Raw genomic sequence first — 72089 nt, 5'->3', positions numbered from 1 at the left:
TTTAAATGCATATCTGCTGTATTTTGCAGAAGAGTATTAGAAAGCACCTAAACAAGATACTCAAAGTGGTTTTGTAATGTATTCCTAGAGCATTCAGTCTCTCTGGATGTGCTGATAATCTTTTCAAAGGTAAGATGCTTTTGTGTACTCAGATCTTTTTTAGAAGAGCAGATTTTGAAAGAGGTGGGCTATGAATAACTATATGAGCCTGTACCATTGTGTGCAAAATGACAGGCCAATCAGTGAAATAAAAAAGGAAGGTGCTAATTTACAGTGCACATGGGCTAAATCAGCAATTCCAATTATTTTTAAACATGTTTTGTATCAGAAGCCATCTGTAGGCATTTAATCAAAAAGGAAGGTGCCTCTTGGCCCTGCTCTGCAAATGCCATGGAAGAGAACAATTGGGAAAGTAGCTGATTCTCTGCTTCTTCAGGGCTGCTTTTTTTTGCAGGGACCTACCTAAAGCAGAATCAGTATCTGTATGATGGCTGTGAAAACACCCCTTCGGCCATCTATTTGGGTTGATTACACATCTTAAATCAATATTTTTTTTTAGAAAAAGTACAAGAACATAACCTCAATGCTGCAGGACAAACCATTTTTGCTAATTACAAGTTCCTGTTATTACATTCCCATGCATAATGGTCTGTCTGTAATCCCAAATGACCTCAGTTCTGTGATTATTGCATCTGCACACTTAGCTGCAAAAACCCAACATTAAAAAGCCAAGGTCATATTATTTTGGTTCAAAAATAAGAAAACATGCAAATCAGTATTTCAGTGACAGCAGTGACAGACCTTTTAGGTTTAATCCTATTCCTGCTGTATCCAGAAACCTGCTGTTAACTTCAACAGGAGTTGGCATGAGTGCTTAGCCCTGAATAAATATGAAAGGTAGTTGTCAGTGATTTTCAGCATGAAAATGATTTTGAAGACATTGTAAACAGAAGTGACAGGTGGCAAATACCCAGTCAGAAAACTCTGCAACTGAACTCTGCTAATGAAACACTTTTCTTTCTACAGACCTAATTTTCAGACACTTCTCTAAGATCTGTGGAGTCCATGCAAACTTTTAGTACATTTTATTTATAATGCTTTTAGTACTTTTATTTATAAAACTTGCTGTATAATTTAAAGCTGGGAACACAAAGGGAATATTTAACTATATGTACTGTCTTTAGACACTACAATCAATGCTTTATATTGCTCTACCATGCTCCAGTGTATTTGGGAAGATAATATTTATGCGAGCCTGTATGTCTGTTGCATAAACTGTTAATCAACTTCAGCAAGAATACGTGCAGGTACAAATCTCAGCAAGATCAGTGTCTCTCAAGAAGTAGAGGAAATTTTTTATCATCTCTGAAGAATGCTTCACAGTTAATCCAGACCATGGTACTCAAATGAGAAGTTATTTCATGCTTTAGAAATTTGCAGTTGTTAAACAGTTTGTTGTTTTATTTATTAAAAAAGAAATACAGCAATGCTGGCTAAGTCATGAATGCTAGCTAAAGATTTCGCTAATGGTGTGGGATAAAACGTTACTAGATTTCACTTTTAGCACAAAATAATTACTATTATTTTTTAGTTCATTTGCTCCTTAAAAGCATTTTTGATCTGTGAAATAAATAAAAATCAGATTTTGCAGACATTTAAAGTTAAAGGTCAAGTTAAATAGTAAAGTGCTATGCATTGCTAAAAGTGAGAGATTGAGCTGTAAGTAGGTATTTGGAAGGAATCAGGAAGCACAACAATTAACAATGACTTCATGTTCTAGACCATTAGTGCTTCTCCTTTTGTGGATTCTAATTAAATTCCATTGGCTGTGGGCAACACTTTGATCTTTCCATTTAAATCCTGCAGACTGTCATGACCACTGCATGTCCTCAGGATGAGTTTTAATTCTTGAAAATAGGACACAAATTTATTTTTCATTTTTCTCTTACAAGTTTTATGGTAGTATTGTACTTCCAGGGACTGCAAATGTAGACTATGCTATATTTAAAAATATATTTCTTTAAAGTATCATAATAATTTCCAGATGCTCTGGATTGCTTTCCCTCACTGCAGCAGCTCCTCTCCTTGAAATGCTTCTTCATTGGGGCACCCAGATCACTTGAGGTCTCGTCAGTTATGTCAGTTCAGTATCGGGATTTCTCAAAAAAGCAAAACCAAAATGCAAGCCCAAACCCTGCATAATCATGCATCATCACAGTTACATACAGCAGGTCTCTAGTTTTTGTTGAGGTATCTTTATCTCTGCCTCAGTGGAAGTGGCCGTGGGCAGTGCAGCTCCAGCGCTCCTGCAGTGCAAGGGGGCTGTGGCTCTCGGGGTATCTCTGTCGGGGGTTGCTCAGCTGGGGCTCCAGCCCTGCTGTGGGCCAGGGGATGTGGATGTGCTGCAGTCCAGGGCTCCTTCTCATCCTGAGCAGAGGATCAGGTGCTGTGAGCCTGCCTGCTGGGCTCGCTGGGGACTGTTTTCACAGAGGTTTTGACTCACAGGAAAATAATATTTTTCCCACGCTGCCTTCTCAGCATGCCTCCCTGTTATTTGGTCCTAGCATAGGAAAATATTTACCCTATGAAAGTACTTAATGTGATACTTAAAATGGCAAATATGTATTTCATCAGCAGCATTTGGGAATCGGTCCTTCCTTTAGCTATATGCCAAAACATGGGTGTAGTAATTAAGGTGCCCCCTCTGCTTTTAATTGAAACCAGAGATGTGGCTGCAATATAACTTTCACATCTGGAGTCTAGGCTTCTCCCAGGGGTATATTTGGATCCAGGGACTTGCTTCAGACCATTACAGGGAAATGAGTCAGTCACAAAACCAGTATAAGAAATTCAGTGATACTTTAAAATTAGGGTTTTGCCCTGTATTCAAGAACATTAGTTTCAATATTAAGATATAGTGTTTGGTGTTATTACACAAATGCTAATATTTTTAAGCAGCAGAAATGTCTGTCTCATGATCTTAAAATAAGGCGTATTAGTAATTTTGAAGTTGACATGTATTCTGTGAAACTTATTTTCAAGATAGAAAAGTAGATAATTTGTTTTTTTCTCAGAAAACAAAAGTAATTATTTTCTTAATCTCCTGGCTTGGTAGCTGTCTAATGTTGCAAATCGCAGTCTATTCAACTTGGAACACAGAGGAAACACTTGATTGTGTTTCTCTGCCTCTTAAAACAATTTATACAAAAAAAAAAGGTAGAAAGGTGAGGAAATTCCACATTATGTGGGGAGAAAGATTTCTTGTAAGCAAGGTCTAGATTTTTAACTTCTCCTAAGCAGTCATATAGTCATATGGAACAGTCAGTGGGATGAGTTACAACACTGAAATTGGATTTACTAAAATGTTTGGACTGTTAAAAAAATGATTGATTGGTGTGATTTGTATTATTTTTAATAGCTGCTTTACTATCTTTTACTTTGTTTGGTAATCACTGTAATTTCATTAATTCAGTAAGTTCTGTAGTGTGCCGTGGTATTTCCTTATTATCAAAGGTATGCTGTGACTTAGAGAAAAATTTTGTCTCTATTTGTATTAGAAATAGCCCTAAACAGAGGGTGAGAACACTGGAACTGGGCTTGCACAGCACACAATGGCAATTTTAGTGCTTTGACGAAAAAATTGTAAAAGACTTAAAGGACTCTGAGGTAAAGATGGATTGGAACAAGGATTGACTTGAAAGAAAGGAGGGTGGAAATTTTGGCTGAACAAGCAGGAAGGTTAATGCCTGGCAAGGCATATTCATTTTGGGAACTGGAGTGGACTTTGAGATTGCTGATTCTAGTAATTTCTTGGGCACCGGTAAATTATTGTGGAGTCCACTGTTCCATATCATGTCTGATCCTGATCTGTAGAGAGGATAACAACATTTTAATCAGTTATTGCCTTTGCTCAGGTAGCAGAAATGTGTGCTGTGAAAAAGTCTAGAATGTTTCAGGAAAGAAAAATACTACTTTATAAATGAAGTAAAGCCCGTGTCTACACAAGGTGGTAATGATGTAGGATTGAATGGTCACATGTATTAAGGGGTTTCTAGACCTTAACTCCTTGGCTTTGTGCTATGCAAACAAATTAATGCTTTGAAGGTGTATGTACCCAGGAAATGTTTAAACTAACAGTGAAGCAAACAATGAAAGGTTAAATTATTTGTACAGGATTTAATAAGACTAATAAATACTTGCTTTGACTTATTAAAATATGAGCTTATATATTGATGTGGACTTAAGGTATTTTCTTCTTAGTATTTTAGAAACAACTTCAAGATCCTTGGAAATGGACCAATCACCAGGGCTTTGATTTTGTTGCTACCCACAGCACTTGAAGTAGAAAAAATAATATGCAGATATTGTACTTAATATTACTAAGAAAAATTATAATATTTAGTTATTTTAGCTGTGTTTGTCAGCTGATAGACAGAGCAGCTGAAACAAAAATGAGCTGCTACTCATGATAGGGAGGGTGCTGGATCTTTACCTGTCTCACTAGAAGTTGGTTGCATCTTGCCTGTGCATAAAAAGAACAGTTCCTGCCTTGCTCTCTTCAGAGGCACTGATAGGCAAGGGGCAAAAGGCAATGATTTCTGAACCCCACAGAGATTAGAGCTGAGTGGGAATAGCAAACGCCTTTCTTACATAAAGGCAGAAGTTAACAGCTGCTTCTGTGGGGCAAAGGCTTCCACACCTCTCCTGCAAGTGCTGCAATCACTCTCGTACTAAAGAAAGCTAGATTCAGTCGGTGATGTTTTTTGACTCTGGCAAAACAGACTATTTTTTTTTAATTATTGCTCAAAATGCAGCAGTTCACCTAACAAAGTGATATGTATGGTTTAAAATTAAAAAATGACATAACACCATACCATATTCTGTCTTACTCAGAGTAAAGGACTCTGCTTGTCATAAGATAAAAGTATTTAATGTTAGTTTTAATTTTTGTGCCATGTCCATAAATTACGATTATAAACTACCTTTAGCTACTGCTGGCAAGTGGTATTGCTTAATTTTTATAAATGGCCGTGTTAATATTAGGGATTTTACTGTATGATTGATTCATTGATCTGTATTGCATGACAATGTCAATAAATGTTGTAATAAAGGAAATATTCAGTAGCAGATAGTAAAAATAAACATAGAGGAATGTGTTTTTGACTTTGAGACATGTATAGATGTAAACTTAGAAATATTTGTACAGAGCATTTTGAGCACTGTTAAGTTATTCTGCAGCCATGACTATACTATGTAAAGTCATCTTCATTTTTCTGAGTGGCGCAGTGCCATGTTGTACTCAGTCAGACACTAAATAAATTGGTTCCTTGTAGTTTGATCTCACAGCAGATTATTTAATTTTAATTTTCAATTTGTTTCCCAAGGTAACTACAACATCAATTAATATGGCAGAGATGGAGAATTCACATTAGACACTGCTACTCCTCTGGGATGAGCTCTCTCAAACCATGTTTGGAGAGGAATCAAAAACAGAAACTATTTTCATGTTTCTTTTGGGTTTTTTTGTTATGGTCAGAAAATGTCTAAAGACGTGGTGAACAGTCGGAGGGCTGGTGTTCCTCATTCCTGAAACACATCTGCAGGTGTTTGATTTAAACTGTGATGTGTGGTATCATGTTTCTCATACCTTTTTAAGGTCCATCATACTGCTGAAATTCCTTCTGTAATCTCTACACTGGGAATTCATTATCTTTCTCCTGTCAGACCTTTAACATCACTGTCTAATTACTATATGAGTGAGACAGATTTTCCTGTAATACAATAGACTTTTTTTCTGAGCATTACTTAAATTAAGTGCAAGATGCACTTAGGGTACCAGATGCAAACCTGATGTTTTAATTAAAGAAGACATAGAGGGTTTTTTCAGTATTCGAATCCTCTAAAGTGTCATGGACTTAGGTTTTCCTCTTTGTTTATGTAAAGATGTGATTTAGGGGGTTTTGTCGTTGCAGAGGTCAGGAAGAGTTTTGAACTGACCACTGCTTGAAAATTGTTATACCTGTTAAATTGATAATGGTTTTGAGCTGCGATCTCTGTTATCAAAGAGCCATACAATTTGTTTCTGGGAAAACAAGAACTTCAGGATCCTTAGAAAATGGTTCTTCAGAAAACTCTCTCTTTGTCTTCATTATTTGGACTTTAAAGATCTGGTATTGGTTTTGTACAACAGTATTATTGCTAGAAACATCATGGATATCCACATTCTTCCAAATCAATTATGGTATGTTCATAATAGCAACTGGCAAGAGCCCAAAGTAGTGTTCAGATCAAGGGCAAAGATTCCAGTCCCCACCAGGGCAGGATGAGGCTGAATGTAGGTGTCCTGCAGCACACAGGGTGGTATCACAAAAAGAAGCTGCAGACACAGTAGCTTCATGTCTAGCAGCTTTGTCAACTCAGGGATCTTCACATTAGTGCCCATTTTGCCCCTGACAATGTCTTGTCCCATGACCATCTTCTGGGACCTCTTCTTCCCACTTGGCAGCTTCTGGAGACTTTTCAGTTGTAAAACAATGGCATCACTTCCTTTTCTGAACTGATTCTACCTGCCTGGATATTTTTCCTATCACAATAAATGTAATTTAGTGAAAATACAATATGCTTGCATGGAAGTGAACCCCAAATTCTTCCAGATTATTGTTTTCTAAAAACAGAGAAATAACTTAATCAGCAGGAAAAAAACATCCAAAGAAACTGAAAACTCATTGAAAACTCATTGGTAATTGATGAAGGTCATTCACTTTCTTTGTTCTTATGTTAGTGCAAATGCAGTACATATTTGTTGCTGTCTGATTTAGCCATTAATTCACTCTTACATTCTTCACTGAGGATCTTTTTTTTAAGTCTGTTTAAGTAGCAGCATATGCATTTGCAGTATTGCATTCCCTGGGAGATGTTTAAAATGGTTAATTCTACATTCTTTTACAAAAATATATTTCAGGGTCTTTTTTCCCTTTCAAACTGCTGATATACTTGACTTAAGAAATTTGAGTAGTTATTTTATAGATTCAAAATTTATCTTGAAATTTAAGGCCTGAATCCAGCAAAGCATCTGAGTATGAATGTAAGATCCATCAGAGCCATAATTTTTTTTAGGTTTGACAATTGTGCAAGTATATATGTGTGTTTAACTTCAGTACACACATCAGTCCAACTACATAAAATATGGTTCTTTTCTGCTTTTCTTTCTTAGTGTAATAATATTGGGTATGTAATGGCTTCTGAATAAAAATATCCATCTATGTATCTATAACGATGCTTACAGTATAAAGTATTATGTATATTTATGTATTTGGAGTATGGCTCTTGCTTTAAATTTTTCACTGCCTTATTTGCTACCCAGAGTTATTCAGCAATAAAAAAATGAAGTATTGCTGATGTCCATGCAGCAGAAACAAATGAGTTTCTGTGTAAAAACTGAAATCAGAAATATAAAATGTTATGTAAACATTCTTCAGCCTCTTGTTCTTAGCATTGTGTTTATTGATTCTTAAAATAAGACGTTAATTTTGATAGATGTCCCCTAGACCCTGGCCAGACACCATCAGTATTACAGCATACTTTAAAGGGGCTTTTCTGCCAAATATTTTTCTCAGCAGCAGGTCCAATCAAAGTCCCTCCTGCCTATTTCTCCTTTTATCCATGCCATTTGTGCTGTGTCTGCAGCATTCCTCTGCTTTGCCATTCATTCCAGCTGTTTCAAAAGCAGCAGCTGATAACCTGTATCAGGGAATTAGTTATTTTTAACCCTGATACAGTTGCCGTGTGACCCCAAATGCCCTTAGGGTGTCTCAGGAGCAGAAGCAAATGATGTCGTGCACAGGCTTATTAAAGCTGTAGTGCCTTTGAGAGAAGTAGTTGTTGTATCTCCAGAGAGAAAAATGTAATACTTAGCTGCTTCCAGAGTTGCCAAAAGCTCTCGAGGATTATTTTTAAAGAGTATTATATGAGGATGAGAGGATCTGATTCAATGAGATACAGTCAATAGAAAATTAAAGAAAGAGCCTTTTTCAGACTGTCTAACTGAAAGAAATCATCTTCACTAAACCATGTCCCTAAGTGCCACATCTACACATCTTTTAAATACCTCCAAGGGTGATGATTCTACTGCTTCCCTGCACAGCCTGTTCCAATTTTTGTGCACCCTTTCTTTGAAGAAATGTTTCTTAATATCTAGTCTAAACCTCCCTTGTTAAAACTGGAGGCTGGTTCTTCTTTGACATTTCTTACCAGACTGATCCTCAACTTGCTACAGCCTCCTTTTAGAAGCAGTAAGGTCTTGGCTGAGCCTCCTTTTCTTCAGGATAAACATATCCAGCTTTCCCAGCTGCTCCTCATAAAACCTGTACCCCAGATCCATTGCCCTTCTCTGGACATGCTTCAGCACTTCAGTGTCCTTGTAGTGAGGGGCCCAGAACTGCATGCAGGATTCAAGGTGTGATCTCACCAATGCTGAGTACAGGGGGATGCTCACTGCCCTGGTCCTGCTGGCCACACTATTGCTGATCCAGGCCAGGATGCCACTGGCTTTCTTAGCCACCTGGGCACAGCTGGCTCAGCTGCTGTTGACCAGCACACCCAGCACCTGGTCCTTTTCTGCCAGGCAGTTTTCCAATCACTCTCCCTCAGCCTGTAGCACTGCATGGAGCTGTTGTGACCCAAGGGCAAGAACAATCACTTTGTTTGTGGAACCTTTTATGATTGGCCTCAGTGCATAGAACCATCCTGTCCAGATCCCTCTGCAGCAAATCAGCATTCCCACCCATCTTTGTGCTGCCTGCAGACTGACTGAGTGTTCGCTCAATCCCCTTGTCCAGGTCATTGATAAAGATATTAACCAGGTCTGGCCCCAATACTGAGCTGTGGGGAGCCCCACTAGTGACTGGCTGCCAACTGGATGTAACTCCATTCACAATACTCTCTGGCCTTGGTCATCCAGCAAGTTCTTTGCTTGGCAAAGGATATTCTTGTGAAAGCCATGAGCTGCCAGTTTCTCCAGAATGTTGTGGGAAATGGTGTCAAAGGTTTAATTGAGTCTGGGTAGATTTTATCTTTTTCCTTCATTCACTAAGCAGGTCACCTTGTCATAGACGGAGACCAGACTCAGGCAGACCCTGCCTTTCCTAAGCCCATGCTGGCTCTGCCTGATCCCCTGGTTTTTCTGCATGTGTTGTGTAATGGCACTCAAGATGATCTGCTCCATGACCTTCCCTGGCTGACTGAGCCTGAGTGAAGTCAGGCTGTAAGGTGATAACCTCCCTCTGACTTCTTGGGGATGGACATTATCTTAACAGACCCCCTGTCAGCTGGAACCTGCCCAACTAGCCAAGACTGCTGGTAAATGATGGAAGATGATTTGGTGAGCTCTTCTGCCAGTTACCTTTAGACACTTGGGTGAATCCCATCTGGCCCCATGGACTTGTGTATCTTAAATTGTGTAGCTGGTCACTGACCATTTTCTCCTGGTTTGTAGGAGCATCATTCTGCTCTCTGTCTCTGTCTTCCAGCACAGGGTCTTGGTGTCCTGAGAGCAACTGTTCTCACTATTAAAGACTGAGGCAAAGAAGGCACTGAGTACCTCAGCCTTTTCCTTGTCCTTTGCCACTATGTTTCCTGCTGCATGCAGTAAAGGATGGAAATTCTCCTTGGCCCTCCTTTTGTTGCTGATATATTTGTAAAAACATTTTTGTGTTTTACAGCAGTAGTCAAATTAAGTTCTAGCTGGGATTTGGCCCTGTAACAAATGGAACCATTATTAAAATTAAAAGTTTAATGTGTTGTTTGGAAAATACCACCTTCAAAAGCATAAAAATCCCTTAGTGTTTCCAAGCAACTGCAGTTGTGTGGTCAAATTCCCAAGATGTGAGTTGTCACCAGTCAGTTGTTTTTACAAGAGACTCTAACCTTTGGTCTTGGATGGTTTACTGTTTAAGTACACACACTAACTTAAGTCATATATTTCTCTGTTACATAAAGGATATCTTGGACACCAAGTAAATTTAGATTTAAGTATTTGTAACTAATCTGTTTCTTTGTGCCATATGAGATAGTTTTAACAGTTACTTATCTTAGAATCAAAAAGGTTTCCTTAGAATCAAAAATATTTCCTCATTGGAATTCCACTCTTTCAGAAACCTTAACCATCAATGTGACCAAATATGTGTCGGGTAAGACAAGTCCTCTGCCTTGATCACTTGAGTCCCAGATCGTACAAAACTTAACCATGCACTCCGCTTAAGTTATCCAAAGCACTGAAGTCAGTAGATATTACATGCTTAAAATGGGACAAAAGTAAGTGCTTTCCTGATATTACATGCTTAAAATGGGACAAAAGTAAGTGCTCAAAAAGCCATTATTTTAATGTACTTAAGATAAAACCAGCACATGGTCAGAATTTAAAAGAGAAAATAAATGTTTTGTAATTCTTTTTTTCTTTCTTGTTTTGTAGGGGAAGAAAATTTTTCCTGTGGTGATTTATAGCTACCAATAACCTTCCACAGCGGTTGCCTTATCAACTTATTATTCTGGCATCTTCTGCTCTTGTTAGTAAACATAGAGCTAAGTACTCCTAATCTCAAGAGAGAGGCTTCATACAGTATGTTCTGTACAAAACTGAAAGACTTGAAGATCACAGGAGAATGTCCTTTCTCCTTACTGACTCAAGGTCACATAACTGAGGAACATGACAAGGACTGCACAGAAAACAGCTCTAGAGCAGCTTTGCCCATCTGCAAAGAAGTCCATGAAAAAGAGGGTCAAGGAAACCTTCCACAAAGGAAAACGAGCAGAAGTAGAGTGTACCTGCACACACTAACTGAAAGCATCTGCAAACTAATCTTTCCTGAGGTAAATAGATACTAAATAAAACTTGAATAGCATTTAACTATAAATGTTAAAAAAGCATTCTATGCCTGCCTTTTGATGTAAGCCCTTAGAAAATTGTTTTGACTTAAAAGTTTGTGTTCTTATGTAGTTCTCCGTAGCTTAAATCCGCTTCCATTCCTTCTGGACATAATTTTGCCATAATCTGTGTTGTACACACCATTCTTTTCACTGTATTTCCGTTATTTTTGCCTTGTATTGCACCCTTACACTGATCTTTTTAATTGTTCTTTTTAAATCCATTTACTTTTGTACCATTTTTTAACATAGAAATATAGTTATAGAAATTCTGCCTTGTTACCTAATTATGTAAATTATGTTGTCATCTCATCAGTTCACCTAACTGAATCCAAACTGCTAAGTGCATTAGTCATTATCACAAAAAAAAATAAAATAGATGTTTCCATCTGCTGTGATACTAACCTCCTGTCATCCTATTTTTAAAACCATTACTGTTCGTATTTACCACAAAGATATTCTTATGTCTCTGCTCAACTTAACTGAAAACAGGCCCAGGCTTGCTTGAGTGGAGATGAATACCATGGTTTATCTCTGTAAAAAGAACATGAAAAATGCAGCTCTCTGACATCCAGCTCTTGGCCTTGTCTCAAATTCAGTGGGAGATTGGAAGGAACTGACTGACCTATTGGGACTGGAAATAGTAAATGGACAATTCTGTACACTCATTTAATTACAATTCCATTACTTGGACATTCAGTGTATCTTACTTAAAGTGCTGGAGTTTTGTTAAATCTATTTGCAGATCTAGTTATGCAGATCTTTTTACCTCTGCTGCCTTTGTACAGATGGAATGCATCCCTTTAAACTGAACTCTAAATTTATAAAGGAAAAGACTTGTAACCCAAAAATGAACTGGCAAAGCACCCTTTCCAGGATGTCATGACTGCTGCATTGCTTTTCTAGTATATAGTTGTTGGTGGGATTTTTAATAACTGGTATTTTTTTCCTCTTTAAAGAGTGGTATAAATCTATGCAGTTGCCAATTACATAATTATGATAGGCTAGTTCATCATCTGGGACAAAGCTTGGCAAAGTGAAGATATTATGACCATGTAGCCTAGGAACCACTGAAATTCAAGGTTATCATTGTTACTATTTAGAATTATTCAAGTCATATGCATCAGAACTTTGTCCAAGTCTGTTCTCACGCTGATTTGGGGTCAAGCCGTAAGCATCTTCCTAATCCTGTTTTTCCATAAAAGGGCTTTGCTTGTTTAGAAACGTATTTTTCATTGCTTAGAAAATTTACCTTAACTAAATGTCATTGAGTAACATCATCTTCCTTCCAACTGGAAGCTCCAGAATGGGGCTGCATCATGACCCCTGTTGAACTGTGAACTTCTCAGAGACAGTGAACTATGCTTGGAAGCCTAGGACAAAGTGCATCCAGACAACTTTTTGATTATATTTGGGATATAATGTAGTGCATGTTGTTGTTTAATTTGCTTCTTTCTTTACAGAAATATGGAGGACATTGCTCATTTATAAGTAATGGATTGGATGGCGTTCCACTTACTGTATCGGTTTCTACACAGATGTAATTTATGTTGTGTTCATAAACATGGTATATGGTATATACATAGATATATATATGTATCTAATTCACTTTAGATTTTTCCTTGGAAAACATTCACAGAATATGCCTTTCTTTCATGTGATATTTTCTTTGGTTGTGCAAACTTTCCTCCTGGAAATACAAAAAGTAAAAGATGTAGTAAAAGCTTCTAGTTTCTTCTGGGAAAGAGAACCAAAGAAAAGCCAGGCCACAGGAAGCCTCACAGCTGAATTCTGTCGTGCCAGTATAGTACTATTCTATGACCCTGTCTGTGTGGGAAGTTTGGGGGTTGACTATCAGAGACTACATACATATGACAGCTTTACTGGCCCTAACAATTTGAAATACACATATTTGGAAAATGTTCCATCTGTTCCAATTAGGAACTGCAGAAGGGGTATGGAATCATGGGATTGAAGTATTTTAAGGCAAATATTTGTTAGGCTCTAAAGTTTCTTTTATTAGAGAATCCTTTCTCTAAAAAAAAGTCTGTCTACAATGACTAGATTTTCATCTGGAGGATGTCGTGGCATACACAGCAAAAATTATTCTTTTCTTTAATTTTTTTATTCATTGTACTTTGTGGTTTTGTGGGGGGTGGGATTTGTAATAATAAAGAGCTGTGTTAGTTATATTTATTTCTTAGCAGCACTGTCTTTATTGCCATCTGAAAACTTGGACCTAAAGAACATCACTGGTTTTAAAATGCACTACCACTGGCGCACATGAACTGAGGGGCTTAATTACTGAGGGGCTTAACTTTTTAATTTTAATTACAGTGGTACTGGAGCTGAAGAGATGAATAGACAGTAAACCCCATAACTACAGAAGTGACATGCTGTTTCTAACAACAATTGAAAAAAGTTGTTAGTCCCAAGGATGGCAAAGGAATTCTGTGCATAGAAATGTTACCTCATGATTAAATTTTCAGCAATGACATATATACATATGACATACTTATTTTTTTCCCCAGTTTGAAAGGCTAAATCTTGCACTGCAGAGAACACTTGCAAAACACAGAATAAAAGAAACCAGGTATGTAAGTGTAATGGGTTTGTAACTAACTTCACTGCAATAATGTTTTTCAGACAGAAATGGGGTGGTGACCGGGAATCAAGATTTCTGGAATTTATATTCAATTATCTTGTCAAATTGGTGTGTAACATTTCATGTAATGTAAGCTAGTAATGATTTAGTTCATTTTAAAATATTCACAAATATTTACATCACTCACAAAGTTGACTAATTGGGCAAATTGTACAGACAAGCAAAGCAGGCAGGGACTTTGGAGGAGCTCAGAGACTGCTTGGCATAGATGGAACAATAGATTGGTTGTATATGGATCTAGCCAAGTGTTTCTAAGATCCCGGGGAAAGAGTCTGAAATACAATTGGTATTATACAAAAAAATTTGGTTTCTGATACAGTGAACACTCCTGCACTACAGATACTGACTTGGATGTTTTCCTGAGCTCACTTGGCTTCTGGTTTCTGTTTCTGAGGAACTCAAGTCAATTTTCAGCATTTCTGAGTACTAATCCAATATTAATCATTTGAGCCTTGTAGGGAGTTAGAATTTCTTCGCATCTCATGATACACTGAGGATTCAGTTTATTGAATGCATCTGAGAAAATAAGCCCATCAGTTTAAATCTGCTTTCTGAAGTGAAGAAAAATAATCAAGTTGGAAACTACACTGTTGCTCACCATGATAAGAATAGATAATTGCAGTGTATCTTTTAAATTATACTTGATATTTTTAAAGCACTTTACATACATTGACTGAACCAAAGATAGCGGGTCAGATGTGCTTTGCAATTGCTGACTGGCTTGTTGCTATGAATGTTTTCCCATTCTTTAATTATGTGTTGCTTCCCTGGAGTATCTGTTGAAAAGAAAAAATTACTGTGATATTCTGAAGGAGGCAATAATGCCAATGTAAAACAAATGTAAATGTCTGTGTTGCTTTTGCCTATAAAAATACCTATGATATTCCAAGTGAAGAAATTCAGAAGGCATGTATCAGGAGTTTATTGCTTATATGAAGATTAATCTAAGCTATAAGTCTTTCTCATAACTTGGAGTCAAACATTCAGTTTGACATTTATTGTCCTCAGAGAACTCAGAGGCTGCAGTTTTGTGTCAAATGTCTGCATTACTACCAATGAACAAGTAATTTTGGAGTTAATAGTTGTTATTTGTTTTTCCTCTCAAAGCAGAAATATGTTCTGACATCTTTTGAATTAAATACACTGTAATTCCAAAAAATACTTGAATATAAATGCCAATTATATTTTACAATGTGTTAGGAAATTTAGTTTTGGCTTCAAGAAAAAAACACAAACCAAACAAAAAACCAGGACTGTTACAATGACAGGCAATAGCATTTGACTGAAATCCATAATTTGAGCTCAGACCACAAAACTTTTAATTTACTAGAAATGCATAGGATAATCTCAGATCCTACCAAGACCTCCTTTTGAATTAATTAAAAACTTCTTATTTGATCAGCAGAACTGGGTCTATACACTTTAAAGACAAGGTAACTTCTGTACTTACTGTCTTTACCACATTTATCTTGATAATTTAGGGGTTTTATTATATTTTTATGATCTTTGCAGAAAAACTGGTGATAGAGAAGATTTTGAAAAAATAATCAGTGATCATGCTAATGCAGCAGGTAATTTAAGCTTGTTTAGTAATATATATAAATAAATATAGTATCTATTATATATATATATAGAATATATTTTACATAAATTAGTCTTGTTACTAATATGTTACTTCATATTCTGAGGACTGTTGTGTGTCAGAAGAGAACTCTGTAATTTGTAATATGCAACTCTGGCTACATCTGTAATAGTAAATTAACATTTCCTGGAACTGAAATATGGTCTTCTGTACACTTAAACTGTTAAACTGGTCCAGGCACACAGCTGGTCTGTGAGAGACAATACTTTTTCAAAGGATTCCCAGTAACAGTTGGAGAAATTGAATATTTCCAACAGTCAGTTTGCATTCAACTATCTGGGTAAAACAAATTTACTAGCAATGATGTGAGCCGTTCCGTTCAGTGCCAGTTGGCCTCAGTGCTCCAGAATATTCCCAGGGTTATTTAATGTACTGGATTACACATAGTACTTATATCTGCAGATCCTATTTTATTTGTATGTTAGTTTTTAAACTTCTTATTTTACTCCTTTAGATCAAATTAAGGGAATTGAGTTAAATCTTGTGCCAAAACTTGCATCCATTTTGTCTACATCTCTACAAAGAACACTGAATCTTGGATCTTTCTAAACCACAACCAGTTGTACCCCTATTTCCAGGACTCCTAAATGAGAGTGCCTTCAGGTGCAAATGCCGTATCAGGGAAGGATATTGACTGTTTGTTTTGGAAAAAAATGTGGAGGTTAGCCTATGATTCAGGATGATGAGTGCAGCTCTGACTAAAATGTGGTTCTGTGCAGGTGTTCCCGTGGAGTCTCTACGGGAATCTCTTGGTGAAGAGCTATTCAAAATATGCTATGAAGAGGATGAACACATATTAGGGGTTATTGGAGGCACCCTTAAGGACTTCTTGAATAGTTTCACTACTCTGCTGAAGCAGAGTAGCCACAGCCAAGAAGCAGGAAAAAAGGACAGACTTGAAGATGCCTCCATATTATGCCTGGAGAAAGATCAGGACTTCTTAAATGTTTATTATTTCTTTCCTAAGAAAATCACAAGTCTTATTCTACCTGGTATCATTAAAGCAGCAGCTCATATTTTGTATGAAACTGAGGTGGAAGTGATGCTCATGCCTCCTTGTTTCCATAATGACTGCACTGAGTTTGCTAATCAGCCTTATTTGCTGTATTCTATACAAGTCAAAAGTGCAAAACCTTCCTTATCTCCATGTAAACCACAGTCTTCACTTGTGATTCCTGCCTCTGTGTTCTGTAAGACTTTCCCATTTCATTTTATGTTTGACAAGGATATGTCAGTTCTTCAAATTGGAAATGGGATAAGAAGACTTTTGACCAGGAGAGAATTTCAAGCTAAGCCAAATTTTGAAGAGTATTTTGAAATTCTTACCCCCAAAGTAAGCTGCACTTTTAGTGCAATAATGACCATGCTAAATATGCAGTTCACTGTACGAGTTAGAAGATGGGATAATACTGACATGAAACCATCCATGGTAAGAGGCTTTTTATCACCATTACTTCTACAAATAATTTGTTTTCATCAGATGGAGTTAAAATAGCCACAAAACATGGTGCATTTTGCATTTTCTATGTCTGATACAACTGTGTAATAATGATTTAATTAGGGTAGTCAAATGTAATTCAAATTCTGAAGCCAATGTTCAGTCAAACCTCTGCTTTAGGACTTATACAGAAGTAAAATCTGACTGTAAATTTGATTTATTTCAATAATTTGAAATACTGAGATAAAGCCAGTGATATGCCATGCTGCTGAGAGTAAGGGCATCTTCAACACAAAGACAGTGGCAGGAAAAACTTTAACAAAGTGCCCCTGAGTCATTTGGGAACAGCTGTAGGTTTGGGGAAAATAAACAGATGTTTTCTGTGCTCATTCAGCCTTTGGTGTTTTGGAATCTTTGATACTCTGATGTTTTCATCAGATACAATCACCAAAGGTTCCACTTAGTTTCACCTGATGGGATTACAACTATCTCTGCTGAAGCTGGGTCTGTGACAAATAACCTGGGACAGTAAAAAACATCTTGTATTCAATGACTGTTTTTATTTGTTCCTGGTCCCAGCTGAATTCCAGCCTATATACACCTGAGACACTCTGGGATGAATTACCAGCTCAGACTCAGAACTGCAAAAACTTCAGTGAGGAACAGTTAAGAAGTTTTACCCAGTTACTAATGTAGCTACTATTAAAAGCTGTAGCTACTTCATCTCAGATCCATTTCTGCACTAGAATGGTTACAAGGTGTAGTAGAGTTGGCTTTGATTCTGCATGTACTTGCATATTTAAATGTCTATTAGTAGGGAACAGATTTTATTAAAAAAAGTGGTCTGTCAGAGCTGTGTTAAGCTAAGCTCTGCACCACCTTACACAAGTGACTACAGAAGGGACGTAAAAACACTTCACAGAAAATATTTTTCTTTTTATAGACTATTAAAATTGCATATTCCTGCCATTTCTGCCTTTAATTTTAAATTTCAGTGAGTACTGAACATCCTGTGATAAAACTGAAGCATATTTTCTCACTTTATCTTATGGAGAAAGTGATGCATGAACTAGTTATTAGTAGAAATTCAGAGGCCACAGTAGTAACACATTTTATCAATTGCTGATAATACACAAAATTATTCTTTTTGGTTTTCTGTTCTCCCTAAGATAAACTGATGCTCATACATAATTAGGTGTTTATCCTTATATTGGAGTCCTCTTGTACCAGAGGACTGAATAAAAATGAACTTGCTTGATGGCTCTGTGATTCAGCACCCCGTGTTTTCTCTAAGCAACTAAATGAAAATGTAAGAACTATGGACCAGTCTTGATTTTGTTACATTTTAGCAAAATGTATTTTCTCTAAAATTTCTTGCTTCTAGACCATTGCCATGCATGTTTTGCCTGAATTCTTGTTTCTTTAACTGTTTCAGGTAATGGATCTTAAAGGCCAAATGATTTATATTTTTGAATCCAGTGCCATTCTATTCTTGGGATCTCCCTGTGTGGACCGACTAGAAGATTTTACAGGACGTGGATTGTACCTCTCTGATATTCCCATTCACAATGCTTTAAGAGATGTTGTTCTGATAGGAGAGCAGGCCAGAGCTCAGGATGGACTGAAGAAGAGGTTAGGAAAGCTAAAAGCAACCCTTGAGCAGGCCCATCAAGCACTTGAAGAGGAGAAGAAGAAGACTGTAGATCTTCTGTTTTCAATTTTTCCTGGAGAGGTTGCTCAGCAGCTGTGGCAGGGACAAGTTGTACAAGCCAAGAAATTTAATAATGTCACAATGCTTTTTTCTGACATTGTTGGATTCACTGCCATCTGTTCCCAGTGCTCACCTATGCAGGTTATCACCATGCTTAATGAGCTTTATACTCGCTTTGATTACCAATGTGGAGAGCTAGATGTCTACAAGGTACACAATTCATTGCTTTTCTTTGGGATTCTGGGACAGGAAAGGAAATTAAGAATAAGTGGGACAGAAGATAATAGAGGTCTAAAAATTATTTGGCTATAAACCTTTTTTCAAATGAAAGACAAAATAAATCACAAAACAAACAAATAAAAACAGTGAACACAAACAGCTGTTCATTCAGCCAAGAAAGAAACCTCAAAAATTTAACAGTTAATTTTAAAAATTAATTTCAATGATAGTGCTGTGACTGCAGTAAACAGGAGTTTAATGTAGCTGGGGGTGCCTGACTGTAAATGAAAAAGGAAAACTATTTTAGAATTATGCCCAGCAATAAATAAAAGTTGTGCAATTTTTCCTTTTGCATGATACTGCAAGATTTGTCCAGTACTTAAATAATTTTGCAGGAAAACTAAGACTTAGTCAAGAATTATATTTAGCTACAATTCTTACTGAAGTTAGGCAGTTCTTTTATATTTATCAAACAGTCTAAGTGTAAGGAACAAATATGCCTGTTTTAGGTTGAAACTATTGGAGATGCCTACTGTGTTGCTGGAGGCTTGCACAAAGAAAGTGAAACACATGCTGTTCAAATAGCACTGATGGCCCTGAAGATGATGGAACTGTCAGATGAGGTGGTGTCTCCTCATGGAGAGCCTATCAAGGTCATATATTTTATTGTATTATATTTGGTAAACTGAGCTCTTTTGTTTGTTTAGTTGCTTTCTGGGATTTTGTCTCAAGGAAATTTCACATAATTGTGTTAACTTAGAGAATTTGGGGAATCAAGTGACTGTGGCTGGAGAAGCTGACCTTTTTAGATTTGTGGATGAGAGTTTTGTGGAGTGGTAAAGGTGAAATAGAGATCTGAAAATCAACCCAAAAGACAAATGCAGTGAAGTGAATAGGTGCAATCTGACATGCTGCAGTTCTTGTCTCAGTAGCAATAAAACTGTCAGTGGCATGGAATAGTCTCTTTTCTAAGGAAATGAGTAATCCTCTTTCCAAATTAGACTCCAGGTCTTTTGACGCAGAAGCTATGAATATGAATGCCCAAAGACGTTCTGATTGTAGTAATCCACAGCTTTGGAGAATTCCATTGCTGTTCTTGTTTCACAGTCAGATACTGAACCACCATAAGATAATGGTTTTAATGCTGTCAAAGCAACTGTTAAATTCAGTGGTAATTATATTTATGGCTTCCTTTCAGTGAGAACTTATACATGTACTGAAATTTTCATATAGGATTATCTCTTACTGAGAAAGAAAAAGAAAGGTCTGTGTGCATGAAAAATGAGGTGGACCTTCAATGTAGTTCAAATGGCCTGGAATGGCATCCTGTTATTTGTAATAGAGGTGTCTCAGTTCATTATGTCTTTCATTTGCTAATTTTTAACATTTATCTGTTCATTGTTCCTCCGGAAAGCTTAGTGGTTCGGGTTTTTGTTTTTTTTTTTAATTTTAGATTAAGGAATATTTGTATTCCAAGAAAAAGAAAATGGTTATTAAGAGGATTATATGCTCCACATTTATCACACAGAACAGCAGTATTGTGTTATAAATAAATATTGTTCTTTTGTATTTTGCAGTATCAAATTAAGTTACACTTAAAAAATCTGGAAACATCCTGGCAATATTATAACAGGTGTATAATTTACATGCAAATGCTACTACTACATTTTTTAAGCTATTTTAAAATAAGGATAAGGTGTAATGTTGTATAAGTACCTAACAGAAGCTTCTTAGAAGGAAACTATTTTTTATGAAAGCATGCATCAATTTTAATTAAATGCTTCATGAAAACATTGTCTATTGTGCAAAGCAATAAATTTGTCACACAATTTACTGTCATTTTACATATCAATTGCCAAGAAACAAAGGTATGACTGCAAATGGCATATTTTCAATCAGACTTGCATTTTGATGAACATATTTCAGCCATCTTTACAATGTGGGTGGATTTTGGTTTTGTTGCAGGTTTTTCTGCTTTTACACTCAAAGTTAGAAACTGCAGCTTCTTTGTACTGGTATGATACTCTCTTGATATGTAAAGAGGAGTATGCAGAGTAGACATACAAGGTTCCTGGCATCATGCCATTATTTAGTCAGAATCCTGTTCTGAAGAAACACCTCTACATATGTATAATGCACATGAGAAAAAGAACACAGCTCAAAAAAAAACCTACCAAAAAGAACCATAAAAAACAGCAGCAGCTAAGAGTCAAAAATCTGAGTATGAGCTAAGTTCACAGCAGTTCACAGTCACATTTTGATATGGTAGGATTATTGACTAAAAATGCAGCACAAGATAAACTTCAGCTAGTTCCTTCTCCATGATCAGTAATGACCAGAGTACAGCTATTTTAAGGAGTCTCTGCTAACCCTGTTTATTTTAGTAGCTCATTCTTTTTTTTTCTTTTAATGAAGAACAATTTATAAAATTAACTTTACCAATTCTATTTTACCTAATAGTGCTGTTTTCTTTCTTTTGTTTAAAGATGCGTATTGGCCTTCATTCTGGATCCGTCTTTGCTGGAGTTGTTGGGGTTAAAATGCCTCGTTACTGCCTTTTTGGAAATAATGTGACCCTTGCCAATAAGTTTGAGTCTTGCAGTATACCTAGAAAAATAAATGTCAGCCCAACAACTTACAGGTACAGTGCAGTATGTAAAATGTCCACCTGCAGTAGTTACTGTAGTAGTCTGTTATCTTCCTGTTGTTTTTTTTGGCTGGGTAAAATAAGCAAAATTATAAATTATTATTACTTTTTGAGGAAGCTCTGCTACCCTTACTGTAGCCTGGACTGTTGTTCCTACTCAGATGTACCCACTGCCACGTATCTGATAATGCCTTGTGGCAAGGTTCTGCATCCAGCATCAGACAGAGAATTTGGCACAGGATCCTTCCTGACATCCCCTGCAGCATGTGTTATGTGACATAGATGGTGCCAAGCTTTAGGTGATTTTGGATAGGTGATTTAGAAAAAAGTAGCACAGGTATTAGAGCACAGAGAAAGTAACCCTTTTGATCATGCACTCTGAAAACACAGAGATAGCAATAGCATCACCAGTGCTTGTGTCTGTCAACATAAGCAGTGCTGGCTGACAGTGATTGTTTTTCCATTCCACTCATATGGAAAATCATTTTGAATCATACCCCTAAAAAGTAGGCAAGCTGATTAATTGGTAAACTATTGTTGTGGAGTTTTTTTGGGTTTTTTTTCTGAGTGAACAAGGTGTTAACCTCCTTTTTGTTTGCTGTATTTTTTTAAATTTTGATTCATTCACTAATTCTAAAGACACGTGGATAACATTTTGGCACCATGCACAACTCCCTTATATTGCAGTAATTGTTTGAAAGCTTTGGTACGAGTTAACCAAAATTTATCCCTACAGATTAGCAGTCTCTGTTTCAACCTGTGAAAAAGCAAATAATATTAGAATTGATAAGAGGGTCTGAATAGTTTAATTAACAAGCTTCACAGTATTCCCTTCTTTGAAATACTAATTATGATGCATTTGATGTGTGGATGGATGTGACCTAGCTTTCGGATTAATTAATTTTTGAAAATATTTACAACAAACATAGTACCTACATGCAAAACATTGACAAGACAAAAAAAGAGGACAAACTGTTATTTGCACTGATGCACAAGTTAATAGTTATTGAGGTTACCATGTAAACATTATTTTTTATATTTCCAGTAAATAACTATAAAAATTAAATTGGATTCTCCCTGCCATACATGAAGAATTATTGAATATCTGCACTTCTTACTGACTGATTGATTTTTAATTGAGATCCAATTTTGTTTTAGGTTGTTAAAGGAATACCCAGGTTTTGTGTTCACACCGCGCTCAAGAGAGGAGCTTCCACCAAATTTTCCAAGTGATATCCCTGGAATTTGCTATTTTCTGGATGCTTATATTCAAGGAACAAACTCGCAGACTTGGTTTCAAAAGAGAGACTTGGGAGATGGCAATGCCAATTTTTTTGGTGAGGAAACAGGAATAGACTAAATTGTACATTCACAAATGTATAGAATAAATTTATAAATATTTGGATTTTTTTTTGGTACAAATTGAAAATTTTTAAAACTGTATGAAACATGAAAGCACTTTAGATTGTTAACACCTGAAAGCCAGTATTAAAATTTCAGGAAGTATGTCACTGACTACTTTTTATTTCTCCTTTGCATAAGGAACATAATCGCTAAAGTAATGTTGCAATGTCACTGTTGGAAATGCTACTATAAACTGTATTTTCCCTGTGGTAATTTGTAAGTGCTATAGTTCTCTCTATACTGAGAATTCTAGATGTATTGTACATGCAGTTTGTCAGGAAATGTAATGTGCAAGTGATGCAGCCACATGCAGTGTTGTGAGCTGGTGCTTATCAATGACTATGAAAATGTATTTTCTTAGAGATTCCATAAGAAAATGTCCATTAAAATATTGTCACTGCCATCACATACTCCTTCCAGAGCATCATTTGGGCCCCATCCTAGAAGGCTGCTGACCATCGTCTCACACTGGCTGGTCAAAGTATAAGGGTGCTCAGCATTTTCTGGATCAGGCTGATAATTGTAGCTAATACACATAGCATAGCAGAGTTGCTGCTTACTGTTTCATGAACTTTATTTTGTGTATAAAATGAATATAGATTACAATACTGTATAATCACATACTAACATCTCTGTAATCATCAAACTATTTTAGTTCTTAGAGTTTTTGAAGTACTTAAAAATAATAATATCCACTTGTTATTATGTATTACAGCAATAAATGTTTTCTTTTTGTTGTCAATTATATTTGAAATGTTTTAACAGAAGTGTAATAAAATATGCTTTGGAATGTTTGCTTAGAAATGGAATTCCAGTCAGACTGTATGGGATGGAAGCTTAAATCTCTGATCCTTATTTGAGGATGCAATGTGGGTGTGAGGTGCTATGGAAATGCCCATCGCATGCTCACTCCGAAGTTGCCAGGGGAATTTTCAGGTGAAAAGAGATGCTTTTAAACATCTGAACACATTTACAAAGATTAGTACTACTACAGTACAAACTTTTCTGTTGCGGCTGATGGAATATGAGTGGAGAATTCTAAAGGCTTTGCTTGTGGAACTGGCAGAATAGAGTTAGTTAAGAGTTCTGAGTTTAGGATTCCGCCTCTGACTAGCAGATCCATCTGCCCAGAAATTCCTCTGTGCTATATGGTTTGATCTCAACTACAGGCTGGAGAACTGCACCACTTATGCACATACTACTACTCCCCTTTCTATGAGGTATTATTATTCTGACCTCTTCAGCTCCTGGGGTTTGGCATATCAAGCCATAAATGTCTCTTCAAACCACTAAATCAGATTTTGGTCTCTTAGTATTTACAGGGAGCAATTTTATTAGACTAAGGTGCTATTTTGTTCATTTTCTGATCTTGACTGGTACATTCTGAAGCTCAATAAACCATTTAATCCTACTAGTTTTTGGTAGAAACTCATACATGTGGCATCAAAATCTTGAGAAAAGACCTCTGAAGAGACTAGAATTGAAGAATATACATATAAAGAATATACATATATATATATATGTGTGTATGTGTGTATATATATATATACACATATACACACACACATATCTATACATATATATATATACACATATATATACATATATACAGGCACATGTATTTGTAACACTTCAGACCGCAGTGTTTCAAGGAAACAAGAACTATGCAAATCTTGGAGACTGATCTTTCCAATATTATATGGGTCAGATGGTTCTGTTCTATTGAGAGAAATACCCAGAGGTTACTAGCAGTCCTGTGTGGGTACTCCTAGATATAGAAAATGGGGTAGTGTTTGACTCCTGACAGTTCAGTAGGCTTATGTTATTAAACCAGAAATTACTGAGGTCAGTATGAATCTATCTATCCCGGTTAAGAAATAAATAGACTTTTAAATAAAAAGGATTTATTTCTCAGACCGAATGGGTAGTACGTTTAGGAGGGAATTTCCTTTTGTTCCTAGAAGACAACTGTTGCTGACTGGATGAGGGCCATGCTCAAAGCCAAATCCCATATAAATCTGTCATCAGATAGGATGTTCATCATGGCAGTTCATGATAACCTTCTTTAGGTGACAGCCTTCCAGGCAGAATTCTGCTGAGGTGCTTTAGTGTACACAGAAAGCAACATGCTTGAGTCTCAGTGAAGTAAATAGGATTTAGGCACATATTTAAGACACAGATTCATGAAAGTGCTTTAAAATGTGCTCATGTTCAGACCTGTTCTACAATAAATCCCTCATAAGTCCATTTAGCTCTAAACATAATTTAAGAATTTAGGTCTCACTGAAACTGTTCCTCTGTTTAAATTCTTTTGCTGAATAAATATGTATTTAATAAGGGACAAATATTTTAATTGATCTTTTCACTTAGATCTAAAATATTCCTTTCACCTTTTAACTAATCATTTCATTTAAATTGAAAAATGGGAATCAGAAAGCTAATAAGCAAGTTGTTGAGATAAACAGAAGGAAGGCAATTTAGCTGACACAATACTGGGACGTTTGGGAAGAAAATAATAGGGCTGTTTTTAAGTTGATCTCTTCTGTAGTATAGTGTATGATATTGTGAAAATTTTCAGAGACTATGCAATTCTATTTATATGAATATAAAAATACCTTAGTATTATATCCAGAAACAGTTTTGTTATGTGTGAAATTTTATTTTATTAGTTCATGAAGATTCTGTGTGGCTGATTCCTGTTCACACACTATGTGATGGAAGATACATTTTTATCACTGCAGTCTCTTTTCCAAAAAAGTGTAAATGGCCCTTGAAATAAAAAGTGGGTCCTTTGAATTTTAACACTGACATAGCTAAAGTGAAACCTATACCAAAAGAATTCTATTAATTTTATTTCATTCAGGCATGACCTGATAAGATTTCAGGGGGATGTCAGAAAAAATTTGCATTGCTGGTGTCAGAGGAAGTGCAATTAGTGTGGAGCTGATGCTTTCCTTCTCTCTGAACTACTGTGCAAAACCAGAGCAAAGGGAGTCACGGAAACTGACAGAACAGTGAAGTGCACTGATAATTGAGCCCCTGGAACAGATCTACTTCTTCCTGGGAAAACTTGTGAAAGCAGAATTCAGACCTCCCCCAAACCCAGTTTATTTCTCCCATCATTTTCTTTTGCAATCTTTCCAGAAACAGCTGCAATTAATAGTGCAGGGGGTAAAAACAGTATTTCCAATCAAAGGCCATCAGAATTAAGGGAATTGCTCTTGAATCTTGGCAAGGGGACCCTTTTTCAAACCCCACCCATCCTACAACCTACAGTCCACTCCATCTGCTAACATTTTTTTTAATGCCTGCCCATTGTTCTGCAAAACTGGTGGGAGATTTGCTTCCTGCAACAGCAAAGACTTTTGTGGCTGTTTGCCATAGAGTGTACAAGGTACTGAGTTGCTTTCAAAGCTCTGCTCCAGTTTATCTTAAGTCAGCTTGGCAGAAACCAAATACAACTTTCTGAAATGAGAGCTAGGACTTGCTTTTCTGCCTCTAGAGTCTGCAAGGTGTGTGCCATAACAGTCTTTTGAGACTTCTAAAACCACCTCTGATTGTGTGGCTGCTTACAACTGCATAGGAAGAAAATGATCAGATATAAGGTTTGCTTGGTTTTGGTTTTATTTTAAATTTTCCAATCCTATTTGCATATAAGATTCACTGGTAGTCCTTTTCTGCAGAGCATGGAGGGAAAGGAAAAGCTACTCTCTTAGGTTACTGACCATTGGTCTGATATTGCAACACAAAGAAGAAAGATAATAGATGATTCTGGAACCTTTGCTATGTCCACATGCAACAGTTTAGAGACACATACTCTCCAGAGCACAAGCAGTAGCATCTGAATGTTAAATATGCAGTTAGGGTGGAACATAATCTGGAAAGCCAGTCAAAGAAATAATAAACTGTGAAAGAATCTGAAATGAAGTAAACAACCTTATAAAGTGCGTCTCATCTGCTTTGACAGACTTTTGATGCTGAAAGCAAAGTCAAGCCAGTGGTTTCTTAATAGAAATGTAAATGAGTACATTGCTTTGCAGCCTCGTTATAAGATGGCCTTTGAAGATCTGTGCTAAAATTGCTTCTCATTTTTTGAGCAGTACAAAATTACAATTTTTTGTGCCACTATGGCAAATGCATATCCTGCACACACAGCAGCACACAGTGGGAAATAACTGAGAGAATACATGCAGTAGCATCCCAAGGATGTGAAAAGAGCTGGATTCAGACATAGAAACAGAAACATTTCCACTCTTCTGATTTTTCAGCCCAAACAAAACCTGCCAAAGAAGTATCAAGGACAAAGGCATTCCCAGGGGCTTTGCACTACAAGCACATGAGAATGAACAGAAATCTTCCCACTGGTTGCAGATGATGTTGGGGAAAATTTGAACATATTATTAGTTCGCTCTGCCTGGGTAAGATTACATTCCTCTAACAGGAGGATGCAGTGGAGCTCTCTGGTTCTCAAATGTACACATGTTACTGCATTACAGAACAGCATGGGAATATTTAGGGCTGCTTCATCATAGCTTGTCAATACCAGGACTGAAAAACTAATGTAATGGTATAGGAGAACACTGTATAGTGGTATAGTAGAAATAATGAATCTTCCTGAAGTGAACTTAAGAGGGTGTTTCTGCACCTGAGAAGTATTGTTATGACAATTCCAAATGTCAAGTCTCAGACCATAACTAGAAAATACCTATAGTCCAGTCCATATCAGTAGAGTAACTCCATCTTCAGTAAGTGGAATCCAGTAATACCATATAAGGCAGTCTTTTTATTCAGGACTTCAGTAACAAACTGTAAAAGCAAAGTCCAAAGTAAAAAATGCAACTTATTAAAATACTTCCTTTGTTTTATAGTGCTTGTGCATTAACACAAACCACATTGAGCTGAATATTACTGTCTCAGCAGCTGCCCTTTCACACAGCATAAAAGGATCTTATGCTACTTTTTGCTTTCATGAATCTCACCAAGAATTGCCAGATGAAGTCAGCATCTCAAATCAGGAAGAAACATGTTAAAATAAAATATGTATAACATGTATCTAGTGTATGAGGGTCACTAAATGGGAATTTGATTATGTGCTATAGTGGAATAAGCTGCAGGCTTTATGGAAGTGCCTCAGATACAGTCCAAATGTTTGTGTGATGTGCCTAATGCATGTGGCATAACAGTCCTGATACTGACATGATTTGGCCTTGGAAACACATCTCAGTATTAACAGCTTAGTTTGACATTTATCTTATTGACATTGAGCCTCTCCTTCAGATGAAAGCAAATCTTCTTGCCTAAGACTTCCAGACAGTCTTGAGTGAGCAGGTATCTGGAATGGAGGCTTGTCCTTCTCAGCAAATCACTCGGTTGAATTCTTCAATTCAGCATCTTCCAAACTTTCAAAAGGAGACGCCTGTTTCAGAAAACTAAATCAATCACTGCCTGCTTTTACTCTGACCATGGCATTTTCACTTCACATTTTAGAAATCTCACCTTGGCTAGAACTTCCATTTGTATTATAATGGGTTAATCACAAGAACAGCCTGCAAATGCAACCTACCAAGCCTGAACCAAATCAGAAGAAAGGCAATTTCATATTTATCTAAGGCAATTTTGACCCTTGTAGATGTCAGTGCTTTCAAAAAAGTGTCACTCAGGTACAGAAAATCACCAGATAATCCACCTCCTGAAAACCATAACCAAAAATATTTTCATATAATCTCTCTAATACTTCATGAGCATGAGGGCTTACCCCATATACAGAGTGGATTCTCTTGAAACCTATGAAGAATGTTTTTTACACCTATTCTCCATACAGTCAACTTGTTTCCTGCCTGGGACGTGCTGCCAGGAATTCCTTGACATTTGTATCCTCAAAACTGTTTTATAAGTGCTTGAGGGAGAAGACTAACCACACTGGAGGGCAAAAGTCCCAGGTGTTGTCTTGTCATTACCAGCAGCAGGCACACAAATATGTAACTACAACATTTGTATGGTAGGAGGAATTTTCCCATTTTCCCAAAATTTACTTCCTACCAAAAAGTAAAAAGTAGATAGTAACCTGACATGTTCAAATCTTAGTTAACTGGTGACAACCCCTCTTTAACTACAGCAAAGCACAGCCTTTGGTCTGGTTCCAGCAGTATGATTTATTACGTTATCTCTGTCGCCAGTTTCCTGGAAATTGAAGAGATTTTTAGTGATTTGCATCTCTTCAGTTTTTGTTTGGTTTTCTGCACAGAGATATTCAACCAGTAGTTTGGAATAATTTGGTTAATTTAGCTAAATATTTTCCTTCTCCCTTCAAAATAAGCATATTACTTGTATGATTTTAACTGGTTATACTGAAGCTTTTGTTCTTGGTCATTCTTTTAAAAAAACTAAAATTGGTTTTCCCAGTAGATTTGGACTGTGTTAAGCAGAATTTATTAATATGCCTACATGACCTAAAACTAGAATTTGCTTCTGCTGTTCTTGGAATGCCTACTGAGATGATTTTGCCAAATTTCTAATGCCCATCCATTCATGTCCTCACTTACTAGAACTTTTAAAAGCTAATAACACAGATTCAAAAGTTCACCAGGCAGTAGTTAAAATTTCAAAAGATTTTACATGGCGCCATTTTTAAACTTATTTACATGGAATATCCAACATCAATGCTTCAAGTTTTTTTCAAGAACTGCATGAAAAATTCAAATGTTAAACTTATTTTGCACTATTTTTCTAAGTTCTGAACTTCTGTAATTTTACCTACATTTAGAATCCATCTAACTAGTCTGACTAGTGTTTATGGCTTCATGTAGCAAGGTTTCTGCCCAAGAGCTACTTACACTGGTAGTCCACTAGGTACTCATTCCCACGTCCTGCTACATAAACTTATTATATTTTTAGTATGTTTTGATTCTTCTTAAGCAAGTTTTAAAAAGTTAGTGGTCTCCTTAGATTTTTTTATTTCACACACTGGGGCCAGGTCTTTTGATCGTACAAAGGGCTTTAAACTGTATGGTGCCGTATTATCTTTTTTTATTCCTTGTATATGATAACATATGAGAGAGCGTGTTATTTCCAAACTGGCCTTGCCATATTGTCTCTGCTCAAAACCTCCTGTTGAAAGGGTCATACTTTACCCAGAGAACTGTCTAAGAATCCATGTTCAGTCAGTTAATGATACAGTGCTGTATTTATTCACACTGACACCTGGAAGGACTCAAAATCACACCAAAAATCCATTACTGAAAGCACTCAGTATTATGCTTTTAACTTCACTGCCTTTGAGAAATGAATGCACAGGAGCAGAAATGTCTTGGATCACTTTGTCACTCAGATTCTTCCCTTTTTTGGGGACATTTTTCTCCCTAAAAACTAAGTGGTTGCATGGGTACAAGAAACAACTGAAGCATTCTTGCGAAGGCAGCCGCTGCACAGGGAACTGCCCTACAGGTTCCCAGGCAAGCACTGCGAGCAGGATGGGTACGAGCAGGATGGGTACGAGCAGGACCGAGCCGACCCCGGGCTGAGCCCCAGCTCCGGGCGCGGCACGGGCAGCGGCCCCCGCGCGGCCCTCGGCTCCCGCAGCCCCGCCTCCGCCTCTGATTGGCGGAGAGCGCGGCGGCCGCACCCGCCATTGGCACCTCCGGCAGCGGTCGCGCTCGCCATTGGCTACCGGCGGGTGCCACTCGGGGTGGCGGCGGCCGGGGAGGCGGTGAGGCAGCCGGGCCCATCCTCTGCTGGCGGCGGCGGCGGCGGCGGCGGCACCATGGTGAGCTCCGCCGGGCCGCCCGCCCTGCCCGGGGCCGGGCCGCGTCCGCTCTGCCCGGCAGCGGGCCCGCGGTGGGAGGGAAGGGGCTGAATCCCTTTGGGAAGCGGACAGCCGGGCCCCATAGCTTTGTTTCGGGGGATATGGGTGATGTTTCGGTGGGGTCACTTCCCGGCGGGGTGATGGGCAGGGTGGGGTGGGATGCTGCGCGGCGGGGGAAGGGGCTCCCCTGCCGCCCGGGGCCTGACCGTGCCACCGCCTCGTCCTGCCCCGCAGTACGGCTTCGTCAATCACGCCCTGGAGCTGCTCGTCATCCGCAACTACGGCCCCGCCGTCTGGGAGGACATCAAGTAAGTGTCTGTGCACGTCCGTCCGTGTGTCTGTCTGTGGATGCGCGTCTGTGTGCGCGCCTTCCACGGGGGCGCGCGGGGCTGGGAGCCGGGCCGGGTACCGGGTACCAGCGCTCTGTTTGCGGTGCCGGGAGGGTCTGCGGGCCGGCAGGGGCCGGCAGCGGCTCCGGCAGCGATACCCGCAGCTCTGCGGCCTGGCAGGGGCTGACAGAGGCACCGGCAGCGATACCCGCAGCTCTGCGGGCCGGTAGCGGCGCCCCGGACGCGGCTCCCAGCCGTGACAAGACCAGCGCGGCTCCTGCCGCACCTCGTTCCGCTCGCGGCCTCCCTTAACGCCTCCAAGACCCGCCGCGTTCCATCTTTCCCGGTGTCCAGGAGCCGCAGCGGGGATGGCGTTGAGCCCCGCGGTTCCCTCAGTTATGAGGAGTATGTGTCAGGAGTGCTGTCCTGGCATCAGGCCCCCAGGTGAGCCGTGCAACAGTTGCATCCCTCTGCATCCCTGAAGGAACTAAAGATACGGTGTTTGTTTAATATACACTGTCTAAAAATAGTGTCAGGTTTTGGTAATGTCCTCAGCTCGAAACCAAAACAGTCACTGATTATTGAAGAGGATGTACATATGTAAGGATGTAAGTAGAAGAATGGTTTTTGGCTTCATTTCCTGAACCTTATTTCTGGAGCCCAACCCTTGCTTTTCTGGTGGTATAATGTTTTTCTAAGGAGCTGACTGCCTTCACTTTTAACCTTTGATAAGTTGTGACATTGCACTACAACTTTTAAATGAGAGTGCAAACAAAATTCCGTTTACCTTAAAAGTAGTAGTATGAACCACTGGGCAAAACTACAACAAAAATTTTTAAAAGGATGTAAAAGCTTACAGAGTTGTAGGCTTACTTCATCAGGCTTTAGGCAACATGTGGCCAGAAGAAATGGTTTAATATGATCTCTTGATAAGGCAGAAGTCAATTACCCAAATTGGAGAAAGTGATTCTCTTTCAGCTGGATGCCTTCTGTGTGCCTCTGTTGCATTTATTTTAATATGTCAGTGTTGATGTTGATTTTATAATATATTGCTGTTGTCTTAATACAATTCAAAAGGCCAGTTTTGATTGTGAGATTTTTTTTACCATGACATATTTTTTTCATAAAATCATTTGTTAAGAATATGGTAGCCTTGCACAGTACCATGAAATCAGAGAATCATAGAAGTGTTCTCTGGAAGGGGCCTCTGGAGGTCATCTAGTCCAGTTTCTGTTCTAGCCTGGATTGTTACTGGCACTAGATCAGGGCTCAGCTATGACTTTTGTCTAGCCAAGTCTTTAAAATGACCAGAGGTGAGTCCACAGTTGTGGTTCAGCAGGCATTCATTGTTCTGTTGATCCCTGACAGGTACTCTGTAAATTACTGTTTGCAAATACAGTTCTGTGCATAGCACAGATGAACTTTTAGTGTACACCACAGAGTTTTGTTCTATAAGTGAGACATTTATTTTCCTTACATACTAAACATTTCTAAACACAGTGATCTACTTTGAATTCCTGTTTTGATTTTTTAAAATGACATATATTAATTAAGAGGTGATAGTGACACGTGCATAATTTTCCAGGAAAATATAAATTAATAAATTAAATAAAAATATGTATAAAATATGATGTTCACTCTTTCTTGCCACGGCATCCCTTACCAAGATGCCTTTAAGCATCATGGACCACTTTTTGTCCAGATTACTAACTGAATATGTATTTGCATTTAAGATGAATCCATCAGAGAAGATACAGAGTTTCATCTTCTAGCATAAGACCATGCTGCAGACTGTCAGAACACAGCCATAATTCTTGATGCATCCTGTCTCTTTAGATTTTGGAAACACCTAATAGAATACTGTAGATAATTAAAGCCCATGAGGAATATTACTCATGTAACATTTTGGAGAAATCTCATAGAAATATATAAAATACTTTTCTAAGGTCAGCTGTGATAATTCAGGAAGCTGGTACCTCCTGTTTCTGCTTTTCAAATGAGAAACATTTGTGTCTAGTGGCCCAGCAGGTAGGCTCTGTTGTTAGCTCACAAGAAGATGGCTCTCTGGAAGGAAACCAGCATGACACCACCCAGGAGAAGATTGGAATGTGATCTCCAAGGAGCCAATGCATTTGCAACAGCTGCCATAGCTCCTTATGTGGAATTGGTCACCATGGGGTATTTATTCAGCAGGATTTCTCAGTTGTGTATCCTGGAGTTCAGAAACCAGTAAACCAACCCTCACTGGAACACATTCTAGTGGTGCTGATTTAGGGAATGGTAGTGTCAGCTGGTAGCTAAGTGATGTTGGGGAAAAGATTGGATGTTTTACCTTCTATAAGCTAATACAAACTTCTTGCAAAGGCTTTTTTTGTTCGAACTGTTGATCATTTAGGAAACAGCAAGAAAGTACAGAACAGTGTTGTGGCGTGCTGAATTGAATCAGCTGAATCACAGATGACTGGAGAAATAATTATTGAAGGCAACAGTCCTTGGCTGTTTCAAAAAACCCAAGAGGAACTTCTCACTGTTAGTAAGGTTGAATTTGCAATAGAACTTCAGCATTTTTGTGAAATAGAGAGGTCTCTGGGTAGTTCAGTACAAAATTTCTTATCTAAACTTTTTTGGTTTTGTTTTTTTTCAATATTGAGCTGATCACATATTGCTATTTTGTTCTCTCTGAAGTCAGCACAGAAGATTTGAATCAGCATTGCAGAGTGGTGGGTTATGATTGCTGAGTGATTTTCAAATGCCAACAGGTGAATTTGTACTTAGTGTTGATAGAAGGGGAAAGAAAACATGGAACTAAATAAACGGAAGTAATGAAATATGGTCATTCTTCAAATAAAGTGCATTTTAAAAAGTTAAATGCTGAATTGAAAGGGTATTCTCCATCTGAAACATGGAAACTCTTCTGTAGCTTGTTCAGTCAAAAATGATGTTGAATGAAGTTCTTAAAATTTGGGTACCCAAATCATTGAATTTGATGCTCTTACAAGAGCGGTGTTTTCAGTGCCATCACTTACTGTTACCTGAGTTAGCATGATGATTTCAAGTCTCTGTGCCTGATATTCTTTTCATTTTTCAGCATTATTGTAAAACCATGATCTCATCAGAAAAAGATTCACACTGTTTTTTAATGGCCCACAGTGGAATTCTTGGGAAAGTTAGTCTCCATGTTATTTTCACCCACTTTCAAAAAAAAGGCATAACTGAACAGCAGACTCTTTTATACATCATATGATAAGGCACTAAGTTCATGGAAAAATTACAGTATATACTTTGATACAGGGCTTGACTTTCCTAAAGAACTAGAATTAAAATGCTTGACACACAAAATGGTTCAAAGCCTTCTATTTCTGAACCAGCATTCTGGATCCCAAATAGGTTGAATTTAAAATAAGACTTAGAAAGCTGACACATAAGTAATGAAAATTAATCTTGATTTATGGTGGCTTTGCTAATTTTCTCAACAGCAAAGTTGAGAAAAAAATTGAGTTCAAAAATTTGCTTCTCCTTAGGGTTTTCTCTGACTGCCACTTGCAGAATTGAGAACTTGAACTAATGAACAGGGTTTTTGTGATGAAGCCCTAGAATCATTAGAGGGATTTAGCAAAGATGGATGAGCAAGAGGCACTTAGAGGAACATCCTTCTGTAGTTACTGAATTCTGCAGTACCAGATTTTTCTTGGTGGAAAGTGAAGATGAGTTACTAGTAAATAAACAGTTAACCTAGAACTGTTAACCACACTGTTGCTGAGAAAACTTTTCATTTGCTCCTTCCATACTTTAGCGAAAACCTCTTGTGAATCCTTTATTTTGTACTTGTTGCATCCAGAGGGCTGGTTTAGACTGTGTGGCCACAGTTGCAATGGCTGGTTCTCAGGGGTGGTTCTCAAGATTCCTTTGGCATTAGATATCTTCAAGTCCTCTGCAGCCAACATAAACTCCAAGTTGTCAGGCCTGGCCATTCCCACATACATGCAGTTCTGGGCTCATGTCTGTTTAAGGCCAAATTTGTACTGCTGGGTGATGTGGTAGTGTGTGCACACAATTGTAAGTAGTGCACATGGAATTACTGTCCATGTACAAAAACAATGCAGAGAGATTACTCACATTGTCAAAATAAATAAAAATTTCCGGGCTTAAGAAATTGTATTCCCTAGTATGTTTTTATGGTGGGCATATTTTTATGTGTGTGATAGTACATTTCTAAAAGAGGCCTCTACCATAAAATCTGAGCTCTTCTGCAGCAGGTATCACTTATGGCTGAACTGAACAGCCAATATATGTGAAATTCTGATCACTCCAGTCAGCAGTTCTAAGAGTTTAATTGTGTGACAAGCATTGACGGGGATGTCTTCTTGAAACAGCTCCAGGTCAGTATGTGGGAGCTAGAGCAATGCTGTCAGCAGGGAATATGTACTAAGTCTTTTTTCCTGTGTTTCCCAACACTATTCCTCTGTGTTTGATTAAATGAATACAGGGTTTTCCCACGGGCTCCTAAATCTGAATTGAGGCCAGGTTAGATGCTCAAACTGTGACACTTTCAAACATACTGCCAAGAAAATGAATGAGAACTCAAAAATCTAATAAATGCATTAAAATGCTTCATCACAAGCCCGTAGAGTTAATTGATATTTTTCCCACACAGGTATATGAAATATCTGGATTTGGGAAATGAAATGGCACAGCCAGTCAGCCACAGTCTTCATCTTCCTTCCTTTACCTTCCTTCATCTTCCTTCCTTCATCTTCTTTTTATTGTAGAAGTCCCCACAAAAACATGTAGCGTGGAAAAACTAGAGTGGAAGTTGAAACTCAATGTTTGCTAAAAGCAACTACTTAGAGGTGAAAACATTTTTCATTTTGGTTCTGGAGAAGTTTTCAAACTTGCACAGTAGAAAAATAGGCATTTTTTGCCCCTTTGCTGTCCGTACCTTAGCATGGGGATATAGAAATCAAGTAATAGTTTTATATCCCTGGTGCTCAGTGCTTAATGTGGAATTAAGGCCTCTGCTCCTGTCTTTGCCCTGTTTTCTCCTTTGGAGGGGTTAGGATGGCATGTGCTGTCCACACTTTTAAATGCCAAGACTCCAGGTCTGGGGAGCCTTCTGGCCAGCACAGACTCTACAGGGACCCAGTGGTCTGGAAGTGCACACTATGGAAGAGCAAAAGCCAATTGCTTGTCCTAGGAGGAAGGAAACTTTCATTCCCCAAGTTTCACAGATTATCACCTACCAAGACTCCAGGCTCTTTAAGGCTATTTTTTTCTGTAAATCTCCTGTTATGGTTAAAATGGTGAAACACTGAGGATTGAGTAATTGGCCTGGTGCAATGTGGAAAAGGAAAGTGGAAAGGTCTGCTCGGTTTCAGATTGGGTTCAGGTGATGTGGTAGAAGACTGTACCATTTGGGGAAGTGAAAGAAACTGCAGGGCTTGAAAATGAAAACTAAACAGACAGAAACTTCTACATCCTGGTGAAGGTTAACATAATGTCAGACTGTAGTGACTTGGTGTGGCTTTTCCAGTGAAATGTGGGTGGTTTAAGAGTATATATTATGGGGTAAATTTTCAAAGGCGTTCCTAGCAGTTAGATTTATTGGTAGTCTTGTAGGTTTCCTGCTTAAGTCAGGAAAGGTAGATGCTTTTATTCATTTACGGTATCTAAAAATGATACTCCACTGATTCCCCTAGCATTTAGATAATTAGGAACTCATTGACAGGATGTGCTATTCTGATTAATTATATTTGTAATATGCCTAGAATTTACTATTCTAAAACAGTAAATAATATAAATAAATAATATAAAATAAATACTAAATGCCCTTAAGAAAATATTTTATGATCTTTTTTACAGGAGATGGACTTGGATTGCATTGTTTCCTGGGAATTTTTCACAGCAAAAATTGTCCATTTTTATGCTACTTAAACAAAGCAAATAATAAAAAACTTTAGCTGCAGAATGAAGGCCCTAGCTTGTCTTTCTATGTCTCTATGCTGTGTTCAAAATGTCACTTTGTCAGAGATGGTTTTTGCTTTTTATTAATATATCAAAACACAAATTACATTTTTTGACAAATCCTGTTGAGAATCAAGATTTTGGCCTACTGGTATTGCTTAGCACAGTGTTCAGATGTAGTAATAGCTCCTACTGTAGTGTAGTTTGCCTTTTCACAAACCTGGGAAAATATGCACAACAGCTCTAGTGAAAGATTCTTTTAAGTTGCAATAGTAAGCTCATAAGAGTAGTGGGAATTTAGATACTTTGTAGGTCTGATGCTGGTAGGCTGTAAAGTCCATGAAAGTTATGTTTTGAGCATAAAAAGTGCTTAGTATCTTAAAAAAACAGAACCATTGATCACATACTGGGCACCCTAAGTGAATGAAACCTTTTTGATCTGTGGTGTTCTTGCCTATTTTAAGTGGAAATGGTATAATTGGCCTCATGAGACTGTTGGAGACCTAATTAATGCTTCTGCATGCAATTAGTGGAGATCAATTCCACAGGAAAGCTTACTAGAAAGGAATCATTCTCTCTTCAGACCTGGATTTGAAAACTGCTGTAAATCAATCCTGAGATTATATATTGAGGAATGGGATAAAACAAAACACAAAATAGTTGTGCATTACTGGAGTAGGATGTAGCCTCAGTACTGCGGGAGCTGGAAGCCTGGAGGAGAAGGGACAGCTTTTGTGAGCTCACGGGCGTGGCTGTGTCATACAGGCTTGGGAACAGGCAGGGAAATGTTGCTTGGAGCAAACTGCTCTAATGTTGCTGAGTGGACCCGAGTACATCTTTCCTGCTTTCACTAAACTGCAAAGAAAAATTCACCAGATGCTTATGGCTCTTTATGAGATATGTTTTATTTCTTTGTAATTGTTCTGGAAAGTGTTTTTCAAGTTTTGAGCTGACTGTAGTTTCTATTTATAGGGCAGCCCTTTAGAAAGCATGTAAAACAGTGCCATAGTCTGTAACAGTCTGTCTGCAGTGATAACAGCATCACTTCTGGTAGGAGAGAAGTTGGATAATCAATAGCTTAGAATGTAAATTTTTTGGAGAAAATCTGTTTGTGTATGTAGGTACATATGCAAATAAATACTGATGTGCACACCTGTGTGTATGTGCATATTATGTCTACATAATCACCATGTGGCCTGGGCAATAAAAATGCAAACTAAACAGGAAATAAGAATCAAATATCTGTACAATAATGTGACTGGGGCACTTCAGTTAATAATCATCTGTAGTGGAAGCAAGTGACAAAGCCTTCCAGTTCTCTTTGATATTTCTTGTCAAGGGGTTGATTTGCAGGAGAACCTCAGTGCAAACCTCCTTGTAAATTTCTAAGTGTAGGTTTTGGTGTGTCTCAGGCTTCAATTTTATTTTATCCTATTAAAGCCTTGTTATTTATCCTGTTAAAGACTTTGGGATTTCTCCCAACAAAATGCTGGCTTTCCTGTTCCTTTCTTCTGTACTTCTCCCCCCCAGGAACTGTAGAATTCTGGGTGGTGAACAAGTGAGTTATGGAGTGTGCCATGTAGACCCACATACATACCTGTGTACTGCAGTGGTGGCAGTCAGCCCTGTGAATCCTCTTTCCTTTGTTGAACTGCTGGGACTTTGCTCAGTATTTCCCTTTCCCAGCCCACAACTAATTATTGTAAAGAATGATTGCTTTACAGCTTACTTGAACTTACTGATTCTTTCATGCTCAAAAGTGTTGCAGACATACTGTGTTAATTATTTTAACTGTCGTGTCACAATGGACACTGGTGAAAAAAATTGACTGTTTCACTAGAGTTTAGATTGTCAATCCATTCTTATTTTGGATCATGTCATTCTCAGTTGTAAATAATTGCAGTGATCTGTTAAAAAGCAACAAAATTAAGGTTTTGCTGTCTCTTTCAGTACCATGTGGGTTTACCCAGTGCTGAAGGCAATGTTCTGTTCGACCAATCTCAACAATTTTGAAGAAAATACAGATTGCCTACAAATAGATATGAGAAAGCCACTTTGGAAAGCCATTAGTGGTGAAATGACAGTAGATTATTCTTTTTAATCCATACCCCTTTTAACATTATTGACTTTTTATCCAGAAAACAACATTTATTTTTGTTTCTGTTTTAAAGTACTTGTTTCATACTATTCCAAAGTTCTAATCAGTATTTTATTTTTTTAAGTGGTTCTGACTAGATGATTCTTCATGGGTAGGGAGGTTATTATTTAGAAGCTTCATAGGGTCAGAACACTATAATTCCTGCTATTTCAGTTCCTCACAGCGGAAGGACCTGCTTGAAGGTCAGTTAAACTAAGTGGATGCCAGATTATTTAATTCCTCTGGGAAAGGGCTGGCTAAAATGAAATACTGCCATGTTATGAAACTTGGTGTGTGTGTTCTTGCGGTATCTCTCAGGTACTTTGCAGTTTTCCCAGAATTAAGTGCTTTTAGATGTGCCAGGATAACAGGTGTTATAAACACATCATTCACTCTTGTTAATGAAATGCACGAAGGAGTATTTTGTAAATACCATTCTTTTTATTCCACTTACGTAAAAGGAAGCAAAATAATACTGGCTTTATATTTTTAATAATATTTTTAGTGTTTGTAGTAGCAGCAAGGAACTTGTACTTTTGTTAACTGTATCTTCTAGTATTATCTTGTTTTGAAAACCTACATTAAACACTCTCATATCCAGCCTGTAAAACTGGGAAATAGCTCAGAACTGTGAAGTCTATAAATACACCTATTTATTTTACCCAGAACATCATTTTCCTGGACAGATTCCCATTTTTATTTAATCTTGTAACTTAATATAATTTATGTTCTTCCCAGCTGGGTATTTTAAAATATCCTTGGACCATGCAAAACATGTACAAGCCTATTTTCTTTTTTTCCTTTTCAGAATAGTGGCTTAATATTTTTAATAACTTTTAGTGAAACGTCTTTGTGAAATACATGAAAAAAAGACCTGAAACATTTTGAAAAAAACAACTGTCTGTGAAGTAATATGAGTAGTGAGTTTGCCATTTTAATGTAAATGAGATGCAAAGGCAATGATTCTGGGTTCACAGATACCATCTTTAGGTCTGACCCATGCAATCCTGTTTAAGAGTGCTACTCTTGGAACGGAATTAAACTTGACTTGCTCCTATCAGTGAGATCAGAACCATGCTGTGTTTCTAAGTGCAGTGGAGTTATTTTGTCATTAAGATTGTTTTGACTGATCTCTTCAATTTAACAAGCACTTTTCCATCCTTGGTACACCAAGAATACTGGAGCACAATGGTGGCAAAAGTCCCAGCAGAAACAATATGTATCATGGAAGAAGTCCTGGAGGTGGTCTTGGAACTAGCTGCTGTTTTTGGTGTGTCTAAGGTGACACATCCAGTGCACACACTTTGGGCTGAGTTTTGGTAGGAAGAGATCCAGTTGTGCTTTTGGGACACTGGATGATCTCTTAAAGTGACATCAGCAGCTTCTAAGTAATAATGTTATATTACAGAGAAGCCTATGCATCTTCAGGATGCAAAATAATGGTTCTTACAGTCTTCTACCATATTCTTTGTCAATATTTGCTGCATGCAAATGGGAAGAGTTCTTCTTCTGTAAGAATTTCTTAAGATTCCAACTTTTTGACTGGCTACAGAGGCAGGATAGCAAGTATGACTTTACAGGAAAGAAAAAGTTTTGTCAGCAGCAATCTTCTTGATTATGATTTATGCAAATTCCCTTTGAATACTACAGTCTGACTGCAAAACTACATTAAAACTCACCTTGTGCAGAATGGGCTATGTATAAGTAAGACCAGCCTGATGCCACATCTTGCCCAGCTGTGTTGTCCGTAAAATCTCCAAAAATGGCAAAAGAAATCCTTTCTACATCAAACCTCCATGAGAAATAAAAATGTGTGCATCTTATGGTTTAAAAATTTGAAGTGCAGGATCTGTTCTGATTTTAAGAATAGTTCTTCTCGGAATGCTTTCCACACATAGCATTTCAGCCATTTCTGTGAATTATTAACATCACCTTTGAACATTAGTAGTGTGTTTACAAATACTAAACTAGTTGCACAATGGGAAAGATTTTCAAAGGGACCATTGTACACGGATGTATCACCTGTAATGCTGCTCTGTGCTGCTAAATCAACAGCAGATTTGGGGGTGTTAACATGACTGATGGAGGAAAGGCTGCTTTAAGACTTGATCCTGCTTTGATCTATTCAGTAGGAATTTTTCCACTGATTTCAAGGCCAAGTCTTTATGTGAAAAATATCCTCTGTATAGCTGTTATTTTCCATGGTGCAATGGTTAAGGTTCTTCTCTTGCCCAAGTAAACTGCCTCAAATTAACCTGGATAATAGAAACATTCTGGAGGAAAACAAAAGCATTTTAGAAAAGTCTGTGCTGGAATCTTTGTTTCCCACAATTGAAATAGCTCTGTGTAATCATTCAGAATTAGTCTAGAGTAAATAAAAAGGGCTGCCAGACTGTAGAAGTTAGGGCAGGCATGTCATAGGATGTAAATTTTGAACCATGAAATATCACATCTCGTGTGACAGGAATCAGTTTGGAAAGAGCATTAAAATCCTGGGGTGTTTTAACATTTTGAACATAAATTTATAGGGGAGCAAACCCCACACTTGTGTCTCTATAAATGTAAATGAGACATTAATTGTAAATTCTGTTCTATTTGACTTGAAACTTAATTTGAAAGAACAGCCATATAAAAGTTAGAAGTTTGCTACTGTAATACTGCTTCTTCACTAAAGAAATAAGCAGGGCTTGGGAATTTACCAGAGGTTGTTGCTTTTGGCTCATTTCCAGTCAAGTTCTTCAGAAAGCTACCAACATGTTATTGCTGTTAATGTCTTTGTGATCAAACACCACAGTCTGCAGAAAACATTAGAACTATGCTAATTTCCTCCCACAGTTTTATCTGGTCAAAAACTGTAACTTAAGATTGCAGCAAAACATTTCAAGGGAAACGCCACAGTTTTTTTTTTTTTTTTTTTTTTTTTTTTTTTTTGTAAAGCTATGGATTATGAAGTTTTCTCTAAAATGTGGTCAGCCAAATACAAATGTAAGGAATTATAGTTGATGGACAGCTGACCACAGCATCTCTGCAAAGCTGAAAAAGCAGCCTCACTCTCAACATTAATTCTAATTATGACACTATTGTCATATATTTCTTCCTATCACCCTTGTTATAAAACCATTTCCTTAGTGTAAGTGCAGGCAGCTTTGAGAAATCAGTTAGGGTCAGGTAATTAAGTGTGAAAACTGCAGCCATGGGGAAACAATTTTAGGTGTTCACCTGAATGACACTGCCCTATTTCCTGGGCTGCTGGAGGCCAGTCATGGTCAGCCTCTGGTGCTGATAGCTGTGATGCTCTCTCAGACAAGTTCTTTAGAGACCCTGCTGTTTTGTAGCCTTGCTGAAGGACCAGTGCCTCTGAAAAAATAGGATTGCTTTTACTTTGCAGTGGCCATTTTGGATAAACTCACAGCAGGATTTTCCCATCACATATAGTCCTAAGAGTAGTATTTCAGAGAGAAAGACTTCTGGAAGCTCTCACTGTGGTTAGATTACTGAGGGAAGCAGAAGGGTTTCAGAAGCCTGTCCACAATCACTGTGCCTATGTATGGTCTGTATGCAGAGCAACTTCTTTGAACAGGTGATGGAGCAGACAGGGAAATTCATCTAGCAGAAAAATAACACAGAAAAACAGATCTCTAACTGAATTTTATTTCCACTCAACACCTATCTAAATTGCTGGGATGCACCAGCACAACAGATCTCAGAAGTATGAAGGAATGGACTTGGAATGGAAGAAGAAAGTTATGAAATTTAATAATTTTCAAGTATGCATCTTAAAAGGCAGTTTATCTTTTGACACAATCTTAGATTAGCCATTGTCATGATATTTGCCATATTTGTAGAACAAGCAAAGACATTTTTGCCTGCATGAGAAATAACTGAGAAGTGTAATCCCCTGCAGGGGAAAATACTTACTTTGACACATTTTCTAGAAAATTTTGCTCAAGTTAAAAATATTTTTAGTGGGAAATACATCAGTAAGGCTACAGAGAAGATGGCTACTGAGTAATCCAAAGCATCTAGAGTAAACTAGGAAAAAAATAGTTAAAATAATTAAATGGAGATGAAATAACTGAAATAACCAGTGGTGATTTTAAAAAGTGGTAGCTCAGAAAAATTGCAAATATTGAAGAAAAACTTTGACAAAGTAAACTAAAGACAAACAAAACAAGAAAACTAGAAGCATGGCTTGGCACAGAGAAGTAAACAGGAAAAGTTCCAGTCAATGTAGTTGGAAAGAAATGCAAGAAGTTTTGAAAGAGATACCAACATCATCAAACTGGGTCAATTTTTCATAGAGAAAATTCTCACACGGAAAAGCTGTGTCTACTGAACTGTGTAAGTATGCAGTATTTTGAGGATATTCATTGCTTTTCCAGATGTGTGTATTATCCTTTGTGGTTTGGCTCAGATCAGAGAGACTAAAAGAAAGCAGAGCATGTATCAGAGATGTGGGAAAGTTTGTTCACCCTTTACAAACATCCCTCCAAACTGTAGCTGGCTTGTAGTTACAGACCATGTTATGAGAACCAAAGAAACAAGATGGTTTTCTTTTCTGATATACATTTCAGTTCTGTTCTTAGGAATTGTTAACTTTACCTTCTTGTCCCTCACTGATCTCTTATGTTTCAAGACATCATTTCCCACCTCTCTTCCTGCTTAAGACCCTGCTTAATTAAGGTTGTTACAATATTTTTCATGTCATTGGATAGAGAATGATGTTTCTTTTGGGTGGAATTATGAGGTATATTTAGTCACACCTCCCCTATAGCCTTGTCGTATTTCTTTAGGAAAATTGCACTGTTTGTTTTCAGTTCATCATTCTTAGAGTGAGTATAAAAATGTTTATGTCAAGTAACAGTTTCAATACTTCTGGTATTAATAAATAATATATTTTTATATATTTTAAAAATAATATAAAAACAATGTTTTGTAATTTTTGGACAGTGGGAAGAATGTGAGGAGCAAGATTAAAGGAAGATGAAGAGGAATAAGAAAATAATGGGTTCCAGATATCCATTAAGTGAACAGATTACCAAAGACTGATGATTACAAACTGGAGGGTTAGATGACAAGTCATTTCACTTAGGTCAATAAAATACTGCCATATGAAATGGGAATCAGTCCTTCCCAGCAGTACCATTTGCCATCTAGCAGTTTTAAGATCAACCAGAGTACTTAATTCTCAGACCTCTTCCCTTTGAGTACCTCAGGAAATATTTCTGTTTCTATGGATGGATAATTCCACTACATCTGTAAATGCTTGAATTGTTCTGCAGGCATTATTATTTTGTATTAATTAACTTTTAAAATCAATGACACCATTTTAGGAAATTAAAACCTGAGTTACAGTCAAAGAATTTTATTTTAATTTATGGGTGATTATGTTATGATAATGGAGAGAAAGTGTTTGATATGAAAGGGGATGTAGGATTTTATATAGTAGATTTAGAATTCTACTTTTTGTAGGTCTTTATAATTCCTCTGGTGACCAAGAAAAATTCAGAAGTTAGAAATATTTGCTCTGTAGGCTTGAGTCGTATCTCAAAGAGCATTTCTTTGTATTTACTCAATTTACCAGTCATACCCTGGTAAAAGCTCTTCATTACCATGGTACTAGTAAATAATTGTTTACTCACTGTCCTCTTAAATTTGTACATTAGAAAAATAATTATACTACTACCAAGTTGAGGAATGTCTTGATTTACATCCCTTGTCCTTAGAATTTTTAAAGAACCTACCTCATAATCTGCCTTTTATATAGTTTTTCTAATTCTGAGGGTATTTTTCTGAAGAGCAACATCGTATACTGTTTTTTTTTGTGTGTGTGTGCGATGCAAGATGTGATTCAGTAACTCACTTCAAGGCTTTCCTGTCTCTTTGCCTTTTTTTTGACTTCCTGAAATGAACTGCAGCCTAGAGATACATTTAGATGAAAGGGTATAATTTCTTTTTAATGAGGTAGCTGTGACCCTCCACCTGCAAACACAGTAATGATGCTGTGATCATATTAGTTTAGCTGAGGCAAAATATATTCTAAGTACATCAATTAGAGCATGAGTACTTACAAATGTCTCCTCTTTCATCATTATTTCTGCAAAGCACACTGTCTCTATAGAGAGTCATAGTAGGCAACACCACAGGAGGTAAGCACCTATTATAAAAAACATACTGAGAAAGGAGGCTGTGCTCATTTTCCAGATGAGGACTTCAACAAACAGGGCACGACTTCATCAGAGAACTCAGCAGGCCTCTCTGCACATCTCCTCATTTGCTGAAGGAAAATTTGAGAAGGAAATAAGAGCAAATACAGAATACTGCTTTACATGAAACTGGGCAGAGACAGGGCCATGTCCATTGGCATGCTCTGTGCACAGCAGGACCAACCCCATGGGCAGCTGCCTCTTCAGTGTCCTGGGGTCTGCCTGCCCATGGGGGTGCTCCCTGTCCCCCTCCCAGGAGCTGGCACTCAGCCACTCCTGTGGCGCTAGTGACCTGGCTCCTGTGCTGTGCTGATAGGGTAAAACAGGGAGGGAGGCACATGTGGGTTCTCCCCAGTAACTCACTTGTGCCAGAGGCAAAGCTTGGAAGGCACGACAGTTCATTCATGGTCTGGGGGATCAACTTGTTTTCCTCAGTAAAAATATACAGCCTACAGATTTGTGCTACCTTTTGCACAAGCTGCTGACTTGATGTTCAAGTTGAAGAGAAGTAAAGGACCTGAAAAACAAAGCAGTCATTTTGTTTTGGTTTTTTACTTAGTGTAAGTGTGCACAGGACATACATATGAGTCTTGTCTTAAACCTGGGGTAGAGAGTTGTTTCCTTTAGTGAAGAAATGTATATTTTTATTGTGCTTTAGCTAAGTGGTGACATTTTACACGTGAGAATAGATGTGTGATAAGAGAACAAGGCCTTGCAAAATCCTGGCGTCCTTTTTCTTCCTATCTGCTTGGCATGTGCAGAATTCTGAAAAAATATTTGATTTGGTACCTGCATCTGGGTTTTAAATTCCTCTTTGGACATATGTACCAATGGTTGTTAGAAACATCCCACGCCTTTTGTAAATAAAGTGTAATTAAAATATGATGGAATGAAAAAGCAAAAAGTGTTTAAAGAGCCCATCATGGGCTGCATTGTTGGATAGTCTCTTATTTTAAAATGCAGATTGTGTCTTTATTAGTACAGCAACTTCTTTTTGAGGCTCTGTACTGAAAAATCATGTTTATTTTCTTGTAGCTAATTATTATTTTCAGAACACTTGTGGTCTGAAATATTTGTATTGTACACTAATGACTGGGTTATGGAACAAATTTATTTCTAATTTTCTGTCTTAAATAACTACACAAGCTTACTTGTTTTAAAAGACTTTTATCCATATGGTGCTTTTCCCTCAAGCAAAAAGATTTTATTCTATTTTCTTTTTAGGAAGGAGGCGCAGCTGGATGAAGAGGGACAGTTTCTGGTCAGAATAATTTATGATGATTCCAAAACCTATGACCTCGTTGCAGCTGCAAGCAAGGTCCTTAGTAAGTAATGAAGATACCTTCTTTACCCATTCATCACAAAAAAGGTACTATCCTCCTGCCCCCCAAATCTGTGCAGCAGAGAAGAACAGGATTTAGCACAGGGGAAGTGAAAATGGAGTATTGGTCACAGAATTTTTTTAAAATCTCAGGAGAGAGAATTGTATTTCTTTATTTCTCTAAGAAAAAATTACTTATTTTATTGCTTTAAATTATTTTTATTATTTCCAAAGTATTGCATCTTAAACTGAAGAAATATACCTCATCCACACAACATGAGCAGTGTAACAAGCAGTTATGAAGTAACAACATCCTGCTGCAACTGCAACTTTCAATCACTGCTGCAAGAGCAGGGAATGAATAAATGTATGAATGAATGAATGAATCCTTGATCTCTGCTGAAGAACAGTGCTGAGTCACAGAAATGCTTGTGGCATGGACACATTCCATTTAATTGCATATCAGCCATTGATTTGGGTTGCATTCATTTTCAGTCATTGCAGCTCTGGTCTAGAATTTAAAAGGTAGAATTATGCCCATCAGCATTATTTTATCTGCAGGCCCAAGTGCGGTATGAAATTGTTCTGCATCAGTAATTAGCCAAGAATCTATAAGAGTGATGACTGTAGTAATGTTGAATTGGAGCAGCTGATGTGGTTTCATGCTATTGTAAATTGGAATTAACTCTGCTGAGGCGAGCACTACTAACAACCAAGTTCCTTTATTTTCAAGAATATTTTCTGTATCAAAATTTAAATGCTATACAGGTGTGAAACGCACAATGCAGTGAAATAATAGTAATAATTGGTAAATCTTAATGAAATTCCTGTATTGGATACTCTTTATTTGCCATATGAACACTGAATCTTGCTTTGTTCTTGACCTACTGGATCTGGGTAGTGTTTAGGTACTGTCTTTCTTGTTTATGAATGCAAGAGTAAAGAAATAAGTAAGTGCATGGAATACAGTGTTTGGACTAAATCATATTTTCCTGTTTTAACTAGATTTAAATGCTGGGGAAATTCTTCAAATGTTTGGGAAAATGTTTTTTGTGTTTTGTCAAGAATCCGGTTATGATACAATTCTACGTGTCTTGGGCTCAAATGTCAGAGAGTTTTTGCAGGTAAGAATTTTGTGCAAAATTGTTTCAGATACCAGACAGAATTGTTGCCTAGTCAACAGAAATTTAATTTGAAATTCCAAAGAGAAATTTGGAACAGGAGTATTCATATGCAACTGATTGCAGGGGTGGTCTGTGTTAAGTGGACTTACCTTATTTATTGTAACAGAAAATGTGATCTTGAGGTTTTATGATATTTCTTCTGTTATCTCTGACTAATTATGGATCCTGGATATTTCTAATAGTATGTTATGTACAGAGCTAGGGCTCATAACAGCTTATCTCTTAAGATATTATCCTTCATCCACGAACTGAGGGTGGGATACTGCAGAACAGCATGATACTGCACTATAAACACAAACAAAATGAAAATGATTCTTTAATAGCATGGAAGAAATGTAGGGACTTCTTTAGACTGTTATTTCTAGGTGTAGAAAAATGGCCTTTTTGTCACGTGAAGATTGTTCACTTCTGTAAGCGCTTTATATTTAAGATTTGTGATCTACATCACTCTTGGAGAGAACTGTGTACTGTAATGAGGTTAAAAGAATTGAACTGGAGAATGCCTAAAAACTGACTATCAAAATTTTTGATTTTCTCTGAATATATAGCAACGTCTTGTCTGTACCCTTAAAATCTCTCCAGCATTAAGGGAAAAAGCAGAATCATAGTTTGCTGGATTACTTGAATATTTACTTCTGTGTCTCACTGCCCCAAAACCTGCATCATTCCAGAGCATCCTAGAGGCAGTCAACCCAGCCTTCTTGTACAAATCCCACAAACTGTAGTTGCTGGGCAGAACAGGGTATGTGGATTTCCAACATATCATGAGACATCTGTAAATCACTATGGGATGTGACATTTTTATATTTCATAGCTTCATTCACAAGCTGCCTTCAAAGCAAGCCTTCAGATATTTTGGTTTTATACCGGAATAAATTTGGTTGCTCATGTATGGGCCGGAAATACAAGTTCTATTTGCTTTCCCTCATGCCCTTTTCCATATAATATACTTCTCTTTTCATTCCTTACCACATGTGCTGGTGGAAGGACTGGACATGGTTTTTATACACACCAAACATCTACAAAAGTGGAAACAGCTTACATTTATATTTTTCTAATGACAGTGTTTTAAGTTGCTTTGTTTGAATTTCAGTGTTAACAGATGACATTGGCTATTATATACTTCTCTAAATATTAACAGGACTAACGTGTTAGTAGCTGTGCCAGAAGTATATTTCTTCAGCTTTTTATTGCAATGGAAAATCAACACTACCTGTGATTTATTACTTTTGCATCTTCCAGCAGTCATATTAGGTCAGGAAACTACTTTATATATCTGTTACAAAAATAGGTGCAGATTGGGTTTAATGTCCCAAACTTTTCTCAGATTCTTAACATAATAGAGTTCCAAAAGGTGCTTCTTGAAATGTATACTGAGTCCAGGATATATACAAAATAATTGAGAACTGCAGCTTTTTAAAATATATAAAGATAAATCTCACATTGATATTCCATTTCCTTTGACATCTCAAGAAAATTTAGTTTATTCATAGTTGAAACACAGGTACTTTAAGTTTCATGAAAGAGGAAAATAAAAAGGGCAACTAAATCAAATATTTATACTTTATGTGAAAAACTCAAGCATGGAAAATTTTCAAATCATGTTGAAAGACACTGTGCCAAAGAAAAGCAATGTGAAAAGAGGTACCTCCTAAGAAACCCAAAGTGTGCTTTTATGTTCAGTTTAGTAGCTTTCTATTGAATGAAAATCGAAGTGGTTAGTTCTCTCATTTAAGGAGTTGTTTACATAGCTATTTAGACTTTCATACTTGCAGTGCATTGAAATTCAGGGGATTAACTCCTCTTTTAGATGTTTCCAGGTGCTCTGTACCACACAGCACTGAACAGCCTATCTTTGTATTTCAGGTGCCAACCACAGCTCTCACTTTTAGACAGACCAGGATCAGCCCCATTTAGTATGACTGCTTGTTCTTTCCTGGAGATTCCCTTGTGTTTCTCCATGGAGCTGATCACTGTTCTGATCACTCATAGCTCTGGAGTTGTTCTTTGGTCCCAGCACAAACTCTGACATATATCTGAGCAGTCTAGGAGCCAAGAATTCAGGGAGAGAGCTTAGCCTATTATGATCTGTACCTGACCTCACCTCTGGCTCACAGCGGGTGAACATACAAGAAGACATTCACTCTTTCAGAATCTGCAATATCAATTTGAAATGGATTGAGCACAACAAAGAAATAGGAGTAGGAGTAACAATGACAGTGTCTAGGTCTAGGAGTGATTTCAGCTTCATGATCTGAAAAAAATGTGTCTACTCCGTGACTATGTCTCGGAGTGAGGTTTTGAATACAGTGAGCTTTAAGTCCCCACTCTGGAAGATTAGAGAGTAAAAGCTGAAGGACACATCACATGGACTTCACCTGTGACACTGCTTTGACAGAGTCGGCCATAAAGGACTGGAAGGGTGGCAAAGTGGTTTTGCGGAGTGGGGCTACCGCCAGTTGTTAGTCACACTTGTGCCAAGTCTTTACTTCAAATGTTGATACTTAGGCAATCATTTTACAAAAATCCTGTCCTTGACATTGGCTGTTCCCTGTTTGAAATTCTTCAGCTGGTGACTATGTAACTGAAAGATTATTGTCTTTTCCCATTTATCTCCCTGGGAGTTTTTCTCCAAAAGGTCAATATATCCCGGCTGTTTCTGAGGCATATCTACTGAAACTGCAGCTCTGCATCCATTGAAGGAGATGGTGGGGCAATCTTTCAGAGTCAGTCATCTCTCTTGCTCTTTTCTCATCCACACTCTTTCAAAGCAGTCTCTTCCAATTTCATTGTCTTGAACCCTGCAAAATTCTTACAGAATTTGCCTTCAAGCATTATGTTTTTTTGTCAGTGCCCAGTAACAGCTGGAATGAATTGACACCCAGATTGTTGCCTCTTCATGTTCTAATTTGGAGATGTTGATATAGCAACAAAAACATGAATTTGAAACAAGCTGAAAAACTGAAGGAGGAAATTCCAGGCTAAGTGCATCCCACGGAATTCATTGCTAAGAGTGTCATTTTGTCTGGAGGTCTCCAAGAGAAAAGGCAGCTGTTCAAGCACTTCACAGCTCACATGAAATCAAGTTCAGTGTGCCTCCATAAATTGATGATCGACAGATGCTCATGAAAGGTGGAGAATTTCCCAGACAGCACATTGAAAATATTTTCACTTCACTTCCTATGTTGGCAGAAAACAATATGCAAAGCCTGGTGGTAGCAGTCACTTGCAGGGCCGTGAAGGAACAACATTTAAAATATGCAGTAATGTTCTGGACTTAAGATGCAAAGTGATGTATGAATTTTAGAGCATAAATAAAAAATTGTGGGTTACAACTACGGCCTGCAAACTAGGTTTCTCTTTCTATGTTAAATGTACAGTAAATAGCAACTTGGATCCTTGATAATTGCTTCACAATCAAAGTTGAATCAAGTGTTGTGTTTTAAGTGTGATTTTGATCTCACTGTTCTCTTTAATATCCTGATTAGGTATGCCTATCAGTTTATAATATAACTTTCCTCCCCATATCACAATTTGTCTGGTTGAAATTTAAAGTTGGGAAATTTAAATATGTGAGATATCTGGGAGAATAGCAGGGAAAAAAATTTCTTCCCTTTTTTGAACAACTTTTCCTGATAAATTATTACAACAGCTGTGCTATTTCTGTTTATTTTGTGGAATTTTTCAATTATTGTCAAAAGAAAAGATATATTTGAGTTTGGTCTTTCAAGCATTTAAATCTTTAAAATTTGGACTTTGTCAGGCCCTGTAAACTTGATTTTACGGTGTCAGAGCTAGGCTTTTTCACTGATAATAAGGACAAAGATTTATGTTTATTTAGACATGCTTATTTGTATTTGGCTCCTGAACTCATATTTGAAGAGGAGATTATAGAGACAAGAAATAGGAGGAATGAAACTGGATGAGGTACCAGACTGAGAAACACACAGAAGGTCTTTAAGCATCTGAATGTTTCAAAATACAGCATAATCAAGCACGACTTCTTACTATCTGGAGTAATTTATAATAGTCCTTATTTTTATGCCATTCATTGTTCAAATGTTGCCATGGTGGATAGAACATTTTGGGCTACCTGAAAAGCCTGCTGTGGTGGCAGGTCTACAGAGAATAAGCCAAATGTGTAGAAGTATGAGCACTAGGAGAAAGGGGATGTTCAGATTGGACAAAATATGAGCTTACTTTCTTCATAAATAGGGAGTGAATGCCCTACAATCATGTTTTCAATTTCTTCTTCCAGAACCTGGATGCTCTGCATGACCACCTCGCTACAATTTACCCGGGTATGCGAGCCCCTTCCTTCAGATGCACTGATGCAGAGAAGGGGAAGGGACTCATTCTGCATTACTATTCTGAAAGAGAAGGTCTGCAGGATATTGTCATTGGCATCATCAAAACAGTAGCTCAACAGATCCATGGTACAGAAATAGACATGAAGGTAATGTCTGAAGCAATATACTTATTTTCAATAGGAAAAAAACAAGAAAATCAAAGGTGAAAGTGATGTCAAACAGTAATTTTCACTGTTGCTGTCTTCTGTGAAGAAGTGGCATCAGTACTGACTCTCAGGGAGAGCCATCATCATTTGTGTTGCTTGAAGGACACAGCCGTATGCTGAGAGGCCAGCTCTAATTGGCAGCCAGACCTGACTGGGAACAGTACAGAACAATATCCCCTTGTTCAGAAAAGGATTATAAAGAGCACATGTAAAGAAATTAATACTGGCTCATTTGGGGTGCTTTTTTCCCCCTTTATTTTATGTTTGGCATATATTTCTTACTGTCTGCTGTGTTCTCTGAGAACACAGACATTTCCTCTTTGTTCTATATTCTTCATCTGTGTGCAGACTGTGAGGCTGATCTTCATTGATGAGGCCTGGGCAGCAAGCACTGTTTTCCTCCCCAGCTAGCATGCCAAGTTCTTCCCAGAAAAAAATATATGTTTGTGGGTTTCTTGCTGTCATTGCTTGGAAGTGTGACTGGATGTGCACCTAGAGCCCCAGAAGTGAAAAAAATGTTCCTCAATGACAAAGATATTTTTACTGCTGTATTGAAGTATTTGCCTTTTAAGTTTCCTGTTCTAAGCTAGCTCAGGTTTATAGTGGATGTCTAGTTGTGTATAGTGGGGTGATATACTTGTGTCCTTGTTTAGATTCTATTTTGTAGGAAACCACAGTTCAAACTTTGCAGCAGGTGTTAGTAATCAGATACAGAAGGATACAACACAATCAAAACAATCCTCTTTTTAGTTCCCTGTTTATTTGAAGTGTTGAGACAGACAAGGAGCATCATGTTGGAAAGTTGGCTGCAAAAGTGCTGAAGCTGTTGCTTGATAGCATTTCTTTTGGTAGCAGCTTAAGCACTCAGTGCTCAGGTTTGTCCTTCAGCAGCTTCTTCAGCTCTGCCTTCCAGCTGGTGAAAAGTTATAAAATAAACTATACTGAGGAAGTGAACTGGATTCAAAACAACAGGGTTTTTTAAATTTTTTTTTTACCTTTGTTAAGGTTTTAAAGTAAAGTCTGGCATTGTAATAAGTAGGTAGCTTCACTGTTCAAAATACTGAGAATAGGAGAAAAAATAGACCAACTTCATCTCCATTCTTTGCCTCATAATTTAGTGAATTAATGCTGTTGTGTTTTAGTCTGTTAGCAATGCATTGTTTGAAACAGCACAGCACAGAAGAACAATGGAATTGCTTTTAATTCCTTCAGGTTTTGTGGACCAATCAGTGCCTCTACTATAAAATTTTTGGTTTGAACCTCATTAGCATTTTGCTTAAGGAAGAATGGGGTTCTTTTTGAATCTGATAAAAACCTGAGTGCCTAGCTCAAAGTTTCCAATGTTATTATGGGAGTTGTCTTCTGACTTGCAGAAAGATTCTGAGTTGTCCTTTCAAATGTCTTTATCCAAACAACTTACATGACAGTCTAATACAGGACTGACTTAGTAAATTCTGCAGTTCTCTTTATATTAGTATAATGTTGATATCTGCAATTTGATGTTTAAGACTTTATTATCCACTTTTCTTCTCCATCTGTTTTAAAGAAATGCTTATATAAATCTGCTTAAGAGAATACATGCTTCTAATTCTGTATTTTCAGGAAACTTTGGTTGAATTTGTCTAATATATTACAATCTGTATAGCAGAGATTAATTGGTTTTGATAATGCTGGTTTTGTTTCATTAAGTGGTTAGATTTTGTTTCATGGGTTACAGAATGGCTGAGGTTGGAAGGAACTTCTGGAGGTCATTTTGTTTAACCTCACCTGCTTGTGCCTGGCCACGTAGGGCCAGCTGTTCTGGGCCATGCTCAGACATCTTTCAGCTGTCTCTAGGGATGGAGACTCTGCAAATTATTTGGACAGCAGGTGCCAGTGCTCCATTTCTCTCACAGTAGAAAAGTGTTTCCTGATGTTCAGACAACACATTCCTGTGTTTCAGTTTGTGCCCATTGCCTCTTGTCCATCTACTCTCCAGGCTGAACAGTGCCGGCTGTCTCAGCCTTTCCTCTTCTGAGAGATGCTCCAGTGCCTTGATCATCTTAGCAGCCCTCCCTAGAGGGAGTGGACTCTGTCTTGTAGCTCTGTATCTCTCTTGCGCTGAGGAACCCACAGCTGGACACAGCACTCCAGGTGTGGCCTTTCCAGTGCTGAGGAGAGGGGATCACCTTCCTCAACCTGCAGAGAAAACCAGCTAATGATCGCAAGAAGAAACTAAATATTAAAGAACTGCTGTTCTTGTTTTGTCTCACATTGTTTCTTTTGGTAGAGAATAGCCAAATAGAAAAAAAGTTTTAATTCTATCACCCTTCTTCAGTCTCACACAGAACAATTTTGTGTGTGCATATATATTTCTAAAACCATACATCTTCTGAAATAAAGTAGGGCTTCCTTTTTCCAGAATGGTGTGCTTCAGGAAGTGTACATTCTCTTTTAACACCTAGAGTATGTGCATGCAGAAGGAAAGGGGGGATGGAGTTGAGGAGGAAGTGTAATTTTGTTTCTGTTGGATGTTGCTAGCCCTGAAAGGAAACCAATTTGTTTTGAACTTGGATTCAAAATTCTGTTTGAATAGTTCAGGAAAGCCCAAGTTGACATTAATTGATTAATTAGTTCAAATCCAATTTTCCTTATCTTCTCTGATATGGTAATCCATTTTTAGCAAATAGAGCTGAGACTAAATCATTTTTGCAGCAGGTATTGTCTCAAAAATTGTTGCTGACTTTGTGTATGTGCTGAGAATGTTCATGTTCTGCCAGTCTCAGTATGAGAACTAAAAAATTATCACAATGCTGGTGACAAACTTTGTCATGAGATCTCTGTTAGCAGCCTACTGGCTATGCCTTCTCTTGCTTCACTTGTCAGAGGTTATTTGTGTATAAATGAAGGTGACCTGTGAAGGTGAAGTCAGGACAGGGATTCCCTCAAGGCTACTAATGGTATGGTCAGCAAAGAGTGTTGTACATAATCCAGCCAAGCCCAAAAATCTGTTGGGAGAGCAGACTTCTGCATTTCTGTTATTTGAGAGCAGACTATCAAAATCTTTTACATCGGGAAGATGTTTTACAATATAAAGTGAGAAAAGAACAGAGGAAGTCCTTGACAAGACGGTAATTTCAGGCTTACTAATGGCAGTGTGAAAAAACAAAGTGAAGATGTGACCAGCTGGAGAGCTGATCTAAAAAATACTTGGGTACTTGTCATGGGAGACAAGCAGTACTGGTCCACACATTGCAATGCTAACTGTGCGTGAAGATAAGTCAGTCATGGAGCATGGTCAGTCTCTAATTTTGGCACTGGGGCAGCTGTAAACTTCACTATCTCCAGGCACAGTGGTTTGGTGAAGTGAGACAGTCTGCTCTGAAGCCAGCTGCCAGGGACAGATATCCCAATGGTTCTATCTTTGGGTATGCAAAACTGAAAGTTTTCCACTGCCATTTCCGCAGTGAACTCCTTTGTCTTGAGATCATTCTGAAGCAGCTACAGCGAACTTTGTTAAGCAGCATTGCACAGTCAGTTTTGATCAGAAGAGATCAAAAATTTCATGCTGTATTGGCCTTTAAAGGGCAAAACCCCTCTGTTTTTGTATTAATTTTCACAATCTCATCAAAAAAGAGCCCTGTCCAAGGACATTCTATCCTGCCATGCTGAAATATGAGTGTGTCCTGGGGATATGCTCAGATGTACAGAATTGAGTCTTGTAAACACATAGTGACAGCTTAACAGATAGCATGTGCTCATTATATATTCTGTATCACAGCAATACTTCTTGATTTAATATCTTGTGTGAAGCTCACCAAATACATTAAACCACACTCATTTTAAAATAACTTTTCTCTCAATTGTCATTCCCTGAAATATTGGTGTGACTTTTCACTTGATTCGGCAAGGACAAACTCTGAAGCCACATCTCCTGGAAGGCACAGGCAGGTTAGCAGTAAGATGTTATATATTCTCTTTGAAACCAAGAGAATGATTTCTTCCTTCAGTTTTAACTGCAGTTACTATGGTGATTGAGCTCTTAGACATTGTGAACTGATGTCACTTCACCAGCTAAGACTGCAGGGGGAGGAAGAATTAGACTTGATTGCTGGCTTTGTTGCTTTGTGACTGAACTTTGATTTGTCAAGCATTTATCAGAGGCTTCTTCAACAATATTTAAATGATACTGAAATTGTGTGGCTTGCAAACTTTGCTTGCAGAATGAAACAGTAGATAAGTTCTATTCTACTTGAGCTTATCAGAGTATCTAGGGCAGGTCCTTATGCCAGATAAATATCTGGCCAGTTAGGTTGGATCTATAGATTGCCAGGGTGAAGGAACAGAGTTTAACATCTTATATTCACTGTCAAAAGTGCTGATTTTGAATTTGCTGACAAGGTGAATGATGTAATGAGATAGGAAGATTAGATAGTTCATAAGTTGTATGAGCAGAAAAGACATAATGAAATTGCATATCCATTGGGAAGTTAATTAGGGATGCATTGGTAGATTTTGTAGCCTGGAGAGGGGTATGATTAAAGCATCTGTTAATAAGTGTCTGTGCATGAATAATCAGAATAAAATTGCATAAACCAGCTATGTCCACAGCATATCATGTTTACCAGAAATGTGCTGCTGGCTCTGTGTCTGTCTTGTAGGTCTGACACATGTCCGTGTGTTTGCCCTGGTGTTCATTTGCTGCACTAGCATGTTGCACTAATACAGCAGGCATTTCTAGATGCCCCGGAGTCTAGTCAAAAATAGTGTTTCAAATGAACTTGAAGATGCTTGGGAAATTTGCAGCTTTTCACTGTTACTGGCACAGTTCTGATCTGTAAAGGTTAGGAAAATAGCACAGCATTTGTGAGGACTGACTTTGTCACTCTGTGAGCTTGTAGGATCTGTAGAGGGTCATGGCTCAAACTAGCTGGATGTCTGGAAGCATGTAGCAGTTCTATTTTTATAGGTAGTTTTCTTAATCTAAGCCTGAGTTCTGTTCACTGATTCATCATTCATTTATAATAAATGAAATAAAGTGGGAAGTTATTAAAAGCAACCTGTTGAATGCTGCATTGTTGCAGGAGAAAGTCTGTAAGTACAGGTTGGTAACAGAATACTAGTGTGCAGTGAGTAAGATGGCTATAAGGAGATAATCTGTTTGGAAGGTGATGTGTTGTTAATATGAACATTTCCTTAAAAATTATGAGCTTCTTTAAAATCAGCTTTGCTGAATTAAGAAGGTTTTTATCCAAAATATGCAGGTTTTTTCTTCCATTTGTGGCAAGAGCAACACTTTAAAGTAAGATCCAAGACTGGAAATAATCTGGAAGCATAGATCAGTTCTAGAGATAAATCTCCACAATTTGAAAAAGGTTTCTGTGTGTAATCTCAGCTATCTCTGGCCACAATAATGGTACTGTTAAAATAAAACTTGTGAGAGTGTGCATGAGTGATAGAAAGTAAGAGCTGACTCTTGACTGCCTTCTGATAATCTTCAATATGACCACAGTCTCTCACAATTTCAGGGATAATGATTTAAAAGGAAGATGTGGAAAACCTTTAAATTCTGAATTCAGAGGAAAACTAGGTGTTCATCTACTATGTTCCATTCTCCTAGACAAACCCACTTCATGTGTTTTCCTCAGATGACCACCATTTATATTTTTCTGAGGCTTACCCCTTATTAGGTCATAATTTCCCACTTATCCTTGTCATACACTGAGATGTGGATTACCAGTACAATTTTTGAGGCAGTTAGGTTTTCTCATCCTCAACATTTGAATTTATTTTTACATCCAGCTTTGGGTACCTACATTAACTGGTAAATTTAGTAGGCTGATCTTTCTCTAAGTTACTTACATAAGCAATAGAAAGAGGAAAATAATGCAGCACACAGCTATAGAGCGCCTAAATCGGGCTCTTCCTCTAAACTGACCTCCAGAGGAGCCTCTCTTTCCTTCAAATGAGCAGTCAATTTATAGATCAAAGAACACTGCCACCTTAAATTAATCATCATTTAGCAATAAAATACTGTTTTGTTGTTTTACATTCCTCCATTTGTTTAGGAGCAAATAAAGGCATCAGCACTCCCTAGCCCATCAAGTACTATTTTTGGCAGTTTTCGAGATCAAATATTTAATAAACTTAACATCTTAGGGATCAGTTGCAGTGTTTGTGCATATCTGTTCTGTTTTCAAATTGTAACTGTTAATCTCTGTGGTTAAGACTACGTGTAAAGGGCAAAATCAGGATGCTTTAGAAATTTTAAGAAATCTTTTTTTTTTTGCTTCAGTGCCTTTAGGATCAGAGTCAACATGAAAGTAGAATCAGGTGGAACAGATTCCAGAAAAACACTGCTAACAATACTATGTAAACAGAATTAGAATTGTTCTTTTCTAATCATTAAGTCTAATTAAATTTGAAAAGAGGTGGATTTAGTTTCTCAGGGTAAATGATGTTATTCTACTAGTTATTAGCTTAAATTATATTGCCGTACATGACTCTCGCTGCAAACAAAATAATCCCTATTAATTTCATATTTTTTACTAACTTTGAGTAAAATTACTGAAGAGTGTAATGCTGTGTTAAGGACACCTTTTTGGTATTCCACTGATGTAGATGATTCTGGTTTTGCTGTCATTTCCTTTAATATAGAATACAGCCCAGAGAAGATTGCTTTTAGTTTTGTCTGTTGGCTCTGATCTTGAAGTCTGCTGTAATGTATAAGGACTGTATATCCTAACATGTGCTCCGTGCACTTTCCTTCTTGCTGTCAGTGACACACCCACCCTCTTAGCACTATTTAGTCATCACTAAACAGTCAGCACTATTTGCTGTTGTGTTATAGACCTTGCAAGCAACATTGATCAAAATAAGGATTCAGGGGTTCTGTGGGATTCAAAGCTCACACAGGTTCATTTCAGGGGAAGGAGCCACCCTATTTTTTGGCAAGAAAAAAAAGAAAGCACAACCTGAGTCTTGATGCCTTGTTTCAGGATTTGCATTTCACTCAGGCTTAATAAATTGTATTTGGGTGATCTTCAATATGTTGCTCTTGTAGAGAGCAACTGTGGCTAAGCAAAGGCATAATTATTCACCTGTAATTACAAAGACTGTGAAATCAGAAATTCTTACTAGAATATGGTATTTTTCAAGATGTGAATATAATTCTTGAATTTATCTTTCTCCTCTAAATACATTCCTGTCTCCATAGTAGCACTCCAGTTCCTAATGAGTAGCAGAATTTTCAGCTTTTCATTTTTTCTGCATTTCTCTAGGTTATTCAACAGAGGAATGAGGAATGTGACCACATTCAATTTTTAATTGAAGAAAAAGAATCTAAAGAAGAGGACTACTATGAGGACCTTGACAGATTTGAAGAAAACGGTACCCAAGAGTCTCGCATCAGTCCCTACACCTTCTGCAAGGCATTTCCTTTCCACATCATATTTGACAGAGATCTGGTGGTCACACAATGTGGCAATGCTATATACAGAGTTCTTCCACAGGTTAGATGATTCTTATGCATTGATAGCCATAGAAAATTCATAGTGATAGATGCTTCACAGGTTAATTATAAAGATGAATAAAACAGATTTAGGATTCTCTGTCTAAACAGCATTCCTTTGTAAGTGTATAATATTTACGAAATTGCGCTTCTCTTGTTAGAAAAAGGACTTGAAAATAACCTAATTCTACAACAGTTTTGTTCCTTATGGTCATGTCCTTATTCAGTAAGAGAATAATTTAAAAACCTTGTTATTCAATGGAGAGATGCATAAATTCTCTTCTATTCAGTATTTTCATCTAATAAAATGGAATATAATTGCTCTATGTGTATTTTTATTATAAAGTATAACAGTTGGGTTTTTTTTTCTTTTTTCTGTTTTTTAATATTCTAGCTGCAGCCAGGAAATTGCAGTCTGTTGTCAGTTTTCTCCTTGGTCCGGCCTCATATTGATATTAGCTTCCATGGGATCCTCTCCCATATCAATACAGTCTTTGTACTCAGGACTAAGGTAACTAGAGAATATTTTCCCAGTTTTTCTTTAAGGAAGTGTGCTTTGAAGAGATAAGAAGTGCAGAAAGCTCAGAAGTCTTCAGAGAAAATTCTCTGTAGTATGCTCAGACCTTTTTGAGTCTTGAGCCAAGAGAGAGTCACAGGTATGAATTTGTGAATAGCTGTTAAGCAGAGTGTTTTATAGGAATGGTGAAGTAAACACACTTCATGCATGATGCCTTCTCTGCAAGGGGCCAGTCTAGTTTGTGTGTTGTATCAAAGAAAATGTAGAGGGGTAATTACATTTACTTTACTTCATACGAGTGTGGGAGACAAATATGAAATGTGTTCTTGCTTGGGCTCCTATGTTCATAAAAAGGTCTGTGTTGTGTTCCCTAAAGAGGACAGGAGACAAGGTGTGTGATATGAGCAGATGCAGTTTGTAGAGTAACACCTACTACATCAAGGAGCCTGTTTATTTATAGAAAACTGTACCTGAGAGAAACCAGGATGATTTCTAGGAGATGATCCCAGGCACAGATAGAACTTCACAGAGCAGGCAATACTATTATCAAAACTATTGTTAAGGAGCAATGTGGAAAACAAAGAGTTGCAAACATGAATGTAAAGAAAGATACCATGCTTTGTGTCTTCATGGTAGCAAATCATTGTATTAAATTACAGACAGTGCATGGTGTTCAAACGAGACGTTAATCAGGGCTTAGTGTAAGCTGTAAGTCTATTCCAAATATTCTGACTGCCTTTCTAGTGAATGCACTTACAGACTAGGCCTGGTGCATAACACACCATTGCCCTTACACAGTGGTGGCTTTTCATCACCAGGAGGGGCTGTTGGATGTGGAAAAGTTGGAGTGTGAAGATGAACTGACTGGCACAGAAATCAGCTGCTTACGCCTGAAAGGGCAAATGATCTACTTGCCTGAAGCAGACAGCATTCTCTTTCTTTGTTCACCAAGGTACTTCAAACCTAGAGAGTTCTATGATATTGATTTTCATTTTACAATTACTAATTTTAACAACACTTATGAGAGTAGTACTACAGAGACTAATTGGTTCCAGTATTGATTTAATTGATTTTGATGTGTTTATACTAAAAGAGGTAGGAGCATTTAAACATTGCAACTTGACTGAGTATTAAATACTCAGTATAAACATTGGCTTGCTCTGGTCCAGTTTGTACAAATGGTTATTCCTCATATTCAATTTTTTTTTTAGCAAGTTTTATCTTGCGGTTTTATCTAGGTGTTTCCTAGAAGGGATATGTTGTACAGCTCATCACAAGTTCAGAAGCTTCATCTTTCTACTGTTATTCAGCAGACTGCTGTTTATTTGAGTTTTAAATGCTCCTTTGGCAAGTTTCATTTTACCCATATTATTGTATATTTCTCTGCTTTGCAGTGTGATGAACTTGGACGATTTAACCAGGAGAGGTTTATATCTGAGTGATATCCCACTGCATGATGCTACCCGTGATCTGGTTCTTTTGGGAGAGCAGTTCCGAGAGGAGTATAAACTGACTCAGGAGCTTGAGATCCTCACCGACCGACTGCAGCACACACTGCGTGCACTGGAGGATGAAAAGAAAAAGACAGACACGTAAGAACCAAATCCCAGTTTTGGGCTGAAACACTCAGAGCAATAAATTATTTATAGCTACCTTCTTTAACGAATAACAGAATCTTGTAAGGAATATCAGAGATGATCAGGACTGGTAATTTTGGAGTCGAGAAAGAACATTTAATAGGGTATTTCTTTATTTAGATTGTCAAATGTCACCCACAGTCTAGGCCATTCTATGCCGAGATGTTTTGATGGCTCCCTCCCTGACAAGAAAAGTTATAAAAAATGAGCTGACAATTCATTTTTACATGTGAATTACCTAAAATTTTGGAAACTTACATGCAGTCACTGTAGTGAAGGTGAATTTGATGAATGCCCAAGTGCTGTTATTTGACAGAGTTCAGTAAACCAACTTTTGTCTTTCTGGCACAGGATAATAGAACAGAAAAACATATCTTATAAACCTTGAAAACAGTTTATGTAAAGCTGAAACTTTGCAATAGCTTAATGCTATGAATTTGATGTAATACTTACTTGTAGAAATAAATTGCTTAGTGCTATGAATTTGATGTAATACTTACTTGTAGAAATAAATTTGGGTTTGTCTAGATATAAGTACATAAAAATAACACATAACAGTGAGTGTGCATTGGGCCCCAAATCCAGTACTATAGATAACTATAAAGTCAATTTCAAATGTCATTAGTCTATGGCATTTCAGCTCAACAATGATTGGCAAATTAAACAAAAACTTGTGTGAAAAGTAGCATGGAGTTATTTATAAAACACAGTTCCATCTCTTTATTAATTCTATTGATAGATAAGTTTTTTTCTGTAATGGAAATTATTTTAAAAATACTTGAAAGGGATGGACAGGAGAAACAGAGAAAACAAAGCCTAAGAAGTATTTTTTCTCTTCATTCCTGTTGGCTTACTTTATAAAGTCATTTTATCTTCAGGAATTCTTGCCTTCATAGCAGCTGCTGGAACAGATAGTGTCACTTACTGTGTGATGTGCCAAAAGTATTCACTAATTATAACTTAAGTAGTGAACTTGCCAAAAATGTGACTAATGAGGGATTGTGCAGGAGGCTGTGTACAAAATGATGTTCAAGATTTGTGAAACAGTCAGAGATCTTCAGGAGGGAAATGGACCTTAAGATAGGAGTTAGATAGTTGAAGGAAGACACATGAGAATAGGGTGAATTTCTGTGTGATTGGATTTTATTTGCATAATTTATAATATGAACAAGTGTTAATACATCGTATAGACTATTAAAAAGACACTCTAGACCCTAAACCCAGCATGCTCAACAGAGAGGAAGCATTTAAAAATGCCTGATCATCATGAATTGATCAGAAATGGAAAACTGTTTGATCTCTTTTTTTTTCTCTCTGGTCTTTTTTGCAGTTTTTATGGTTCTGTGAGAAAAACCATATTATATGAGCTGAGGATGTGGCAGAAAGAAGTAAAAATGATCCAAGACACTACTAACAAATCATGTCAGAAGAATTAGTAATACATGTCTCATTTTGTTGATAATTTAGATGTATATTAATGTATTTGAAATGATATGCTGATGTAGATCACTTCCTGTTTTCCAAATAACATATTCTTCAGCAAACACCTTTTCTATTGCTTATTGATGATAGGAGTACATTATAAACCCTGTGGGGGGGTAGAAGTTAATATATGAAGAGTGCTGCTGTAAACAGCTTTCTTCAGATTCTCTTTTTTCACTTTTGCCTTTCTTTCCTTACCTCTGTAGGTTGCTGTACTCTGTTCTGCCACCATCAGTGGCAAATGAGCTGAGACACAAGCGCCCTGTTCCAGCCAAGCGCTACGACAACGTCACCATTCTCTTCAGTGGCATTGTGGGCTTCAATGCCTTTTGTAGCAAACATGCCTCTGGAGAGGGAGCCATGAAAATTGTCAATCTTTTAAATGATCTTTACACAAGATTTGATATTCTGACTGATTCACGAAGGAATCCATTTGTTTATAAGGTAAGCATAAGATTTTTGAAGTATCTAATCTGTTACTTTTCTGTAATTTACTATGGTAAATTATAAAAACAAAACTTCATAGCATTAAGCTGTAGCAAAATCCAATCTTCCTGGATTTTAGGCTTTTAAAAAAAACAACTTATGTTCTCAGTCTGAGCTGTGTTACCTGATATTAGATAGCTGCAGAAGAGTATTTTGGTTATCTCTAAATGTCTGAAGGAACATTAAGTGCTAAGTTCTCATCATGATTTTTTCAGTCACCCATTAGCTGGACATATAAATGTACTTCCACATTTAGCTGATGTGAACTTACACAAGCCATTTGTGGTTCTTCTGAACTTGTGCTTTAAGTTTTTCAGTTCTATTCCCGGGTCTTCTAATTGTAAATTATGACTTACTATTCAGTTAATCATTACTATTCATTCACTTCAGGAGTGAGGTGTAGTTGCAAATGTGGCTGGTAGCAGGAAGGTACAGAGATAGATACATATGCATCCCATATATATGTACATGTGTTTTCTTGTGTGTTTATATCTATGAGGTTCATTCCTAGGTCTTGCTAGAACTGAATTTTGTGTCCTGTACCATGTGAATTAAGGATATGAGTCAGAACAAACATAGAGCTCAGTTTCATTCAGATGACACCAGAAGAGAGACTCAGGTTTATACAATCACAGTCATTGTAAGTTGCTGTATTGTGGGTTTATGATAAATCCCCTTCAATAACAAGCAGAGATGACAGTAATTAGGGTGATTTGAATGAAAGGGAAAGGGAACTCTTTTAAAGGAGAAGCAGTCTTGAAGCACTACATCAATTCTAGTACCCTAAAAACCATAATAATGAAGTAATTGAAAAATATCTATCTTGACAGGTGGAAACAGTTGGGGACAAGTATATGACAGTGAGTGGTCTGCCAGAGCCTTGCATGCACCATGCACGATCTATCTGCCACCTGGCTTTGGATATGATGGAAATTGCAGGCCAAGTTCAAGTAGATGGTGAGCCTGTACAGGTTAGTAAATGTGAGCTTGAATGAAAACCCTTTCTTTGACAGCATGATAATGTTTTGAAATAAGAAAATACTCTAGTCCCAGTCCATGCAAGGCATGGGCCTTGTTATTGTTAGATTTTGAGACTGATATATACAAATAATATGAGAAGTCACATGTAGTTGTTACATGTCCAGTGCCCAGACCTTAAAATGCTTATTGTGCTTTCAATGGTAAAGGACTTATTTAGGTCCACATCATTTGTGTCTGTTTTCTGATAATTTCAATATAATCAGTGAATTCCTACTATGCATCAAGTATAATTTGTTGAGTCTTCTTCAACTCAAGGAGCACAAAAATAATATTCCCTCCCTGATATTTTTCATCATGCCTCAGATCCTCATGTCGGAATGAGACACTATTTATTGCATTAAAAAGAGAATTACAGTTCCACAGACAGGTACAGCAATGATTACTGACACCAGTGTATATTAGTGGAATTTCACTCACTGTGGGACTTTCTGGAGATGTTGTAGCACTGATACAGAACTGGGCAAGCAGCATTGACCGTCCTCGTCAGAAGGCTGTGAGCTGAAAATGATTAATGAGTGCAGTGCATATTTCTATTTACATGAATGCTGCTGTTCTGTCACCTAGCTCAGAGCTGTGTACTTCACTTTATCATGGAGCAAAGCAGTGAGAAGGTTTGATTTGGGACTTTACAGTAACTGTAATGTGCTACTAGAATGAGCTTCTCCAAACCTCTGTCCTATCTCTTTACCTTCTGAATACAAAATACCATGATTTTTCATTTGAGAAACATCTTTTTTCTTGACCTGTGCCATCCTTTTCTGCACCTTCTGAGCAGTCATTAAACACAGACCTGCAGAGTATGCCTCTCTGCCCACCTCTTTTTTTATTTTCACAGTACATAATAACAGCAGGGTGGATGCTGGAAAATTACAGACTTTGATTGTTTATGTGGAAGGCAGAGGCATGACATTGTACTAAAGTTAAAAAACAAAGTGACAAAACCCACAAAATGCAAGGCTTTGAAGAAGCAGGAGTATCACTTTGGGAAAATAAACTCTAGTAGATATAAAGTAGCATGTTGCCTGTGTTTAGTCAGAGGCAGCAGATTAATTACATTACTTTTGAATATTCAAACTTAATTTTTTCTCTCTAAAGATAACCATAGGAATCCATACTGGTGAGGTAGTCACAGGTGTCATAGGTCAAAGGATGCCACGGTACTGTCTCTTTGGAAATACGGTCAATCTTACAAGCAGAACAGAAACTACTGGAGAAAAGGGAAAGATCAATGTCTCTGAATATACTTACAGGTGAGTAATGTATTATTCTTATTGGTATTGGCATCTTAAAATAAATCACTTTGTCAGCATACCATAAAGTTTTTTTGGAGTTGAAAATGACAGTCCTCCTACAACCATTATTTAAGTATGTGAGTTCTCATGAAGCTCTATGGCAAACTGCATTATGGTACACAGGTATTGATCTGCAAATATAACAATGATGTAGAGATGGTTGAATCTTTTGGTAGTCTGCCCACATACAGGTAGCATGTTTAATATTTTACATAGTGTCTGGCATGCATGCAAAGTCCATTCATTTCTATGTTTTCTCTTTCAATTTCAGGTGTCTTATGACACCAGAAAATTCAGATCCTCAGTTCCACCTGGAGTACAGAGGTCCAGTTTCTATGAAGGGCAAAAAAGAACCAATGCAGGTTTGGTTTTTGTCCAGAAAGAGTACAGAGACAGAGGTATGAGTAACTGGAGTGTAATTTTGTTTTTTTCCAAACATAAACATTAAAAATTTAATCTAAACCACGGAGATACATTTACATTTGCAAAACTAAATGTTCCACAGGAAAAAAATGAAGTTTTGTGCAACACTCTTTCATTAACACATTTATTATCTTGACAGTACTTGAAAATCCTTGATTATTTGTCTTTGCAGTTTGTGCAGCTCCTGAAAGAGTACTTTTGATTTCAGAAAGTCCTTGAGGGAATGCCAAGTGTTTAAATATTTATATCTCCCTCTTAGAGATTTCTGCACTGTACTAGATTTTGCAATATAATGTCGGTTTCTGTTTAGCTGACATGTCTGGTTACCAGCACTTCAAAATTTGCCATTTGCTTCCTTGCAGTGAGTGAAAAAAATGTGCTTTCAAATCTTTAGGCAACAGTCAAGCAACTATTTGCAAGCAGGTTCACACCTGATGTGTGTGGTGGTCTCTTAACCCCAGATGGCACCTGCTTGTTCAGACACTGTTGCAGGGCAGAGGTCCTGCTTTAGAAATATACAGGGTGAAAACTACTTCTTGTATATGACATATCAGCCCAAGTTGTCTTCTCAAAATGAGGTGGGGTAGAGCTTTTCAAGCACTGAGGGACCTTTAAGCTTATGCCTCAGTTTCAGAATTCTGGGCATGTATTATCCAGAATTTCAGTAAAAGCCAATGAGATCTAGACTCAAAGTGTGCTACAGACTTAGACAATGAGGTTACAGTATGCCAGCTGCTTTGCCATAGCTGAGCAGGTGCATACATCCCATCCAGCACATCCACTGGAAGAAAAAAAAAGATAAAAGTGATTTACATAGCTTGAATTTTGCCCCGAAGCAATATAAAAAGAATGAGTTTTCTGCTATGTATTTAAACTTAAAAACACCCTTGACTAAAATAATGAAAGTCATCAGTCACCTTGGCTGAAATAATTGTTGTAAGTCAGAGGAAATTAATTATGTGTCTGAATGCTCATGTACTTCTGAAAGTGTAATTTAGGCTGTTAAACTGTTTAGGCTTTTTAGGAGATCTAATCCAGATTTATTACCACTGGTACCCAAGTGTATGAATATTGACTTTTTAATGGTAACTCCCAGTATTAACCCTTTGTACTTTAGCTCTGCATTTTAATTCTGTATTTGAATATATATTACTTACAATTATATTCTGGGTGCCACTTTTGAGAATACTTTTCTATTCTTATTCTACAGTAAGATAACTTCACATAGCTACCATTATTTAAAATCTCTTGTTGTATTTAAAATACATTTTAATTAAACACCTTTCACTTTTTTCTGCCTTATAAATGTCCTATCATTTGTTTCAAGACACATTATAATTTTAAATGTAAATTTCAGAGAGGTACTGAGTCAGATGAGTATTTTCCTTGTTTTAGCCTAACATATGTTTAGTATGAATATAAGGTTCAGGTAGTTTAAGACTTTCAGAGATATTGTACAACAGCTGGTTTTGTTAATCCTCACAGCAGTCCTGAGAGACACTTGCTGATACTATTATCCAGTAATTGAGCTTTGTAGAGGGACACATGGGGGCAGGAATAAACCTGACTGAGAAATATTGTGAGCCTGATTTTCAGGAGCATTTAAGACTCACAGTTTAAGCACACTGAAAAAGCCTTTCTAATTTTGTTAGGTTTTATTAATTCTGAAATTCAGATATAGATGTAATTCTTGAGACAGAAGGACTTCTCCCAAAACAGGTATCTCTTCTAGATTGTACTAAGTTTGGGAGCATAGGAGAATAGAAAAATACACTGATATGATGATGTGAACTGATAATCATTTTGTCAGAAGTGATTTTGAAAAGTGAAAGAATATATTCCTCTAACCTTTTGATTCTTTTCCACTGCCTGCACAATTTTATCTGTCCATACACAAAAAAATGCACAAGATTTTATTCCTTAAGGATTTTCTGAACTAGTTCTCCTGTGAACATACTCTTCGTGTTTTTTTCTGGCACTTTATAGGCTGTGCATAATTGTTTTAATCCAAAAGCAAAAATCAGATAACCAACTTTTTATGTTTGGTCACTTTAAAGTAATCACTTTGCTTAATGCACACATGTAGTCTTGGTTTTCTTTCCAGAATATTTTTCAGAATGCTAATATATTATTTTGTGCAGTGCCATTTATTGTTATATACAGGGGGACTGTACATGACAATAAATAAGGGCACGTTTAGACATATTCAGAAACTATGTGGTAAACTTTCTGAAAGGCCACTGCAGAATATTGCAAGAAGTGGCATATAGAAGTAAGCATGAAAATATTTCTTAAATCATCCTGAAGACACTTCTGCTAATTATGCTTTTACTGTGAAGTTTTCTACCTCCAATATCTAGCTCTTCAAGCTGGGATCGACGCACATTACTGATGTATTTTTCTTTTCATTATATCCATTGGAGAGTTATTAGCTCAGCATTTCAAATCTATCAGCATATTTTACTCTGAAGACCAGTAATAAGAACATGGTGAGGAAAAAGGACAAAATGTTCACAGATGCCATAAGAGATGTGAAACCAAGGCTAAAAATACACTGTTTCTCTACTAGGCCAGTAGAAAATGATAGGGCTGAAGCAGCTCAGCATGCCTCAAACTTGATTCTTGGGTTGACATTTCTAATATCAGTCCCCATGAGCAGCAGTTACTTCTGAGAAAGACCTAATTTATAAGTGTTGGTTTGGAGTGCTGCTCCTTCATCTTTTTTCTCTGATATCTCTTCCATGATACCAGTACAGCAATAAGTATAGTTGCATCAGAAATACACATACAACAAAGCAACTGTGACCAATTATTCACTTTGCATCTGCTTGTTTGCATAAGATTAATTATTGCTGTCTTCATTATTTTAACAGAGGTTCAGCTGAAGTTTCTTGAGAAACAGATTTGTTGTAAAAAATAAATCTTGCCAAGAGCTTCAGATGTATGATTGCAATTTTACTCCCTCTCCAGTTTTTAATATCTTTCTCTTCTGCCCTGTTCCCACATTACTGGTGGGAACAAATTGAAATATCTCAGGCAGAGCTGGTAGTTCACCAGGACATGTAGGAATTGTTTCATTCCTACATACAATACGTATGAAAGAAATACATGCATTACCTATGCTTTTTGGTTTTTTTTTTTTTTAGTTTTCACTATTTACTGATACTGGTTGCAAGTTGTAAAATGTATTTTGTCACTGCATTAACCCTCCATGTTGTTGCTTCAAAGAAAATTCCTTACTTCTCAAATTCTACTTGCATGCTCTCAAGGAAACAAAACAAGATGCTTTCTGAGCTGAGGGAAGAGGAAGAGGATGCTGAATAGGGTGCAATACTGTCTCCAAGTAGGGTGCCAGGCAGTAAGGTTATGTTATGGATGTTCTTTCACATTCTATCTCCCATTGCCATGTGCAATACCATTGTCTTTTGCCCTACTCCTGAAGTCATACTTACCATTTTTCTCCAGGCTTGCTTGCTAATTTTTTGTCCTTATTGTTTGGTACTGTTAAATCTCTGCTATGAGCATGTATTTCAAGCTTTCCTTTTTTTGATATGCATTTTTGCATGTCAGTCATGTGACCATTCCTACCACCAGATAATATTGAATGAAACCATGTAGTATGCACGCCACAGCTAACCACTTCAATCTGATGCTTCACATCTTCGTCTTCATCTCTGAAGTACTGTGGTTATGTGAATTGATGACATTTCTTGAAAGATAGGTATTTCAGTTGATAGGTAGGACAATGAACCTAAGGAATTATATTTAAAAAAACCTAAAGCAGCATTACGAAAATTATTGCATATATGGTATCATATTTAGTTCTGCTATTACCATGCTTCTCATTCATTTTGTGAATAACACTTGATGCTCTGTAAATTCCTGGTTAGAAAAAGGTTTCTTATTTGATATCATCCTGCATTTTCCCTTTGTGGACTCTGTAAACATCTTCTGTATTGGGAAGGGGCAGCTGTTTTTCTGATACTGCCATTTGAAGCATGTGCCAATGTACTTCTACTGAAATGCTGTTCACTTGCAATGTATTTCTCATTGATTTATATAAACTATATTAAATTGTCATATTAGTAATAGATTGCTGGACAGTATTAGACCACTCGTAGTGCATTGATTCTCATCTGATGTAGCCCCTGGAGTTGGAAGGCATGCTGCTGGGACATGGTTGATACAGTTGCCTTTTGGTTTGGTCTCTCTAATTTCAGAAATGATCTTATTTTATTCCTTGAGAAGACCTGGTAATATTCTAGGTATCATGACATAATTAAGGGATGTAAAGCTTGGAAAGGTCATAGTGTGTTTCATCAGCTGATGCAGTTAGTAAGAGTGGACAAGTTTTCAGATGCATAGACCTTCCATAACTTTAATATATAGTGCATTTTTATGTGAATAGTATCTGTTCTTATCTGACCAATCATTTCTGAATATTTGCATTATAAAATAGATTAGTGCAATTACTTTGTGTATAAAAATTGTCTATATCTAGTATATCATATTAGCACAGAATATATATGTATAAATGTTTCATGTTAATGTGCAAAAGAAATTGCAATAAATTATTTTTTCCATGGACTTCTAGAAATCTTGTGATTTTCTTTTGGTAGAAAACTTTATTTCATTGCTTGATACAAAAAAAAAGTATTTTCTCCATTAAATAATTTGCAGTTCATATTTAAATAAATTGTTGAGGCATTGTTCCAATGTTTGCAAATGTCCAAATGTCTTACATATTCACATTAATGGATCACATCCTCTAATTAAAGTAGTGTTCAAAATGTTGAGGTTAATGCTTTAGAAATAGTAGATGAGGTGACAAAAATGCATAAAACCTTCCTTTGAAACCCTTGGGCAATATTTAACAATCAAACGTTATTAGCTGTACACTTTGAGCAGGATGTACATTAGCAACCCAAGCTTTAGGAATGGGAAGTGAAGGGAGGAAACCTTATACTTTCTTCCCCATCATCTCACTGCTGGACAGCAACACATCCCAAGACATCATCAGAGGTTACCCTCTCTCAGACAGGTCCACAGCAGCAATGTGGACTGATCAAGTTGTTCAAGCTTACAAAAACTGCATGGTGACTTTGAAAGACATGGAATTTGTGACAGCTGTGGTTGTGCATTGATATAACTCATATGCAAATGGTTCTGAAGAAACTGAAGTTCTGTATCACACTTCAAGCTGATGGAAGATGTCATGCCAGAAAACTTAAATAATGCTCTGGGTTTATATTGTGTCTTCTTAATAATTTCAAAATATTAAAGCTCCAATTAAGCTACTGTGTAACATAACCAGTTTCTTAAAGCATAGAATAATAGCTCATATTGTGTTCATGTAAGAGCTTTTTATCTCAGTACAATTTAGGCGCTTGCTTCTGTTACTAAAACTGGTCTTCACTTAACTGCTGCATTCAACTACTAAATTTATAGTTTGGTTAAATTTTACTCTCAGCTAACAGTTAAACACTTCTGCAGGTATTTAGTTCTTTTATGTGTGTTCTACTGCCTCTTTTATTTAACTGTAGTGATTTGCTTTTTCAATAGAAGCTCTCTAGCTGAAACATGAGGCAGAGTAATCATCAAAGTCTGTTTCAAAGGTCTTT

The 72089-nt window shown here is 37.3% G+C and overlaps 2 protein-coding genes across 3 annotated transcripts in view; both read left to right on the top strand.

The window, feature by feature from the left end:
• The window catches only part of GUCY1A1 (guanylate cyclase 1 soluble subunit alpha 1), a 35315-nt gene extending 11865 nt beyond the window's left edge, over positions 1-23450 (top strand). The window contains exons 2-9 of the mRNA XM_030946799.1: positions 10469-10866; positions 13452-13513; positions 15098-15156; positions 15947-16656; positions 18101-18586; positions 19105-19248; positions 21082-21236; positions 22401-23450. Of these exons, the coding sequence (XP_030802659.1) occupies positions 10618-10866; positions 13452-13513; positions 15098-15156; positions 15947-16656; positions 18101-18586; positions 19105-19248; positions 21082-21236; positions 22401-22602 (2067 nt within the window). The 5' untranslated portion in view covers positions 10469-10617 and the 3' untranslated portion in view covers positions 22603-23450. The remainder of the gene's footprint in view (positions 1-10468; positions 10867-13451; positions 13514-15097; positions 15157-15946; positions 16657-18100; positions 18587-19104; positions 19249-21081; positions 21237-22400) is intronic.
• Positions 23451-30340: 6890 nt separating this feature from the next.
• Positions 30341-71045, top strand: GUCY1B1 (guanylate cyclase 1 soluble subunit beta 1). Of its 2 annotated transcripts, XM_030946801.1 has the most exons (14): positions 30341-30408; positions 30682-30755; positions 46305-46405; positions 47407-47525; positions 51844-52041; positions 59361-59591; positions 59985-60101; positions 60926-61059; positions 61502-61699; positions 63433-63670; positions 64543-64683; positions 65849-66003; positions 66317-66443; positions 69738-71045. In XM_030946801.1, exons 1-14 carry the CDS (start codon positions 30406-30408, stop codon positions 69759-69761), a joined length of 1860 nt encoding a protein of 619 aa, XP_030802661.1. In that variant the 5' UTR covers positions 30341-30405; the 3' UTR covers positions 69762-71045. The 2 variants fall into 2 exon arrangements, with proteins under 2 accessions (XP_030802661.1, XP_030802660.1); XM_030946800.1 differs by lacking the exon at positions 30341-30408 and having other exon boundaries at positions 30569-30755.
• Positions 71046-72089: the final 1044 nt, after the last annotated feature.

This window comes from Camarhynchus parvulus, chromosome 4 (assembly GCF_901933205.1).
Source record: "Camarhynchus parvulus chromosome 4, STF_HiC, whole genome shotgun sequence".
NCBI lineage: Eukaryota > Metazoa > Chordata > Aves > Passeriformes > Thraupidae > Camarhynchus > Camarhynchus parvulus.
Note: the sequence above shows the minus strand (reverse complement) of the source record. Positions and strands in the feature narration are given on the sequence as shown.

What these genes read in the sequence shown, in the direction of transcription:
- GUCY1B1 (XM_030946800.1), top strand. Translation starts at nt 30,607, where the DNA reads ATGCTGCGCGGCGGGGGAAGGGGCTCCCCTGCCGCCCGGGGCCTGACC. An exon ending in GGAATCCATTTGTTTATAAG is followed by an intron (nt 63,671 to 64,542) that starts GTAAGCATAAGA and finishes CTATCTTGACAG; the next exon opens with GTGGAAACAGTTGGGGACAA. An exon ending in GAAAGAGTACAGAGACAGAG is followed by an intron (nt 66,444 to 69,737) that starts GTATGAGTAACT and finishes CATGCTCTCAAG; the next exon opens with GAAACAAAACAAGATGCTTT.